Source organism: Gorilla gorilla, chromosome 17 (assembly GCF_029281585.2).
Source record: "Gorilla gorilla gorilla isolate KB3781 chromosome 17, NHGRI_mGorGor1-v2.1_pri, whole genome shotgun sequence".
Lineage (NCBI taxonomy): Eukaryota > Metazoa > Chordata > Mammalia > Primates > Hominidae > Gorilla > Gorilla gorilla.
In genome coordinates, this window is record NC_073241.2 from 103,596,941 (window position 1) to 103,657,888 (window position 60,948).

The 60,948-nt window shown below is 44.6% G+C and overlaps 1 protein-coding gene and 1 long non-coding RNA gene across 2 annotated transcripts; one reads left to right on the top strand and one right to left on the bottom strand.

Annotated features, from left to right (window-relative positions):
- Window positions 1-14,057: 14,057 nt before the first annotated feature.
- Window positions 14,058-52,792, bottom strand: CYB5A (cytochrome b5 type A). The gene is made up of 5 exons (XM_031003741.2): window positions 52,512-52,792; window positions 24,109-24,237; window positions 21,686-21,715; window positions 16,516-16,550; window positions 14,058-14,427 (listed from the first exon to the last, which is right to left on the bottom strand). The coding sequence occupies exons 1-5, from the start codon at window positions 52,638-52,640 to the stop codon at window positions 14,346-14,348; spliced, it is 405 nt and encodes a 134-aa protein (XP_030859601.1). The 5' UTR covers window positions 52,641-52,792; the 3' UTR covers window positions 14,058-14,345.
- Window positions 52,793-53,012: 220 nt separating this feature from the next.
- LOC134757408 (uncharacterized) lies at window positions 53,013-60,690 on the top strand. Its single transcript, XR_010131298.1, has 2 exons — window positions 53,013-54,102; window positions 59,442-60,690. It is a non-coding gene; the product is annotated as an uncharacterized lncRNA (long non-coding RNA).
- Window positions 60,691-60,948: the final 258 nt, after the last annotated feature.

Here is a 60,948-nt window from a genome sequence, read left to right on the forward strand (position 1 = left end):
GATACGGAACCAACCTAAGTGCCCATCAACCAATCAGTAGATAAAGAAAATGTGGTATATATAAACCATGAAATACTACTCAGCTGTAAAATGGAACAAAGCAATGGCCTTTGCAGCTACTTGGATGGAGCTGGAGGCTCTTATTCTAAGTGAAGTAACTCTGGAATGTAAAAGCAAACAGTGTGTATTCTCACTTATAAGTGGGAGCTAAGCTATGAGGATACAAAGGCATAAGAATGAAATAACGGACTTCAGAGACTCCGGGGGAAGGTTGAGAGGGGGGTGAGGGATGAAAGACTACACATTGGGTGTAGTGTACACTGTTTGGGTGACAGATGCACCAAAATCTCAGAAATTACCACTAAAGAACTTATCCATGTAACCAAAAACCACCTGTACCCCAAAAACTATTGAAATAAAAAATTAAAAAAATAAAATGCTATTGTCATTATTTTTAGGTGGCCACCAAGCGACTGTTATGATTTAAATTTATTTTTACACATTTCTGATTTGTATGTCCTCTGTTTTTTTAAATGAATATATATAAGTAATAATTAATTATTAATTAAATGGAAATTCCATTTAAATAATTTAAATGCCTGAAAAACAAACTTTTTTATAAATACATGCATTTTGATAGGCTTAGGAAGTGGCCTTCCTGAGCCTATCAATAAATTCACATATTTATAAAGAGACCCAGAGGCCTCCCTGTGCCTGCTCTTGGCCACCCGCAGTCTATAGTCTCTGATGCATTTCTCCAAATGTAAATCAGATCCTGTCTGTTGCAACCATGCTGGCCTCCTTGTTCTTCAAATATGCCAGGCACACTGCTGCCTCAGAGCCTTTGCACACTTATTTCCCTCTCTCGGGGATGCTTTCATCAAATATTTTCAAGCTCATTCCTACACTTCATGCAGGTTGCCACCCAGATGTTCCCAATTCACAGATGAGCTTCTAATCACCCTTATTAAAATCACATGGCTTTCCAAGCCTCTCCACTTTCCTCTTTCCATAACACTTTTGCACTGACTGGCGTTCCATGCATGTCTCTTTACTTACCTGTGGTCTGCAGATGTCCCCGTGGAATGCAGCTTCCAAAGGGCCGGGACGGTGGGCACTTGTTCAGGGCTGTACCCCCAGGCTGAGAACGGCTCTCGGCACATGGTACTGCTCAATGAATGTGTGGGGGATGAATTTTAGGAACAGTTGTGTAAACTACACAGGGATTACTTTTTTCCTTCATTCTTAATAAACTCTTCTCAAGGGCTTCTGCCAGTTGGGAAAAGCAGCTTAGCAGTTAAAGACATCTTTCGCTGAGATCACCAAGTACTTTTCTTCCCCTGAGTGGACAAAGTCACGTGTAAGTAGTGATTCTTGATCTTTAGGGGATCACAGACCCCTTAAGGATTCTGGAAAAGTCATTTCTTCTCAGAAAGATGCACGTATGAACAGAATGCTTCATGTAATTTCTGGAGGTCTAAGGACTCCCTGGAGCTGCTTTTTGAAGTAGAGATCGGCCACTCTGAATTTCAGGTGCCACTCATTTAAGCCTAATTGTTATTCAGCTGGGCCAGAAGCTACTAGAAAGAACTTTGCTTGGGTTTCTTTCACTGAGAGACAGGTAACTCCTACTCATACAATGGCAGTTGTTTCTGAGAGAATACACAGAGAACCAAGAATTATAAATGGAAATTTATAATGTGAGCTCGAGATAGGGGAGAACAAAGCGATAGTCTAGATTCAGCAGTATAAACTTCAGAGGACGTTCCATCAGTTCAGCTCAGCTTACTCGCCAGCTTACCTGTCTCTCTCCACGTCCTCTGAAATGCAAATAATCAATGCCCACGGGGTACTGACCTGCACAGTTGCCTGCCTTCTTGACTACCTGCACACTCCTGCTCCAACTCGCTTATCAGTGTACTTGTTCCCACTCTGCTTATTTTAGCTTTATTTCTTACTTTTTTTTTTAGAGATGGAGTCTCACTCTGTCACCCAGGCTGGAGTGCAGTGGCACGATCTCGGCTCACTGCAACCTCCACCTCCTGAGTTCAAGCAATTCTCCTGCCTTAGCCTCCCACGTAGCTGGGATTATAGGCACCCGCCACCATGGCCAGCTAATTTTTGTGTTTTTAGTAGAGATGGGGTTTTGCCACGTTGGCCAGGCTGATCTCGAACTCCTGACCTCAGGTGATCCGCCCGCCTCAGCCTCCCAAAGTGCTGGGATTACAGGTGTGAGCCACCATGCCCGGCATTATATTAGCTTTAAATGTATTTACAATTACACTAACTGAATATGATGTAACCTGAGGAAAAATACAAGTTCAAAAAGAGAGATGTCCCCATAAAAACTACGTTGGATGCTGTTAAAAGCTTTGATAAAGGGATTGTTAAAATGACTCATTAGGCATGTGCAAGGCAGCTGTAAAAGACCAGGAAGAAAAATTCTAAAACTCTAGGACTTCTATGGTATGGAGATATCTTTGGAAGCTTCTTTATGTTCTCATTCCACATTAAAGCAAGAGAAAGGGACATTTCAGATGCATCGTGGTTACAGAACTCCTATCAGAGGATCCAGACCCAAAAGATAAATCAAAAAAGCTCTTGGCAAATGAACTTAAAATGAGTTAAAATATAATCGTTTTCCACTTTACCTGACTTTGAGTAATCAACCATCCACCCATATAGTTAAGGGCATTCTATCTACTACATTCTAAAAATAGGGAGAGGAGACAGCCAACCCGAAATCATGAAAGAAATTAAGGCAATCTATGAGCACCGTTAAATTAATTTTTTATGAAGTTGTAATGCCATCAGGCCTGTATTGTTTTTTCTTTGCAAAGTCATGGCTCAGGAAACTGACAAATACTAGATCCTTTGTAATCCCAAAGAGAAGAGAGCTTTAAAGCTGTAGAGGAACACAGGGAGAGAGGCACGTGCTACAGGTTTGCTTGGGTGAGAAGGGTTTCATGAGGACAGAAATGAAAGTTATGGAATCCAGTTTGAACTCGAAACATACAGGGAAGCAGCCACAAATGGGTATGATTCTCAGGAGAGATAACTCTGAAAAAATGTCAAAGGAAACATGAAGAACCATTGGAGAAAAAGGGCAAAAATCTACTCCATGGTTTCCCTAAAAGGATTTTGTTTTCTCTAACACATGAAAACTTCAACCAGAAACATTTAGCTGCTCTAAATCACATCTGTGAATTCTGCAAGTTACTGCGAGTCTAGGAGTAAATCAGTAACCAAGCCGGCGCAAAGAGGAGAGAGAAAAGTGCTTAGTTATTGCTAGGTCTCAGTAGTAAGTCTTGGATGCTGAAATAATCAGTATTTTCCAGGAGGAGGGTGTCACTTGGGGGCGCCTAAAGCCAATAGATTCTTAGTTAAAAGGAAAGGCTGTTAGGCACTGGCCATAGTGCCAAGAACGTGAACTTCATTAACACCGAAGTCTACAGACTCAGGGTAGTGGCGAGCATGCTGAAGTTATGAGATACCGCAGCTCAGCAGAGATAAAGAGGAACTGAGTTTATCAAACTCAGGTCCAAGAGCACAGAACTCCCCTGACCTCCGAGAACGAGCCGGCCCTGCCCTCCTACATGTTTGCTGTTGATAATCTTCCGCCCGCCCTCGCCCTCAGTCTTTTGGGCTGACACTAAGATCTAGGCACTAGCTTAACCTTCCAGAGTGTTTCACAAGCTTCCAGGATCTGGTGTACTAAGAATATGACGAACTTTGTCAGATAACATCTGTCTCTGCCTCTTGCCACGCTGACAAACTGTTGGAGTCTGAAAGTTCCCGTGCTCCAGTATGCACAGCCTGGACATCCTGCAGTTCTCAAATCCGCCTGCCTCTAAAGGCTGAGTTTGTAGGGTGCTTCAGAGCTGCCTAGGGCTGGGGGGCAAGAGTGATATCAAAGTGGTGTTTTAGTGAGAATAATCTCATCATGATGGGCACGAGAGATTGAAAATAGAGACTGGAAGTGGGAGACCAGTTAGGGGACTTCAGTTAACAAACACCTCCTTTGTCTCAGGAACTGGATGAGGCTCAGAGAATACACTGCAGGACAGAAATAATGGCCTGGGCAGATCCAGATGCGAGTAGGAAGTGAGCTTTTGCAGCAGTAACTCAGAGCAGCCGAGCTGCAGCCTAGACGAGGGCCGTGGCACTGGAGGTGGAGAGGAGGGATGGGCACTACTAGCAAGAGAGTAGACAGAGCAGCCACTGAGGCTATCTAGAAACAAACAGTACACATCAGCGATCAGTTTATCTTCAGCTGCAAAAGTCATATATTTAATTCCAACAATATGTAAGTGAACAAAGTATGGAGTGAAACAGTAAAAGCCCCTCCTCTGGCTTCACATCTCACCCATTACAAGAGGCCACTCTTAACCGAGTGGTGATTGTAGGAAGCAATGCCGAAGGTGAGGGGTGTGAAGGAGAAACCCTGTTTCTGGCATGACCTGGGTGGATGCTCCTGAGATAAGAAACACTGAGGCCGGGCACGATGGCTCACACCTGTAATCCCAGTACTTTGGGAGGCTGAGGCGGACAGATCAGGTGGCATGCACCTGTAATCCCAGCTACTCGGGAGGCTGAGGCAGGAGAATCGCTTAAACCCAAGAGGCAGAGATTTCAGTGAGCCGAGATAGCACCATTGCACTCCAGCCTGGGCAACAAGAGTGAAATTCCATCTCAAAAAAAAAAAAAAAAAGAAAAAAGAAAAGAAAAGAAAGAAAGAAATGCTGGACGGGACAATTTCTTGGGCATAGAGAATGAGTTCACCTTGACTATGTTGAGTTTTTTAATACAATAGCTCTGTTGAAATATAATTCCCATACCACACAGTTCACCCATTGAAAGTGTACAGTTCGATGGCTTTTAGTACATTTAGAGTTATGCAACCATCACCATAATTCATTTCAGAACGTGTTTATCAATCCCCAAAGAAATCCTGCACCCGTTATCAGCCACTCCCCAGTTTTCTTCAGCCTTCTTCCCAGCCCTAGGTAACCACTTTCTGTCTCTATGGATTTGCCTATTCTGAACATTTCATATCAATTGAATCATACCATATGTAGCCTGTTATGAATGGCTTCTTTCATTTAGCAAATGTTTTCAAAGGTTCAGCCATGTTCTAGCATGTATAGTACATTTTACTGCAGAGTAATATTCCACTGTATAGGCATAATGCGACTTGTTTATCCACTCATCTACTGATGAACTTTTGGGTTGTTTCCAGCTTGGGGCTATTATAAATAATGCTATGAGCATTCACATAACAAGTTTTTGTCTAAACACGTGTTTTTCCTTCTTTTCGATATATACCTAGCAGTGGAATTGTTAAGTCATGCAGTAATTCTGTTTAACTTTTTGAGGAACTGCTATACTCTTTTCCACAGAGGTTGAACCATTTTACATTCTCACCAGCAATGCACAAGGGTTACAATTTCTCCACCTTTGTCAGAACTTGTTAGTGTCTGACTTTTTGATTATAACCTTCCCCATGGGTGTGAAATGGCATCTTGTGGTTTTGATTTGCATTTCCCTAATGACTAATGATACTGAGCATGCTAATCATGCTTATCGGCCATTCATGCACTTTCATCTGGAGAACTATCCATTCAGATCTTTTGCCCATTTTTAACTTGAGTTGTCTTTTGTTGAGTTGTCAGGGTTCTTTATATATTCTAGATACAGGTCCCTCAGATACCTGATTTGTAAGTATTTTCTCACATCCTGTGTCATCTTTTCGGTTACTTGATGGTGTCCTTTGAAACAAAAGTTTTTAATTGTGATGAAGTTCAGTTCATCTATTTCTTCTTTTGCTGTGTGTGCTTTTGTTATCTAAGAAACCATTTCCTAATCCAAAGTTATTAAGATTTATGCCTGTGTTTTCTTCCAAGACAAATATGGATTTTCGTGTGCATGTTCATGAACTGGCGAACTAAGAAAAGAAATGTGAAGTAATGCTACCATCACTTATAACAAGGTTAAATTTTTCTTTTTCTCTTTTTTGAGATGGATCTCACCTGTTGCCCAGATTGGAGTGCAGTTACCCAATCTCGGCTCACTGCAACCTCCGCCTCCCAGGTTCAAGCGATTCTCCTCCCGAGTAGCTGGGATTACCAGCACGCACCACCACACCCGGCTAATTTTTGTATTTTTAGTAAAGATGGGGTTTCACCATATTGGTCAGGCTGGTCTTGAACTCTTGACCTCAGGTGATCCACCTGCCTTGGCCTCCCAAAGTGCTGGGATTACAGGCGTGAGCCATTGTCATGGCTGATGTTAAATGTTTCCATGTGACAATTCTCACATGATCTCTCCTTAAACAGCTATTGACTTATAAAAATGACAAGCATAATCATAATGGTAAAATAAATTCAGCTTAGCAATAGCATATTAAGATAATGAAACAATAATTCTCAAAGCTGGTGAAGGTTCTCCATATGATGTTACTTAAAATTATTACGTGAATTTCAAATTCTTTCTACTACAACTTCAAAGTGTTCCTTTATTTCCAGAATTCCCTCGTGGCTACAAGAATATTAAAACAAGTCAAACTTTCTAATCTAAAAATGACAACATGGCATTTTAATGGTTTCTTAAATTATCTGGACTAAAGGTAACATTTTGCATTTTTTTTTTCAGGAGACCTAAGGTTTTCAAAAAGCAAATTTGTTTCACTTGCTTCTTTCTTCTTTAAAAGGAGTGGAGATGGTGGAGCCCACGGCATCCCACCTCTGGTTGTATGCTTGTTTCTAGGCCAATCCTGAAGCCCTTGGTCAACTTCAGCCTGGTCCTACAGATTCCAAATACAACCAGATGCAGAGCTGGCTGCATGGCAACGGAGACCATGCCGGGACCACCCACCCACCCTCAAGCTAGAAATTCTACTCCTGGTCTTCATGGAGGCTGTGGTCCATGTCCAACTTCATGGCCTATTGGACTCTGTGCCTTCAGTAGGAAGGAGGAGTGACCAGAAACGGGGGTAGAGAGAAGAGCAGAGAAAGAAGCCTCACTATTTTTTCATTTTTAAGGACTTTTCCTGACAGATGTCTCCTTCCTACCCACAACTTGGGTTGTGTTTTCCATCTTGATGAAAATATTCGCATTTCAGTCAAAAAATCAAGGAAGACTGTGATTTATGTTTCAGGATTTACATAATGATTTAGTGATCTCTTAATATTCAGACTATTGATTGATTACAAAATATGTCTCCTCACAGAACCCCTTCGACACCCCATCCTTGTTGGACAACCTCGTGCCCTTTTCTATTGCTTCTGAGCTTCCCTGGCAGGTGCTGAGTGCCCAGCACACTTCTTCCTGCTGGCCTCTGCTGGCCACGCCTCCACTAAGCAGCTGAGCATCAGACTTGACATCAATCCATGCCCCCATTGTCTTCCCACCTCCCCATAGTCTCTCTGTACCCCGACTGTCTCCATGTCCCCCATAGTCTTCCTGTCCCCCCACTATCTCCCCATCCCCCACTATCTCCCCACCCCCATCTCCCCATCCTCCTGCTATCTCCCCATCCTCCCGCTGTCTCCCTGTCCGCGTTATCTCCGCATCCCCCACTACCTCCCAAATTCCCCATCTCCCCACACCCCATCTCCCCACCACCTATCTCCCCATCCCCCCACTATCTCCCCATTGCCCCGTTATCTCCCCATCCCCCTATCTCCCCATCCCCTATCTCCCCATCCCCCACTATCTCCCCATCCTCTGCTATCATCTCCCCATCCCCCACTATCTCCCCATCTCCCACTATATCCCCATCCCCCACTATCTCCCCACCCCCATCTCCACATCCCCCACTATCTCCCCATCCCCCCATTGTCATCTCCCCACCCCCCACTATCTCCTCACCTCCCCATTGTCTCCCCACCCCCTCACTATCTCCCCATCCTCCCATTGTCTCCCCATTGTCTCCTGGCTTCTGTGTCCACTCCTCCCAGGAGATGGCAGAGCTCTCAGCAGGGGCCCTGCCATTCCTCTTCCCTTGCCCTTGGTAATGCTGATGACCAAGGAGTGACACTCACCTTCCAGGGTGACAGCACGACCCCAAATGCCAGTGCTCCCCACCCTGATGTGGAGCCAAACCAAATGGTGCCTTCAGATAAGGTGACAGAGTGGACAACAGTGATCACAGGAGAGAGAAAGGGGAGCTTTATACACTGGGCCAGCCTGGCCTTCTAGGGATTTCTATACATGGATGTGATTATTAGCTGCAATTACTGCAATCAGCTTTGTTTTGCTCAAATTTTATACACCAAACACCTCATCTTAACATAAAGCAATCTTTAAGAGGTCCGGATGGGAAAGTGCAAACATGAATTAGATGCATGGGCCAGCAGTGGACGGCTGCTCCATGGTCATTTTAATCCTCACCCGCTGAGGAGCCACCATCCCCTCACATCTGTGGGGCAGGAGGAGCACACATCGTGTGTCTGAGTGTTTTAATGTTGTGCAGCCACTGACAAGTCTTAAAATATACCCCATCCACCTGCCTTGACAAATGGCCAGAAAGGTCACGTTTGAAGTTAGGATTTTCAGATTCACCAAAGTTCTGTGCCAGATGGTGGTGGCATTGGAAGAGTCAGCTCCCAGCTCCCCGCTTCCCTTCTCAGCGCCAGTCCACCCACATGCAGAGTCCAAGTGCACTCATGAAGACCCTACCTGCAGACCCCACCTGCTCATCCAGGGTGTCCAACTCTCTGAAGACCACCAGCCCTCGGCTACTCTTTCGGCCCTGATGTGCACTCCCCAGAGCCTGGTGACCCTCAGGAGGATGAGCTGGGGAGACCCAGACCTACAGGCAGGATTGGGCTGTGTGTGGGGGGTACTAGGGTTTGGAGGGGTACAGGTTTCAGGTGGACACATCCTTGGCCCATGGGGAAGCCCACAGCCAGTGGACCAGATGGGGTCCTCCGAGTGGGCAGGACCTCTAGTCGAGGCCTAAGGGAAGCACTGCTCATGAATTATATCAATAGGAAAGTAAGATTCCACAAGGATAAGTAATTTACTCAAAGCGATGCAGCTAGCAAGCAGGAGGGCCAGGTTTCCAGCCGCGGTCTCCAAGCCTCCCAAGCCTTCCTTTCTGCCCAAGAGTGACTTCAGATTTTCAGTACAACAGATGTCTTCCTGAAAGAGAAGGTGTTTTTCATTCTGTCCCTGCTTTATAGTATCAAAGATGCCTTACCTTTATTTTAAAACAATACTTTCAGATTTAGTGATTCCAACTTACAGTTAGGAGTACAGAGTCTTAAAAAATCAAATCAAAGACTTCGAAGCCATGGAAAATATGAAAACAATTCACAATTTAGTTTCAACTCAAAACCTTGAATGTTTCTGTGAGCCAGGCTATGTGCTGAGGCCTTGGACTGATGAGCTAACAAATAAAAAGCAATTTTTTAAATATTTTGCAAGAAAAACATTCAGGCAGCCTGATGTCAAAATTAAGTATGTAGTGCATAACCTCACTCAACATACACTATCAATGCTTGAAACTTATGTTGTGATTTCACAGTGTGGCCAGGCCATGGAGAAAGGATGTGGGGACAGGTGTGTGAGGCGGTGGCGGGGAGAGGCAGCCAGTCAGAACGAGCTCCTGCCGCGAGCCAGTGCTCTTCACACATTCTACTTAAATTACCCTTACAAGAATGTTGAAAAACACCTTCAGTTGCCCTTTAAAATTTTCATAATGAGTTTAAATATTTACAAAGGGCATCATTATGCAACATTTGAAATATTGACATTTTAAAATAAAGCTGAAATATCACTCTTTAAAATTTGCTAAGTGGAACTTAAATATCAATGCAATTTGCCATTACCCTTTTGTAATAGATGCAGAAACACTCTTAGTAGAAAGAAATTGCACATTGTTCCTTTTTCTCCTTGACCTCATAGGTCTATTTCTTCTCCCCACTTTTATCCTAATGAAAAATATTATGACAGTCTTTTGCCTCCCAATCGCATTGTCTATAATGGAAATGTACACATACCAGTGAAATTAAACATTCGATTTTGATTTTCCGTGGACCCATATCACAAGATGATTTCATGTATCTGACCAGTCTCCCAGGGCACTCCTGAGGGAGGGAGGCCTTCATCAAAGACAGTGAAAGCATGGTAGAACAGATATTGCTCAATGCAATGTCATCGCCCTGCTGCTGACTGTCCATGTGAACTCCAACCACCCTCCAGAAGGCTAAATCGCCCCATTCCTACTCTATGATTCACCGTCAGCAGAGCACATGCCAGACAAGGAAAGCACAAAGCCTGACTTGGGGGGGGGTACCTTGATTAAAGAAGTGTCTCGATTACAGAGACTCACAGACCCCACTATGTACCATGTTTGACAGTAGCTTTCACATCCAATATTAAAATTCAGGATGGGTGAGAAATAGGTCTCTGTCACAGATGGAATGTCTCCCCCAAATTCCCATATGGAAACCCTGTCCCCTAATGTGCAGGTATGAGGAGGTGGGGTAGTATCGTGTCATCGTAAGAGTCCCGAGAGAGCTTGCTTCCTCTCCCTACCATGTGAGTACGCCGGATCTGCTGGCACCTTAATCTTGGACTTCCAGCCTCTAGAACTGTGAGAAGCAAATGTTTGCTTTTTAAGCCACCCAGTCCAAGGTATTTTGTTGGAGTGGCCTGAGCTAAGATCGCCTCTTTCCTGAAAAGTGGGAGAAGAGGAACTGAGTTGAAAGAGAGTAAAGGAAGAAGCGCAGGCATAAACATCAGGTCACTTTGAGAAAAGAATGTGCTGTGGGTTGACCTACGTCCCCCAAAAACATATGTTGAAGTCCTAACCCCAGCACCTCAGAGTGTGACTATTTGGAAACAGGATCATGAAGATGTAATTAGTTAAGATGAAGTCATGCTGGGGTAGGTAATCCAGTGTGTCCTCAGGACAGAGACACGAGGGGAGAAAAATGTCAGTGACAATAGAGGCAGAGCCCTGGGTGGTGCAGCCGCAAGCCAAGGACTGCGAGGTGAGGACTACAAGGTGGGGACCGCCAGGTGAGGACCACATTGAGGACCACCAGGCGAGGACTACGAGGTGAGGACTGTGAAGTGAGGACCACCAGGTGAGGGCTGTCAGGTGAGGACCGCCAGGTGAGGACTGCTGGCCACCAGTGGCAGCTGGAAGAGGTGAGGAAGGATTCCACCCAGAGTGTCGGAGGGCGAGTGGCCCAGCTGAAACCTTCATTTACAACGTCTGGCCTCTAAATTATGAGAACACATTTCTGTTGTTCTAAGCCACCCAGTTGTGGTGTACTTGGTTACAGCAGCCTAGGGAAACTCCCACAATCTAGGTAGAAGCTGAGGATCCGGACGCCATCTGTGTTTGCACACCTCTTAGAAAGGCTACGCTGCAAAGAAGAATCTGCTTCCAGAACTTCCACTTGCCTTCATCTAGACACCTCCAGAGGAAGGGAGATGCCTGTTCCAACCAGAGCCCTAATCATCAACTCAAACCCAGGAGGTGAGCAACTGACACACGTGCATCCAACACAGTCCCTGTGTTACAGGAAAGGGGTCCCAATCCAGACCCCAGGAGAGGGTTCTTGGACCTCGCACATGAAAGAATTCAGGGCAAGTCCGCAGTGCAAAGTGAAAACAACTTTATTAAGAAAGTCAAGGAATAGGCCCGGCACAGTGGCTCACGCCTGTAATTCCAGCACTTTGCGAGCCTAAGGCAGGTGGATTGCCTGAGGTCAGGAGTTCGAGACCAGCCTGGCTAACATGGTGAAATCCCGTCTCTACTAAAAATACAAAAAAATTAGCCAGGCATGGTGGCATACGCCTGTAGTCCCAGCTACTCAGGAGGCTGGGGCAGGAGAATCACTTGAACCTGGGAGTCGGAGGTTGCAGTGAGCCAAGATCATACTACTGCACTCCAGCCTGGGCGACAGAGACTCTGTCTCAAAAACAAAAAAAAAAAAAAAAAGAAAGTTTACTTTGCCAAGGTTGAGGACATGCCCGTGACAAAGCATCAGGAGGTCCTAATGACATGTGCCCAAGGTGGTCAGGGCACAGCTTGGTTTTATGCATTTTAGGGAGACATGAGACATTGATCAATATATGTAAGAAGTACATTGGTTCTGTTTGGAAAGGCGGGACATCTTGAAGCAAAGGCAGGAAGACTCAAAGTGGGAGGGAGCTTCCAGGTCACAGAGAGGTGAGACACAAAGGGGTGCATTCTTCTGAGTTTCTGATTAGCCTTTCCAAAGGAAGCAATCAGATATGCCTCTCTCTCAGTGAGCAGAGGCTTGACTGAGTAGAATGGGAGGCAGGTTGGCCCTAAGCAGTTTCCAGCTTGAGTTTTCTTTAGTGATTCTGGGGGCCCAAGATGTTTTCCTTTCACAACCAGCAGATGAAAAGAAAGGGCAGCCTCTGAAGTCTCTCACCTCTCTGAAGGGAAAGCAATAGAGAAAAAAGTGTCAAATATCTTTCCTTGAGAGTCTGGCTGCACAAACTGTAAATGTTAAAATTAGGAAGTAAACTCTCCTTTACTCCACATGTTGTTCCCAAAACACATGAAGAAACACTGCCAGCCACAGCAGCAAATTGCTGAGTCACTGATAAAAATGTCAAAGTTCAACTGTTATGTTTCTTAACGATACACAGATGCTATTACTCAACATCTTAAAAATGATTTACAAGTTAACCCTTTAATGTCATCTAAGGTATGACAGACCCACTTCGATTCACTTCATAGTTGATTTAGGAGCAATGTTTTAAAAACTACTAAAATGTGAAGCTTTATAGCTAAAAATCACAACCAAAAATACTGAAATATTTACATAGGTCCCTTAACAAGTGTTGTAATTTATTTTGAAATAGAAACTACTTGTCAACTTTCAGTGACTAAACAAGGCAAAGGCGGTGCATGCTATTTGATTATAAAGGCTGTACTCTGTAAGTACAACACAATTCCTTTCCACTGCACGCGGTCACTTCTGAAGAACCTCGTGGCTTGTCAGCTCATGCCAGTGCAAATGCAGTCACAGCCAATGACACATGTACTGGGGTCTAACAAATTCAGCTTTCAAGTTTCCACATTTAAAAGAATAACACAAAAGGCAGAGAATAATAAATGGGAAGATGACTGAATCAGCCCCTTAGAGCCCCCAGGAGGAGACAGAGCCACACCAGAACTCTTCAGAGCTTGACACTAGCCGCTAAATTTCTTCAAAGATCAGATTCCAATGTCCCACAATCTCCTTACAAATTAGAAAACCAGCCTTTCCTTAGAAGAGTTTACAAACAATTCTACCCTCGGAATGAGGAATTCTTAAAACTTTAGAACCTATGAAGCTGTGAGTGCCTTTGCAATGATACGTGTAAGCTGAGAGAATGGACAGTTGCGATGCCCTCTCATGGTTCATGTGTTTTTAAGTTGCTGATGTTTTTCAACCAGTGAAGATAAGAAGTCTCTCTTATAGGCCCTGTAGGCTACTTTCTTTTTTTTTGAGACAGAGTTTCACTCTTGTTGCCCAGCTGGAGTTCAATGGCGCGATCTCAGCTCACTACAACCTCTGCCTCCTGGGTTCAAGCAATTCTCCTGCCTCAGCCTCCCAAGTAGCCGGGATTACAGGCATGCGCCACTATGCCCTGCTAATTTTGTATTTTTAGTAGAGACAGGGTTTCACCATGTTGGTCAGGCTGGTCTTGAACTCCTGACCTCAAGTGATCCACCCACCTCAGCCTCCCAAAATGCTGGGATTACAGGTGTGAGCCACGATGCCCAGCTGCTACTTTCTTTTTAAGATCTATTTCAAGTACAACAATTATTACAAATCCTTAAACTATAATTTCTGGCCTTTCTTAATTTCCTTGAAAAAAGAAACTACATCGGAAGCATACAATACATGGTTACTCAATGAGATGTGACGATGTGAAAGGAGACACTCAAACCTATTTCCCACACCTCCAGTCATATGGCCTCTGTGGGTCTGGATGAGTAACACATTGAAGGAATCCTCTGAATAACCAGATTCTAAACATTAAAGACAATTATACACCAAACAGGCAAACACGGTGCATACTTTAAAAGCCAAATATATTTTTAAAAGATCATGCTTATAATAAGTAAATTACACATTAAGGAAACATCAAAATAAAGTAGATGAATAAAAAGGCACACTCGAAAAATTTGAGCGCAGAAAGGACAGTTCTTTTTGTTTTGTTTCTAATGTCGGAAGAAAGAGAAAGAGATATATTAAAATCATTGTTTTCAAGTGAAGGTTTCTGTCAGTTGAAGTAGTTAGCAATGGCTTCTTTTCTCCCGTGTCCAAAGCAGGCTTTTCCTGCGCTGACTTCTGAGGAGGTGTTCAGTCCTCCGCCATGTACAGGCGATACATCAAGGCGACCGCCACTGCAGAGATGGCAGGGATCACCCAGTTGGTCCACCAACTAGAAAGACACAAAAAGCAATGATGCTGACATTATGTGCACTGTGGTGGACTCAAAATCTTTGCCCCTTCTAACAGAAAATTACCAGGGCATGTTTTTCTTAACTCTGTAATGAATTTTGCTGAAAAGGCAACCTGGATTTGCTAAAAGTGACATGAGTGTAACACATGCCCTGCTATACTAGGAATCACTCTGCCCTGCTGGCTTTATGAGAAAACTCATGCCTCACTTGGCTGGGCTCAGTGGCTCACGCCTGTAATCCCAGCACTTTGGGAGGCCAAGGCGGACGGATCACTTGAGGTCAGAAGTTTGAGACCAGCCTGTCCAACACAGTAAAAACCTTCTACCAAAAAATACTAAAATTAGCTAGGCGTGGTGGCAGTAGCTAATTGTAATCCCAGCTACTTGGGAGGCTGGGGCAGGAGAATCGCTTGAACCTGGGAGGCAGAGGTTGCAGTGAGCCGAGATCACGCCACTGCACTCCAGCCTGTGCGATAGAGTGAGACTGTCTCAAAAACAAACTAACAAAAATAAACAAACCAAAAAATGAATGCCCCACCAGCTGTAAAGTTGAAGAGTATGGGCCCTGTGATGATTAACGCTGCCACTAACACCACAGCTTTAAGCTTAGGTTTGGAAAATCTAATCTTGACTACCTGTGCTGAAGTGGATTTAAAGGGTGAAGAAACAGAATGGCCAGACTACTTGGTGTGTGGTCCACAGGTCTAAATTCACCAAAAAAAAAAAAAAAAAAAAAAAAAAAAGCCTAAATTTACAGTCCTGATGCATAGAATTTCGATCTATAAATTACAGATTACAAATCAAATCAGGGACAAAGGAGGGATGAGCTATAATTTCTATTTGAATCTTTTTTTTTTTTTTGATACAGAGTCTTGCTCTGTGGCCCAGGCTGGAGTGCAGTGGCACGATCTTGGCTCACTGCAAGCTCCGCCTCCTGGGTTCACGCCATTCTCCTGCCTCAGCCTCCCGAGTAGCTGGAACTACAGGTGCCCGCCACCATGCCCGGCTAATTTTTTTGTATTTTTTAGTAGAGACAGGGTTTCACTGTGTTAGCCAGGATGGTCTCGATCTCCTGACCTCGTGATCCGCCCGCCTCGGCCTCCCGAAGTGCTGGGATTACAGGCGTGAGCCACCGCGCCTGGCCTCTATTTGAATCTTTAAATTAGATTTGAATCTTTAGATTTTGATCTTTGACTTCATTTCTTAGAAAAATGGAAATTAATGTGTAGGCTTTAGAAATAGACTTGGTATACATATGTGTTTCACAGGGACTACAAGTATAATCCTTTCATAAGGATTACAAGTGAAACTTTCATAAGAATTACAAGTGTAACTTTTGTCTTAGTGGGGTTTGGTGGGGTTTTTCAATTTCAGTTTAGAAAGAAACTGGCTTGTTAATGAAGAGTAAGGTGAAATACTGCCTGCAGGCAGGGAATATATTCCAGAACACCAACGGACTGAGGCAGTTAAATTTGACAGGATGAAATACAAATGTGTGGTTTTGAGCTTGGGTCCGAAAAAGTGGCTACTACTGAAGTCAATATGGTAGAGCTGCCAAAGATGTTAATGTGCACTTGGACTATCATAAACAAATCTGGTGCCTAGAACAATTGAGTCGTGCTACACATAGATTACCAGCTTCAACTTTAAAGCTAATAAAAATGACAAAGGAAAACTGACCCATGCTTAGGGAAATGTAATCACTAGAGTTTAAGAAACAGACATGGATTGAAAGGAAGGAAATGTCTGCCTGGATGAGCCAGGGAGGTGCTGTGGGACTGGCCACCTAAGATGCTGCCCTGGGGGAAAAGGAAATGCAATTGTTCTGTTTGTTCCTTGGGGTGGATGCAGCCAGCCAGCTAGATCACGTGGCTGTGGACGGTGTTCACAGCCGGCTACCTGAAAATTTGAGGCTGAGTGCTCTGAACAGTCTGGCCTTCAGCAGAAGGTTGCTGAGACAGCACAGCGTCAGGCCCAGGAACCCAGAAGGTGGGGGACGCACCTTGTCCAACCTGGACCCATGAGCCCTCCCACCCACTACTGCTTTAAAAGAAAGCTACCACATACCTGGAACTAGAATCAATAGTAGTGATAAGAGTTTCCTGAAACACGAGAGGAAAAAGTAAAGTAAGTTCAAGGGAATGCTGAACTTATTTCATTGACTAAAATCCTGTTTGAAAATAAGAACACAATATTTTATGCAATGCATTCTTCAGAAGATGTCGAAAGGGAAAATTATAAACTTCTTTTCACTAAAATGCCTAACTTTTTCTTCCAGAATAAAACATTTTAATCATTATATTTATTTAAGGACATAACCTCAATAATTTAAAAACATTCAAAATTAATATGCTACATAAAATATCTTGCACACGCTAGGCATCTAAATAATGCAGAAACTGAAAACAGACATTCATGTTCACATACACACAATCCCACGTCACCTTTAGAAAAAGCAGTTTAATTCTTCAAAAGCATGAACACAATGTTCAATAAAAACATCAGTTATTTCATTCAAATCTGACAGATGTAAAAAAAGTGTACCTAAATTACATTAAATATATGTGAACCAAAAAGAAAAAAGAGGACTGCCATTTTAAGTTCTACATTCTAGGCCAACTTTCCTGGGGGGCTGCTTTAATTCTGACCAGACGGTACCAGCAAGACACCAGACCAGCCTCACAGGACTGCTGTGCCTGGCGTCACACTTGTCACCAGCTGGTCACTGTCAGCCTAACAGCAAATCCCCAGATAAGGAAGCCCTGTTTTTATCCTCCAGAGCTTTCTGGGAGCAGCTCTTTTGAGTAGCACTAAAGTGAATGGACAATGGTTCTGGAAAAACGCATACTTCTCCAAACAGCTGAAAAGCTAAGGTCTAGTGAAATATAAACTTTCTGGGGCTTGAAAATGGGTTAAGAAGTATTCTTTTGATGTTCCACACCAACACAAGCATTAGGGCCTCAAACAGAAGTTGCCATAAATAAGACAGCTTCAGATCTGCAGTTTCCCAAAGCAAAGATAAAAAGCATTAGCAAAACAATCAGCGGCCTGCAGTAAGGCAAGCATCACTCTGCAAAGCATGTTAGAGAAACTCCCGTGAAAAGACAGACCCCTTTCAGGGAAAAGCAAGCAAAGCAGTTATGAGACCCACCAACCTTGAAACATCGCCTTTAAGGTTCCTGACACAGTAGGGGAAAAAAGGTAAGTCATTTAAAAATAAAATTGCAAATTTATTATCTATTCCAGCAATTTTAAAATCTTAGCATCTATAAAAAGTATTCATAACTACAGCAAGAGGATTTTCCAAATTGTGTATATATGAATAAAATTAATAAAAATTACTAGAAATAATCAAAATATACAAAAATATTAGTTAGCTATTAGAGGACACAATCAGTTCTGAAACAAAAGAATCACTGAAGGTAAAATATGATTGTCAAACTAGAAAGTTAAGTTTGAAACAGCCAACGGAAGGCAAACACAAACATCCACGGCGTCGTTAAAATGAGGGCAGGCATTTCACCAACGTGCTGACAACTCTGGAACCTCCCACCTGCCCTCCTGCTGCCTTTGTGGTTACCATGGGAGAGCGCTAAGGTTAAAACACTACTCTGGCACCAGCATCGTCAGCAACAGCCATGAACTCTAAAGAGGGAACTTGAAATAATTGTATCACCTTTTGATTGTTCATTATCTTCTTGGCTCTGTAGCCCAGGATGCTTGACAGTTAAAGGAAGTTTGAATTACCACTTTGCACTTTGACGGAAAAGTAATTGGTCTTTAGTGGTCAGTGCTCTGAGGGCCTCACTTGGGTTTAGGGACGTGACTATCAAAGAATGTCAGCAATGAGCAACGAGAAAGAATATGGTTTTTATGATTGGCTCTGCCACCTGTTCACTCCATGACTTCGAGGGTTCAACTTCAGTAAAAAGAGGTTAACAATTAAATCAGTGTGTCAAAGTCTGGGCATGGTGGCTCAGGCCTGTAATCCCAGCACTTTGGGAGGCCAAGATTGGCGGGTTGCTTGAGTCCAGCAGTTCGAGACCAGTCTGGGCAACATGGCGAAACCCTGTCTCTACAGAAAAATACAAAAATTAGCTGGGCACAGTGCTGTGTGCCTATGGTCTAGCTACTCGGGAGGCTGAGGTGGGAGGATTGCTTGACCCCGGGAGGTGGATGTTGCAGTGAGTCCAGATCCATGCCACTGCACTCCAGCCTGGGCAACAGAGTGAGACCCCGTCTCAAAAAAGTAAAATAAGTATGTCATGCATAATGACTTATAAAAGTCATGTGAATCAGTGTAAATTACAGTAAGCTCCATAAATTATGAAAAGCATGCAAAGCCCAACAAGCTTTTGTGAATCAGAGTCATCTCATTTATAAGTTCATCTAACGTAAACTTTAGTGGGAAGCCTATCTCCCTTAAAATACTGACAGAGTGATGTCTAACACGGCAAGCCCAGAACCTAGAGGAGAAGCTTAAGGGACTGCAACTGACCAGCCTGAGATGGGTGCTAGATGGTTCTGGAGCACGTCTGTGAGCCGGGTGCTTAACACTTCCCAGCTGCAATGTACTTACCTCCCTTGGCAGGTCTAACATGGAGACACTGTGAGGACCAAATAACTTCTACAAGAATGCTTTCAAAACTATAACCAAGAAGGGGTATTGCTACGACTAATATTCTCTATGTAAGCAAATGTGATAGAAACATTTATGTTAGATTAAAATGCATGATTTCTAAGTCTACAAATATCTTAATTTGGTAACTTAACACTATGCTTTCCTTAGGGCAGTTCAAGCTAATAATCTTTACTGCATTTTATTTCACTATTCAACTAGGTATTTTAAGCAGGCAACATCTCAAAACTTCAGACCACAGTGTACATTCTTCAACCTGGAGATCGGCAGATGGTTATACAGACACATGACAAAAGAAATCCCTAAGGACACTCTTTACTTCCACTAAACCAAAAGCACAAGAAAGATACATCCAGAAAAATGCTCATGTATTTCCTTTCATTTCATCTGCTTATGGCCTCTCAAAAAGGCCAGCAAGTTCTTGTCCCACATTCTTCCGGTTCCACTCTCACTGAAGCAAAGTCACAATAAAGAAGAGTTGTTTAAAAAATACTCAGAAGTTAGTTAATCTGTAAAATCTCTGAAGAGAGTAAAAACATCTACTTTAGGCTGGGTGCCGTGGCTCACGCCTGTAATCTCGGCATTTTGGGAGGCTGAAGCGGGCGAATGCCTGAGGTCAGGAGTTCAAGACAAGCCTGGCCAACATGGTGAAACCCCATCTCTACTAAAAATACAAAAATTAGCTGGGCATGATGGCAGTCACCTGTAATCCAAGCTACTTGGGAGGCTGAGGCAGGAGAATTGCTTGAACCCAGCAGGTGGATGTTGCAGTGAGCCGAGATCACGCCATTGCACTCCAGCCTGGGTGACAAGAGCAAAACTCCGTCTCAAAAACAAACAAACAAAAATCTACTTTAAAAAGTTAGTGTGATTCTCAAACTTCAGTGAGACCTTCTACATCTAACAAGCTGATCAAGTATCAACTGCTAATGCTGGAATGAAGTAAGCCATGTCTTAATGCACAAAGGGCTGTCACTCAATGTTGTCAGGAAAGCTTTCTTTGATACTAAAAGCTAAAGTCCCAGAATTTACCACATAAACTTGCTCTGTTCCCAAAATATTCTCAGTATCAAAGTAACTGCCACTTTAAAATAGAAAATAAGAACAATAAATAGTAATGGGCAATTAATCCAACAGAGTATAGGCTGTAATACACGTGTTCTAAAAGCAAATAAGGAAGAAAGGCTTTGTCCTTCAAACTGAAAGTAGTTATGGCAGGAGACACATGTACAATCTTACACCTACAAGTGTTTTCTGCTTGTAGTCTTTATGGTTAGGGAGACGGCTGGCCCTGCGGTCATCTAAGTTCATCCAATGAATCTTAAACCTTTGTTTTGCTATAGCTAAATGACTTATACCAAAATGATTAATATGCTGAACACATGATAAAAAAAATATGTATTCTTCCCTTAAGAGACTTCAGAGAAAAAGGAAAAACTTTATGCATCACAGAATTTCAGCTGTCCAAAAAGTAGCCTCAAAAAAGATGCTAAAGTCAAATGAACTCACAGCAAGGATTCTAAGCAATTGTCACAGAGGCCATTGAAATTCTGAAGTCAACTTTTTATCTTCTGGAAGTACTCATATCATTCACATTGAACTTAAGTCTTTCTTGAATAAGGAGAGAATATAAATAAAATTGCTTTGTACTAAACAGTATTACACAAGACTTTTATTGTACTATCAGGGATGTTGAGGTAAATGTGGCCTTTATGCTTATATTATTGGATTAACTGCTTTGATCCTTTTGTAGATTAAAGACGATGTCTTGGCAGCAACAGCTCAAAAAATCAGCTCACCAGTTCTCCACACAAGCTCAGTGGGGTCTTGCTGTTGCACTTTCTCTAATGAAACCAAGAATTTACACCAAAACAAAAAATTATACTTTCTTTTTTGTCATTTGATTTAAGCAAAACTTTCCCCTGTAGTCCTTTAATTAGACACTAGAAACTATTTTGCCTACTTGTACTTTTCAGGAACTTAGGCTGTGCTCTTCCATTCTCACCCTACATTTATCTTCAAATATAAGTGAGATGGTCAGTTCAGAGAGAAAGGCTAGTGAATCAGAACATAAAACTAGTATTGCCAGAGTTATTTTCCTTTCCCAAGGAAAAGTAAGTCAAAAGGGTATTATTTAATTTCATTAAATTCATCTGACAAATATTTATTGAACACCTACTATGCCCAAGAGACTTAAAGATGAAGAAGACATGAGACACACCCTTAAAGATTTAAGTAATAAAACCACTATCCATTCAGATTTTAAGTTCTCTGAAAATAAGGCTTGTGTCAAATCTTTTAGATCAGAAGCACTGCTACCATAAAAAGTAGCTCTTCAAACGGTATATATTGATAATTATGATGAAAAAAGTAGTTTACTGACAGCCTTAAAAAAATTACACACACGCCATCCTAACAAATCATACTGACAGGTTTCCGTAAATAAAAAATACTTGCTGAGCCAGTAGGTTACATATTCATTTATCTAGAAAGACCTGTGCTGGCATCAGTCAGGTAAATAAAAACCCTCTGCCTTCAGTTTGACAAGCATTAAATACAACGAGAACATCCAGAGATACTTGAGATGGTCACACTTACCGGAGGCTTGTTTAACTTTGGTCTGTCATCCTGCAATGAAAAAATAAGGCACATTATGGAATTTAAAAATCTATGAAAGTACCACTTCCAAAATGCTGACTTTGAGATTTTTTAAATTATAATTCAGTAATTACCATTTCAGATTCAACATTTAGCTATTAAACACAAAGTTTGATCCATCTGATTTAACAGCAAAAATTAGTAGCAGATTAAGTGCCAAGAGATATTTTCTATCTAGAGTTCCAAAGTTTCGAACAGCACCCATGACAGCCCTCTGTACATGTTGATGTGCACACACATTTATTAGACTCATTGCGATACGTAATTCAGGGAAGAGCTGAAAACTAATTCTTCCCTTCTGTCCTCTCAAATTCCACTGGAGATTGTGCATGTATCTCTTACGTGTGTGATATCTTCAGTTAAGGCCTGCAGTCTCCCAGTTTTAGAGTCATAAACTATTTCAACTTCAGGCTGAAGCTGTCAAAAATACAGTGTGTTTAAAGGCTGGCCAGGGGGAAGCCCAGCGGTGAAGCAGAAGTGCCACAGTCAGGGCCTGAAACCTGACCCACAGCTGGAAACAAGGATGGGATCAGGCATGTGTAAGGGCAGGCCTCCCTGATGACCCTGAAACAACTTTGCCTTTGTGAAGTATGGGATGAAAATATCGGGGCAAATAAACTTGTCAGATGAATGAAGCTTACTCCCTCAAAGTACATATCCCCTACCACCAAAAACAAAATCAAACAAACCTCCCAACTCAATGAAGTTGTTCTCAAATGGATTTCCTACTTTCGAGCCTTCTACAAAGAACCTAATGTAACCTCTTCTTCATTCACAGTCATTACAGGGAGCGTCACTGGTATATGATAAGACTTTTCCTATATTCTTTAAGAGTTTCTCAGTTTGCTCACTTAGAATAAGGCTATTTGCCTCTCCATTTTTTTCTTATGAGACCAGAGCGGGCTCCTAGCAGGCCTTTGTCCCCTTCTGGCGGGCTGCTAACCATGCACCACAAGTGGGAAGGCAGGACGGAGCCAGGCACTCCCAGAGGTGGACAGGGCAGCTGAGTGTGCGGCCCCGGGATCCACTCCAGAAGCTCAGAGCGCTCAGCAACTTCTTTCCAAGTTTTCAGCGATTTTCCTGATAACTTAGGTTGACAGACTAGTAACATTTAACATGGTCATTTATAACTGCCAAAGAGGGGTCTAAAACCATAACACAGCACAGTGTTTATAGAAAAGCCAAATTAGGGCTAGGCGCGGTGACTCACACCTGTAATCCTAGCACTCTGGGAGGCCTAGGTAGGTGGATTACCTGAGGTCAGGAGTTCGAGGCCAACCTGGCCAACATGGTGAAACCCCATCTCTACTAAAAATACAAAACAATTGGCCAGGCATGGTGGCCGGTGCCTGTAATCCCAGCTACTTGGGAGGCTGAAGCAGGAGAATTGCTTGAACCCAGGAGGTGGAGGTTGCAGTGGGCCGAGATCACACCATTGCACTCCAGCCTGGGCAACAGAGCAAGACTCTGTCTCAAAAAAAAAAAAAAGAAAAAAAGAAAAGCCAAATTAGGCCAGTGTTTTCCAAAAGTTGGTCAATGGATTGGTCCAGAGCTGATATTCTCGAAGGTCTGGGGTACAGTGAGCGGAATATGGACAATGTGCTAGTTCTACAGAAGGCAGAGCTTATTCATTTCACATAGCTCCGTTTTTATATTTTTTAAGTCATTTTTTAGAACTAAAATATCCTTGGCCTAATGAAAGTAGAAGTGGGGTTCTTAATAAAAATATTGTGGTCAGAAAAGGAAAAAAAGCAATGCTGGGTTGATTCTCCCCACCTTGTAAAACGTGCTGCCCCATGGAATTTCTAGGACTGAGCAGACTTCCCAGTGCGTGGCTGTGGGGTGGAGCATGCTGACTAAAACGAAGTGCCAGTAAACAATGCAACCAGGCCAGGTGTGGGGGCTCACGCCTGTAATCCCAACACTTTGAGAGGCCGAGGTGGGTGGATCGCTTGAGTCCAGGAGTTTGAGACCAGCCTGGGCAACACGGTGAAACCCCGTCTCTACAAAAACTGTGAAATTTATCAGGCATAGAGGTGTGTGCCTGTAGTCCCAGCTACCAAGAGGCTGAGGCAGGAGGATGGCTTGAGCCCAGGAGGTTGAGGCTGCAGGGAGCCATGATCGTGCCACTGCACTTCAGCCTGGGTGACAGAGTAAGACCTGTCTCAAAAAAAAAAAACCAACAGTGAAATGCAAAGACATTTTTAGTCAATTTATTTATAACAAAAAATGGTGTCCTAAAATTAGGAGTTGTTTTTGCTTTACTCCTTTTAAAATGTGTATACATGCAAGCTTACAGACTAGGGTAAGGTCATCTGATAGCCTTAAATATAAACAAGAAAGGGCCCCCAAAATGTACTTACTGGATGGAGCTCCCCAATGATGAATGTTTTGGACATTTCCCTGGCATCTGTAGAGTGCCCGACATCCTCAAAGTTCTCAGTAGCGTCACCTCCAGCTTGTTCCCTTAAAACTTCTTCCCCACCAGGATGCTGTTCAAAGGAGAGGTAGAATAAAAATTTTTTTTTCAGGCAAATGAATTAAGAGAAAACGGCCAGAATTTATTTAATCAAACAGGTGACTCCTTCCGAAGACACAGATGACAACAGGAGACTGTAACTTGTCCATAAATGTGGATTAAAACAACACAGGCCTTTATATTCCATTTCCATCATGCAAGTACAATAGGCCTAGGCAGCAGAATCGCTTGGGCCCAAGTTCAAAGCCAACCTCGGCAACATTGTGAGACCCCATAACTATAAAATACAATTTCAAAAAATTAGCTGGGCACGGTGGCACGCCCCTGCAGTCCTAGCTACATGACAGGCTGAGGTGGGAGGATGGCGCAAGCTCAAGGGGCTGAGGCTTCAGTGAGCAGTGACTGCACCACTGCACTCCAGCCTGAGTAACAGAGGGAGACCCTCAAAAAGATAAAAGTAAAAAAAAAATTTAAAAACAACCTTTCCCGGTCGGGCACGGTAGCTCACGCCTGTAATCCTAGGTAGATCACTTGAGTTCAGGAGTTCGAGACCAACCTGGCCAACATGGCAAAACCCCGTCTCTACAAAAAATACAAAAATTCGCCAGCCGTGGTGGCGGGCACCTGTAGTCCCAGCTATGTAGGAGGCCGAGTCTTGAGAATCGCTTGAATCCAGGAGGCCAAGGTTGCAGTGAGCTGAGATTGCGCCACTGCACTCCAGCCTAGGCAACAAAGTGAGACTCTGTCTCAAAAAAAAAAAAAGAGAGACAGAGAAAGAAAGAACCTTTCACTAATAACATAAGTTGCTTCCCCATGTCATTCATACAGCTTAGTAAAAGCATGAGGCTCGTGTCCTTCATCCTTTGGTAATGTCTGTTTTGTTTTTCCATCAGGCTCTCAAAATTGCTCTTATTCTCTACCCAATCTATTTTTTCTTGACTCCTGCATCTGAGACTGACTACTCTGACGTCTTAGTCTAAGTGTGGCCTCAAGAGCTGGCATGCCTGAGATGACGATTCACAAGAGGCACGTGTGTGTCACCTCCCTCTGGAAAGCACGTGTGTGTCACCTCCCTCTGGAAAGCACCCTGGGTGCCGGCAATGCACGGGCAGCACAGACTGTCAGATAGACGAGTCCCTGCCTTTGCAGAACTCACTTTCTGGTAGGAAAAAAGAAAACGAAACAAGTAACTTGCTGAAGATGCTGCCACCAGGACACAGTGCTGCCAGGACACAATGGAGGCAAGGAGGCAGGGGCTCGACTCCACACTGGGGAGAGGCGGGAAGAGCCTCTTGTGGAATAAAAGAGTTTTAGTGCTTTCAGCTGCTTTAATGTGTGAAACAAGGATGGTCATGATGCAGGGAGAGAAATTTTTTCTCCAAGATGACTGACAAGTGGGGCTTAGTCACAGGACAGACGTAAGGAGGTCTGGGGATTCTCAGGCAAGGGAAGCAGCTCTCAGAGTAATAAAAAAGAAAGTGGAGCTTGGGCAAAGCATCCTAAATACGTACTTTTGTAGGAAAAAAAAAAAAACTTCTTTAACTGAGCTTGAATGTTATCTTAGATTCATCCTGACCTTGAGCAAGTCACCTGCAAGTGTCCAACAACTGGACAAAAACCGGTCTCCCTTGCAGAGTCGACTGTGGCCAGTCCTTAATTTCTCCCAGTAATGAAGACATCAGGGCACATCACATTGTAGGAAGGTGGATCATTATTCTGTTTTGAAACTGTTTCTCTTCCTACTTGGTCTAAACATACCTAGTGCTAAGGAAATCCACTTTTTTTAAATTTTTATAACATTTATCCATCTATGCTGCAGAAAAACTGGGAAGCACAAAGAAAAAAATTAAAATCACCCATCATCTTGCCTCCAGAGAGCTGGATATACACACACACGTATGTGTATGCAATGTTGGATAGAAACTGTGATCGTTATCCTATGCATTGTTTTAGTAAATAAAAAGGAGGTGATACATGGTACAGAGGCAGAGGTGCCTAGTGGTTACCACTCACTCTGTGAACTTGGGAAAACACGCATGTAGTTTTTGAGGATGAAATGTATGAACATATGTGTCTGGCACATCATTTATGCTCAGTAACTATTACCCAACATTTTTATTAAACACTTTCCAGTGTCTCTATGTTAGTCTAGTCTGTTTTGTACTGCTATGAAGAAATACCTGAGACTGAATCATTTACGAAGAAAACAGGGGTTACTTTGGCTCTCAGTTCTGCAGCCTGTACAAGCACGGCACCATCATCTGCTCGGCCTCTGGTGAGGCCTCGGGAAGCTTTTACGCACAGTGGAAGGCCCGGGGGAGCCCACCCATCTCATGGCGAGAGAGGAGGTGGTCCCAGGCTCTTTAAACAACCAACTCTGCCTGAACTAACAAAGTGAGAAGTCACTCACTACTGTGAGGACGACACAAAGCCATTCATAAGGGATATGCCCCCATGACCCAAACATTCCTGCTAGGCCCGCCTCCAACCCTGGAGGCCACATTTCAACAGGAGGTTTGGAGGGAACAGGTGCAAACCATGTCAGTCACTAAGTATTCTTCCTCAACGGGACTTTGACATGGCTACATGCTGTTACATTGCATAGGCATTCCCCAGTTTACTGAAATGTCTTCTACTGGGGCCATTTAGATTATTAAAAGTTCACCTTAAACAGGCATGGGAATGCACGTTAGATGTGCAGACAACAGAATGGCTACCTCAAAGCCAACCCGAAACTTCTGGATTCCTCGCCAAGGCTGCAGCAATAAAAACATGGTTTTGTTGATTCCGGAAAAGTCTGCTTAAGGTTGGACACTTCCACTCACCTACTGAGTAGAGAGAAGCCACATGGTGAGATATAAAATGACTCAGCCAGGACCCAAAACTATGTAAACTCACAGACTGCTGTTACTCGCGTAGGGACCGCTGAACTCAGGAGCTGCCGTAACTTTTGATTCCTGTTAAGGATATGTCAGTGGAGACAAATCGCCCAGAGTCAATCATTATTTGCCACGGACAGCCGATGTTCAAAGGATGACTTCGAGTGAGGTTAAAAACATGGACTTGGCCCTTTATAAAGAATTGCAGACTTAGACAAGTTTTTAGATACAGAATTCTGATCTTTACAGTGCTAAAATGGAGAAAATACACATTCAATTTCATGGGGTAATTCGACAGTCTTAATCTGAAACAGAAGTACAACAGGGCAACTCCTCACCTTAATTTTTGACCAAGAACAGCAACAAGGGATAGGTATGTATGAATCTACCTATTGACCTCTGGCTTTTACCTTGCCTAAACCATTTGTGGGGCAATTTTCTAACAAAAAAAAAGAGAGAGAGAAACATCTTGGATTATATTGGTTTCACTGATAACTCATATAAAATTTTAAAGATTTAAAAAACTAAAAAAACAAAAACATAGCTTAGAATAAACTAACTGATACTAAAATATTTTCACTCCATCCTAAAGATCTATCTTAATAATTGGTAGGAAAATCAAATCCTAAAAATTGACATTTTGGAAAAAATAACTCATCTTGATAAGACAGTAAAAGATGAGGGTGGCTTTTTGTAATATCTAATATTTTCCTTGAAATATATGTATTACAGAGAGAGAGAGAGAGACACTTGGCGAAGTAAACTGAATCTAAATCATGTTTTGAAACTTGTCAATCTTCTCACTCTTGTTAGTAAATACATGCAGCAATTTTAATAAGCACACATCACTTTTTTTTCTTTTTGAGATGGAGTCTCGCTGTGTCACCCAGGCTGGAGTGCAGTGACGCAATTTCAGCTCACTGCAACCTCCGCCTCCCAGGTTCAAGCAATTCTCCTGTCTCAGCCTCTGGAGAAGCTGGGACTACAGGCTCCTGCCACCACACCCGGCTAATTTTTGTATTTTTAGTAGAGACGGGATTTCACCAGATTGGTCAGGCTGGTCTTGAACTCCTGACCTCAGGTAATCCACCTGCCTCGGCCTCACAAAGTGTTGGGATTACAGGCGTGAGCCACACATTTGGAGACTAAAGAAAATGCTCTTCTTTGCCTGTCAGCATTCCGAAGAGACAAAGAAAAATTGGGAATGCTGGTGTTTATGCCCTCTTGGTTATGCCCAGAGATAAACGTGTGAGAGCGGTGTATGTCCTAACCTTTGAGCAGGTTATAGCACTTCGGGGTGGCCTGAAGAAAAGGCAAGGCAGAAAGTAGTAGAATAACAGGTAAGTAAACTTATCTGATGATTATCTAAAAGATTTAAGAAAAAGACCAAAATGTGTGGTTACACATAGGTAAGATTAGAGGTAACAAAAGAGGTGAAATTCTCCCAAAGAGCCTGAGCCAAATGGAAGCTGTGGATCCACTTCGGTGAAGTTGGTAGCAGAAATCTGTCCTCCATAACGCACTCCTTTCTAAGCCTCTACTCATGCGACCATGTGTGGGAAGTGACCAGCTGTAGCGCCCAGAGAGAGGGAGAAAGGTGGGGAGAGGATGTCGCGGGACAGTAAGGAGGACCCAGAAGTGGGGATGGGCATGGAGATGCAAAGCTGTTTCCACGTGAGCTGACCCTAACAGTCTTCCGTCTTTCCAGAGGAAGATTTCCATTTGTTTTTGTTATTATGCACTTGAGTTAATTCACCCAACAAACACACATGAACATCTCCATGTGGCAGCCACAGTCGGAGCCAAGAGAGCGACGGCTCCCGCCTCGGGGAGTTCACAGCCGGAGAGATGAAACATGAATAACTATGACCATGCCACTGCAAGTGAAAGGAAATGTCCTCAGATGAAAGAGTTTAGTGCCATGAAGAATATGACACAGGAATGTCACCCACACAAAGGGGTCAGGATGGGCCCTGCTGAGCTGTACCACAAGGTGGGAGCTGCAGTCAACAAGGGCCAAGAGGTGTCTGGGGAAGGTGTTGCAGGGGCGGGGAACAGCGAGTTCAGGACCTGGGAGAGAAGGCCTCACAGGGCCCCAGGGTAGGAGAAAGGGCCAGGCCGTGTGCTGCTTTTGTGCCTCTCCAAGGATTCTGATCTTTGTCCTGTGAGCAATGAGAGGCCATGGTAAGGATCTAAGTGGGGGAGGTAACGCGACCAGATTTAATTTTAAAATATAACCCAGGCTTCAGAGTGGACAGCAGACAAAAGGGCAAGAGAGGGTGAGGGACGGCTGTTCTCTGCAGCCATTCCAGAGGGTACGGTGGGGGCAGCTGCAGGTGCAAGGGTGTGCACGGTGTGAGGCAGAGTGGACGAGAGGGCTTCCGGACGGTAAGGATGGTGGGGGAGACAGGAAGTGCCACTGGAGCCAATGTTTAGTTTGCACAACTGAATGGAAGATGGGGCCAAATGCTGAGAACAGGTGTCAGGCAGAGAGATCAGGTTTAGGGCTAAACCACTTACTGGAACTCACTCATCGTGCCCACATATCTTGTAGCTCCTAATGCCTCCCACATGCTTTTGCGAAATCTCCACTTTGTAAGTTACCCAAATATATACCTTGTTCTCGACAGCATATGAGAATCCCCAGATACAACCCAGGGAATACCAACACAATAACTGGAAATGGCTTTTGCTTTTTGCATCTATAAAGGTTAGCTATGGGAAAATAAACAGGAAATATGCTTTAAAAGATTGAAGGTCGGCACAGTCTAAATTCAGAAGACATTAACTGCCACACCCCTACCCAATACTAAGTGACTTTCAGGAAGACACAGTACACCCTTGCATTGTAAACAGTAACGTCGGCTCCCAGCTCCTGTCGCTCCATGGCTTTATACAGCTCACACATAAAAGTTCGCAGCAGAATTTTGCACAGTAGTTCTCTTCTCCTTGAATTGCCTTCTTTATTTGACTTCCAGGGGAACAGGCTGTGCTTGTGTTCTTCCAACCTTCTCGGCCACCACAGTCTCCTGATCGTCTACGTGTCTAAACACAGGAGCACCCTGGGGCTCAGTCCCTGGTCGTCACCCCTCCTCCATCTGCGTTGGCTCTCCTGATGATCTTATCAAGTCTCCCCACTTAGAGAATCATCTGTCAGCCAAGGAAAGCAGTGGAAGAGCCCCAGGTCCCTCCCACACACAGCAGCTACTCAGTACCTCCACTCCATAGCTAACGCACACTCCAGCGTAACAGGACCAAATGGCATGTCTCACTTTCCCCCCCAAAATACACTCCTTCCAGTCTTTCATTCATGGGAAATGCTGCCACCACACACCCAGTTGCTGCAGCCAAAAGCCTAGGAGTCAAGTTTTATTCCTCTTTCTTTCTTCATCTATTCCATCAGCCAATCCAGTTGGCAACCTTCAAAACAGACTGAGAATCTAACCACCTCTCACCACTTCCCCTGCTACCACCCAGGGACAACAGCAATTGTCACTGAGCTGGTCTCCCATCCTCCCTAGCATCAGTTCCCGAGATCGCCATGCCATGAAGACTTTTAGAAGCTGATTATGGTACCCTGGGAAAGGATCATGCTGGCGTAGTCTAGAGGGGTGGCAGTAATGGTGATGCAGAGGTAGAAGATAAAGTAGGGGAGTTTCAGAGATGAAACAGATGCCTTCAGTGATATTCTAACAGTAACAGGTTCCCACTGCTGTTAACAAACATCCAGTATTTGCCATGTCCTACAAGGCCCTTGCTCATGGTCATGGCCGCACAGCCTCTGGCAGGCCCTCAAGCTGGCCACACTCGGTCCCCATCTCAGAACCCAACATCTGCCTTCTGCTTGGGATGCTGGTGTCCCAGACCTTTACAAGATTTCATCCATCACCTCACTTATGCTCTGCTCAAACGTTAACACCTCAGAGCCCTCCCCTGATTTCCCCATCTAAAGGAGCCTGCCTGGGTGTGGTGGCTGACGCCTGTAATCCCAACACTTTGGGAGACCAATGTGGGCGGATTGCTTGAGGCAAGAAGTTCAACGTCACAGTGAGCTATGACTGCATCAGTGCACTCCAGCCTAGGCAACAGAGCAAGACCCCATCATTCATTAAGTTAAATAATTAATTAAAGCAGCCTGCCTGTGTCCCCACACTATTGCCTTTATCCTTTACTGCTGTATTTCCCTCTCAGTACTTGTCACTACCTACAATTATTGTCAGCTCTCATATCCATGGGTTCCTTACCCATAGATTCAACCAACCATGGATGGAAAATATCCAGGAAAAAAAACTGCTTCTGTACTGAACATGAACAGGCTTCTTTTCTTGTCAATATTTTCTAAACTATACAGTATAACTGCTTATCTAACATTTACATTAGGTATTGCAAGTAATCTAGATTTAAAATATTCAGGAGGATGCATATAGGTTATATGCAAATACTACATCCTTCTATATCAGGGACTTGAGCACCTTCGGGGTTTGGTATCAAGGGAGGTCCTAGAGGACTCCCTGGAGCACACCTAGTGACAGCGACATTTCTTATCAATCTGTTTCTAAGATTCATGGATCTGTCTCGTTCATCACTGTTTCTCTAACTCTTAGTTCAATACCCATAAGTATTCATTAGATAAATAAATGAGATAAGCACAGATCATTCTTACACATTGGTTTTGTAACTATTATATATAACCAGTTCAGTGGCTGATGGGAACTTTCCCTCTCATTCCAACTCCTCCAGTTCATAGCACTCTACTTTTCCTGAGCTCTAACAGTTCTTCCCACTCAGATCACATGATTTTGTACTTAACTGCTGTCTGATTCAGTTCATCAAAATATTTTACTGTCTACTATGTGCAAGGCATTGTGTGGGACAGAAAAAAGTACATGAGAAATCAACGTGATCCAATCTTGAAGAAGCATACAGTTCATTTGGGGATAAAGAAATAGCACAGAAGAGACTTCTGGCCTTCCCTGAGACAGCCTCGTAGTTCTGACTGTCTACAGATGACCCAATGGGTCCTAAACTCACAGCAGCTGAGATATCACTGAAGTGTGGATTTGAGTGACTTTCCCTGAGGGCAGGAATGAACGAGCCCCATAGCTACCACAGGTACCTCTCTGACTCTCCAGCCCTCATCCCACAGTGCAGTTGCATGATTCTCACCTTATCTTTTTTAATTTTTAAAAATGTTCCCCAGATTTATCAAGGTATACTTAAGAAATAAAAATTGTATATCTGTAAGGAATACAGTGTGATGCTTTGATACACATATACATTGTGAAATGATTCAATCAAGCTAATCACCATATCCATCACCTCACGTACTTATCGTGTGTGTGTGTGTGTGTGTGTGTGTGTGTGTGTGTGTGTGTCTGTGTGTGCGGTGAGATCACTTAAGATGTATTTTCCCAGCAATCTTCAACTACACAATACATTAACATTAACTGTAGTTACCTTGTGTGCAAACTATCTCCAGAACAAGAGTTTGCCACAAACCAAACTACTCTGGCATAATACGCTGCTGTCAACTGACTCATGCAAGGAGAGGCCAACATAAAAGCTGAAGATGGCCAAGGACTAAATGAGTCTCCTATGACTCTGTGGCAGGTTTTAGGATCAAGCCTGACCTGTTTCACCATCTTGCCAACCCTAAGGCATAAAGAGATGTAGAAAGTAAAAAGTTTCCTCTTTAAAGCTCCCCTTCTTGTTAAAGAATAAATCATAAGTGTTAGAAATAATAGATTATTTTAAAGACTAACTTTCTTCAAGCCTCCTTGCTTTGTGCTAATAACTCTTTGCTAAGCCCTATCCTATGTAACTGTTGGACATGCTCACAGACACGTTCCAGCTCACAGCCTATGCCGCTTTCTCATTTGGAATTGTTATTGCTTCCTTAAACCTTTCCTAAGCAACTTTTTTGTTCTTCTTTGCACTTACCTATTTAGGAAAGTTTTAGGCGATTAGCAAACTGGGTATCAGTTTAAGAGTGTGAGGTCCTGCTCCAGCCAATGGATGCAGGACACAGCAGTAAGGACGACCCAAATGTGTAAGGGATAAATATGTCTGCTTTTCCTTTGTTCAGGTGTGCTCTCACCATTGTTCCATCTGCCATTGAGCACCCTTTCTGCAGAAAGTAAAGATTGCTTTGCTGAGAGATCTTTTGTCTCCATGCTGACGTTTCCTCGTGGTACCAATTATCTATTTCTAACAATTCTGGTATTTCTAACAAGAGGTAAAGTGAAGAAGTTCCTGTCTGGATAATGACAAGGCAAAGAACACTTGCAAGCAGAGTTTCTCTTATTTACACTAATTTAATATAAATTAAGAGTTTTATGGCGGCCGGGCACAGTGCCTCATGCCTGTAATCCCAGTACTTTGGGAGGCCGAGGTGGGCAGATCACCTGAAGTCAGGAGTTCAAGACCAGCTTGGCCAACATGGTGAAATCCCCGTCTCTACTAAAAATACAAAAATATTAGCCAGGTGTAGTGGTGGGCACCTGTATCCTCAGCTACTTGGGAGGCTGAGGCAGGAGAATTGCTTGAACCCGGGAGGCAGAGGTTTCAGTGAGCTGAGATCGCGCCACTGCACTCCAGCCTGGGCGACAAAAGCGAGACTCCATCTCAAAAACAAAACAAAACAAAACAAAATAAAACAAGAGTGTTTTATGGCTTTAGTCCTTGTTTTTACTATCATTAAAAATCTGGTGTCTGAACCTTTTCAGTTACGCTTCATGTAATGTGAGAAACACAGTTGTAATTGTACTTGTAAAGCTGAGGATTTATCAAGGTCAACGGTCCACCAAATACGTACACACAAAAATGAAAGGAACACAAATATGGCAGAAAATGAAGTGTTAGCTGAATGGTATCAATATCTTCAAGGAAAGACGAGGTCATCTTTGCTAGGAAGACAGTCAAGGGAAGAAGCCCTTGTGTGCTGAGTGATCGACTGGAGGGTAAGGTCACCCCTCTGCCCAACACCAGTCATCCCAAATAAACGGCACTTCCTGCACCTCTGCACTATTCAATGATCTAAGAGGTACAGCCCTGGTTTCCTAAGAAATAAAAGAGTTTAAAAAGGAAGAAAATACTGTTCTTACAAACTTGGTAAATTATTCTTCACTGGGCACCAAATACCCATAATGAATTAAGCACTATTTACAGTCCTTTAGACAGTGCTAACACACAGAAACAAGCTTTTCATTTCATCCTTAATTAATAGCACCAAGCCAGTATTTTCAGATAAACACTGCTGAGTGACCTGCTGTGAAAAATCAACACACTTAAGGCTGATGGCCAACACAGAGCTCATCACCTACGAAGCTAGCCTAGCCACGGCCCTGGCCCTGCCTCTTTCTAAATATACTCTAGCAGTAAGGATTTGCTTTAAACTGAAAAAATGCTCAATGCAGGTGGGATTCACCTGCTCCTGGGATTCTTCCTGCAGGAGAAATGCCAAGGCTTTCAGGGCCAGCTCTACACTCACAGCTCCCCCGGGGATCACAACAGGCTTCCTTCCTTCATACCTACGTAAGAACCTCGCTGAGAAGACACGTGGCCCACTTAATGCCATGGAGCTCAGTGGTTTCCACCAAGGTCACACAAAAAAGAAGCTGACCCAAAACTTCTGGGCAATATTGGCATGCTCCATGGATGGCACGCCCAGGTCTGTTCACACGGCACAGCCAATCCCTAGAAGGCCTTCTTCATTTGCACGCCATTCTCCAGTTCCCAAATGCTCCCTACTTCAGTAATAAGTAACAGCGAGAGAGTGCACACGTGGCTGAAATGAAAATAAGGAGTCCACTTTCCCATACAAGAAAAAATGAATAGCAGAGTAAAATAGCAGAAGGTGATTTATAATAGCACAATAGTGCGAATATGTCACAGTCAGCTGTAAAATAAGTACAATCAATAAAGACATGATCTTGGGATGGGTTTGTATGTTGAGGCCAAAAATGAGAAAATATACACAACGAGCGATGTTTCCACTTCTTTTTAGAATGAGGCCAAAGAGAAATGCTAAATAAATGTATTATTAGAGATTCCACAGTATAAAGGATTTTTAAAACTGCAAGAAAATTCTATTTTCTACTTAAGAGTGTACACTAAAAGTGGATCTATAAAAACTGGCAAGATAAAATAAATTTGATGCTACTTGATACAGATGATTTCAATAAATAATAAATTCTTAGTGTGAAGGCAATAATTGTAAGGAGAAAGAAAATGCTGTGGGTAAAATCAGTCACTCTAGGTTTAAATTTGCAGTCTATAACTGTTACTTATTCAGAAGCTGGTCACTGGGTGAAAACAATTACCAGGCCCATTCTTCATTCCTGTTGTTGCTAGGGCCGTTTTATAGTTCCTTAGATACTCTACCCAGAAAGTAAAAATGGGTATAAACTATATTTTTGGAATTGTCTTTGCCAGCTATATTCTTCAAATAACTAGGTCAAATGAGATTGTCTTAAGCTTGATACAGAATAATATTTTTGTTTAATGTTGCCCTTAACTCCTAAATTTGCTACATTTTAGTGGCCTTGGAGAAACAAGTTATAAAATCTCAAAGTCAAAGGTTAATAGTCTGGCTCAATTGACAGCAGAGGCTTCCGTTCCCGTAAAGGAAACCAAGGAGGGCCTCTGGCTGCAGCCGCCAGCTGGTCTTCCTCACTCCAATCCTTACCCCACTTTTGTCCCTTGCATATATTGCTGCTGGGATCTCATCCTCAATATTGTTTTGACCATTTCTTGTACCCTCCTCAAAAACCTACGGTGGAGAATTTCTGCAGCTAAATCAAATGCCTCTGGAACTTCTCGAAGAGAGCGTCAACACCTATGCAGCACAGGAGGTACCCTTCGCTGAACAAATCAGGTGAGGGGGAGGGGGGCGGAACTGTTCATTGCTCCAACGTCTGTTTCTCCTTTCCTCCCTAATACTTAAAACTCTGAGCTGGGAATGGCCAAGAAAGAAAGATGTTACAGATACTTCCCAGCCTCCTTGCAGCTACATATCTCATGTGGTTAAACTCTGGCTCATGGAATGGAAGAATCTTCCAGAAGTCTTCCTTCTGGAGTGGTGGATCCTCTGTGCCCTGTCTTCCTTCATCCTGCTGCCTGGAGCTGAGATACCGCCTCCGAGCACCAGGATGAGGCTGTCCCTAGGACAGGCCGAGAAGGGAGCGGGATGCAGTTATCACACAGCTCTGGTGGCAAAGATCACTTCTTTAGGGCAAATAAACTGCTGTCCTGCTTAAGCCAGTTATTAGAGGATCTCCTGAGCCTAATCCTAATTACTACATCAATCATTTAGTCAAGAAAAGCGACCTGTGTAAACATGCAGAAGCATCTGAAACTCACGAATACACAGTCCCGAGCCTCGAGAAGCTTCCTACCAATCAGGGTTTGACATGCAGCAAGCAACAAGAGGAACATGAAGGGGCATCCGAATTGTTGCCTGAACACAGCAGAGTCTGGAAAAGCGGGAGCTATTAAAAAATAACCTCAGCCCCTTTAGAATAGTTAGGATGTGGATCAATAGAGCAGATAAATAAAGTTGAAGAAGCTGAAAAGGAGAGGCTTGAAGAACATGCTGGAGGAGCCACTGCTACACAGTAGGGTGGCCGGGGAGGACCCGGCGGTGTGCAGACCAGATACCCCAACACCAGTGCGGCACCGGGATCTGATCCAGCCCAGAGGCGTCTCCAACCCCATTTCTCCCCCTCGACCCAACACAAGCTCCAGCCTTAATACTTAACTCCCTCAGCTTCCTGCACAGCCCACTGTCCTCCACCTCCTCTGTGAGCCCGGCATCAAAACCAGGCAACTGAGCTGGAGATCTTGACTCCAAACGGTGGGGTGAAGGTGAAAAATCCCAGAGGCTTAGAGGTGCAAAGGACCTTCAGAGACTCAACATCCTAAATTTTCAGACAGAGAAAATGGGACGCAGAGGAATGAAGCCCAGTGCCACACTGATAGCTCACGAGGGAGGTGGGACGGGAACCCTGCTTTCTGACTTTGAGAGTTCAGTTCCCCCCACCTCTTTTTCTGAACATGCAAATAAAATGACCATTTTTACGTTTCTGAACAAAGTATCTTTAAATATAAAAAGATGTCTTAAAAATAAAGTTTCTTCATAAATTTCCCTTTTGAGAATTTGGGAGAAAACTTCACAGACTTCTAAACCTCAAGAAATTTTGTCATCTGCCCTGCCTTTCTGGGTCTTACGAAGTACAAAAGATTCAGCACACACACACACACACACACACACACACACACCCTTCTGTCAGGGTTCCACTTGACTACAGGGTTGTCCCTATTAAACAGTCAAAAGCGTATGCAAAACGACACTACAATACGACAATCTGCAGCAGGTCAAAGTCATGCCTTCGGAGGGTTTGCATAACCAAGCAAAAATGAACCGAACCCAGGGGAATGAACGCAGGCCGCCTGACTCCACACCAGGTCTCCTAACCACTGTATGTACTAAGAGGAGAGCCACTTTAACAGGGGTCTAAGTCCAGATGATTCCTGTGTCCCTCAGGCACAGTCTATCCGGCAGCTACCCATCTGCAGGATTAAGTCATATAATTAATTAGTAGACTCCTTGGCAAGTAAGAGATGTTCGAGAAAGACAACCATAACAAAAAACCCTTTTCACCTAAATGCAATGCTAAGTGACTGAAGTCCATCCATTCTGGAGTTTTAAACAGGATCTTTCATTCCAAATGCTTAACATACCAAAAAAGGTGGAGTACAGAGATTGTCCATAAACAACAAGTAGGCAAAAACAACCTTATTTAAAGAGCTTATCTGCAATAGTTAAGCCCAAAATGAAAACAATTCAAAAGTTTGGAGAATGAACAATTGATGCAAGATTTAGAATAAGATAACAAGATGCCCTGACCAAGCATTTCCTATCATTTCTGGATGCTGTTTTTCTAAGACGGGAAAGGGTGATGGCCTCAAAGTTGGTTTGAGTTCATCAGACTTCTGTCCTGCTCCATTGTGGACTCTGTGGAGGGGCCAGCATCTGCATGGGGCACCAACTAGGGGCTTCATATCCACCATCTCACTGTATCCCCACAAGCCTTGATGGAATTACTTCCCATTTCACCTAGAAGGTCATGGCATGAAACTAAAGAGGCCCCTCTGGCAGTCACCCAGCTTGCCTATGGGACCCACAAACTCATTCAAACATCTGATGAATGCCAAGCCATGCGCTGTTGCTACCAAAATGGCAAAGTCATGGCCCCACCCTCAAGAAGTTAGAGTCTAGTAAGGAAACTGACATGTAAACAGACAGCTAAATGTGGCGAGCATCAGGTGCAGGAGTCATGGCACAAAAGATGGAGGGATTAACTCTCCCAGGAGTGTGAGGCAGAGAAAAGGCCCAGGAGGGGTCACTCAGGAGGCAACGCTTAGACTCTGTGTGAACATTTCAGCAGGAGCTCGCCAGGTGAGCAAGGGGAGGCATCCCAAGCCCGGGACACAGACACACAGAGGCCCTGAGGCAGAACACAACGGTGTCATGGAGGATACAGGGGTAACTTTATATGGCTCAGGTGAGGGCTTGGGTCTCCAGTGAGAAATTAACCCAGAAAGCCCAGACTGGAAGAGAGCGCCTGGAGTTTCTGCCGAAGATCTCTGCATTTCACAGCCTGAACAAATGCCTTCAATTTCTCTCCTTTCCACTCTAGCAGCCAGAGAAAAAGTCTAGGGACAAATAACGATGAATATCAGTGGGTAACATCTAATAAATGCTCACTGTGTATAGGGAAGTGTTCTGAGCACTTGTGTGGACCCTTCTAAAGCTCATAAACCCAAGAGGCAGGCATTACCATTACTATCCCCACTTTACAGACAGAGGTGACGGAGCCAGTTAGGGGAGGCCCTGCGGAATGAACGCAGGCCGCCTGACTCCACGCCAGGTCTCCTGACCACTGTGTGTACTGAGAGGAGAGCCACTTCCCTGAGATCTGCTAACAGGGGTCTAAGTCCAGATGATTCCTGAGTCCCTCAGGCACAGTCTATCTGGCAGCTACCCATCTGCAGGATTAAGTGAATTAATTAGCAGACTCCTTGGCAAGTAAGAGATGTTCGAGAAAGATCAGTTCACTTTTCCTTCTTCCCTATCCCCATTTTATATTGCCACAGAGACTATGTATAGTCCCTGGCACAGTTCCTGGCCTTTGTAAATTGCTGAAGGCCAATTCCAGCACCAAACCCAAGGGACCCCCTTCTCACCACCTCTCCTTCATCTTCAAAAGTTATCTCTGGATTTAATCAACTGGCTGGATTCTCCTGAACCACAGAACCAAATGGCACACATTCACAGAAACATCCTATGATAAAAATAATAGACATTTCTACATGAGATGGTTCTTAAAGGTTAGTTAGGCCAAGGGCAGACAGGTCTTATGCACAGCCCGTGAGCTGGCAATCATCCTGCAGAATGCTGTTAGAATTTCCTCTTCCTGAAAAAGAGAAACAAAATTCTTCTTAATTACTTTTAGAACTGAATTAGTAAATGTTTGGTCTAAAACGTACTGGGAACCAAATTTTGGTCACTATGCCCTGACCAGTATTTCAACTTCTACCATTACTACACTTGTCTCATTGGATAAAATAAAGCAGGTGTGCTAATTCTTCCTCTAATCTCTGAAGAGTACATAAGCCACCAATTCTGACATGATGACTTTGGGGTACAGGGAAGGACCAGGGACAGGCCTGCTTCTGAGGGACAAGAGCAGGAGGGCACTGTGGCACCAGTCCTGCCAGGCCCAGAGCTGCCACAGCTTACCTCCTGCTTTGTAACCCAATGCAACCCGATGTCCTCAGAGGAATATGCAAGCCACCAAAACTGGGGGCCCAGTGGTAGATGAGTGATGACCTAAGAGAGGCTGTTACTCTAACTACGATCTATCTTAAGCTGGAATGGCCAAAAGATGAGACAAGGCCGGGCGCGGTGGCTCACGCCTATAACCCCAGCACTCTGGGAGGCCAAGGCAGGCGGATCACCTGAGGTCAGGAGTTTGAGATCAGCCTGGCCAACAAGGCAAAACTCTGTCTCTACTAAAAAATACAAAAATTAGCCGGGCATGGTGTCAGTCACCTGTAATCCCAGCTACTCAGGAAGCTGAGGCAGGGAGAACTGCTTGAACCCGGGAGGCAGAGGTTGCAGTGAGTTGAGATCGTGCCACTGCACTCCAGCCTGGGCGACAGAGTGAGACTCAGTCTCAAAAATAAATAAATAATAAATAAAAATAAATAAAAAACAAAAGAAGAGATAATAGAATAGCCTACACTCAGCCCAGAGGTGGAAAGAAAGCAGGATTGACAGTGGCATGTGCCCATCTCTCTCTTTTGTTTTTTTTCTCTCAATGCCAAATAACTAGGTCTCTCTTTCATGTTTAATCATAATAAACTGGGTTGAAATATGCAGGTGAGACAAAGGAGAAATAAAATAAGGTATCAGAAAATTATTCAATGTCACCCAGCAGCCATTCCACATCAGCTTTCTAGTATTTTATATTTATAAACTTTTAATTCTTATTCAATCAATAAATAACTATTTAGTCCTTTCTATGTGCCAGCATTGTTCTAAAAACTGGATTTATCAGTGAATAAAAGAGAAAAAGTCCTGCATTCACAGAGCATACATTTCTAGTGGAAGGACACAGAGAAGCAAAAACTAATAAATGAGTACATTATACCGTATGTTACAAGGCAATACATGCTACAGGGAAAAACTCAGCAGCATAACTGGGCTCAGCAGTGCAGGGGGCTGGGGTAATATCCAGGCTTAAATACGGTGGTCAGGTGGTAGTGTTGAGGTGATAGTGAGTGAGTACTCAAAGGAGGTGAGGCAGGGAACCATATGTTATTTGGGGGGAATAACCTTCCAGTGCAAAGAATTGAAAATGGATCACATTTCTACTACATCTAAGAATTCTTTGCCTAATCCTAAGTCTCCTTAAAAAGTTTTACATGTCGGCCAGGTGCAGTGGCTCATGCCTGTAATCCCGGCACTTTGGGAGGCCAAGGCAGGTAGACCACTTGAGCCTCAGAAGTTTGAGACCAGCTGGCAGCTGGGCAACACGGCAAAACCCTGTCTCTACAAAAAAAAAAAAAAAAAGGAAATTAGCCGGGCATGGTGGTGCACACCTGTAGTCCTCGCTACCTGGGAGGCTGAGGTTGGAGAATCACCTGAGTCCAGGTGGTGGAGGCTGCAGTGAACCGTGATCATGCCATTGCACTCCAGCCTGAGTGACAGAGCAAGACCCTGTCTCAAAAAAAAAAAAGTTTTACATTTTATATTTAGATCTATGATCCATTCTGAGTTAATTGGCATAAGGTGTGAGGTTTAAGTCAAGGTTTATATTTTTGGTTATTGATGTCCAGTTGTTCCAGAATTATGTGCTGAAAAGGCTGTCCTTCCTCTATCGACTTGCTTTTCCATCTCTGTCAACAATGAGGTGGAAATCTTTGTGCAAGTCTATCTCTGGCCTCTCTATTCTGCTACATGGACATATGTATGTGTCCCTCTGCCAGAACTACACTTTCCTGACAACTGCAGCCATATCCTAAGTCTTAAAATGGGGCAGTGTAATCAGCCCTTGAAGGGTTTAAACAGAGTATACGGACTGACCCCATCTGACTTTAAAATGTCACTCTATTACGGTGAGAATATGCTGTCGAGGGCAGGAGGGGACCACGCGAGAGAAGATGGAGGCTCCAACCAGGGGAACAGCAGTAGACATGGTAAAAAATTGGTGAGATTCTGACATTATGAAAGTTAGGCCCACAGAATGTCCTGGTGGACTGGATGTGGGTATGAGAGCAAGAGAAGAGAGGAGTACGACCCCCAGGCTTCTGGCCTGAGCAGCTGGGAGAATGGAACTGCCATCTGCTGAGATGGGGACATGTGGAGGGAGCAGGTGTGTTTCCCACGTTAGGGTGAGAAGCCTACTGGACATCTAACTGTGATGTAGCCTCAGGGATACAAGAGCCAGTTCAGGACAGAGGTCTTTCTGGCCAGGATGTGACAATCCAGGATTCATTAGCACATTAAAGCCATGCTACTGTGTGAGCCTGCCAAAGCGGAAAAGCCCAGGCCCCAGAGGGGCCCTCCAATAAGGAGGTCAGACAGAAGAGAAGTGGGAAAAGGAGACAGGAGGTGGAGGGAGGAGGGAACCAGGAGAGGATGGCAACCCAGGAGGGTGAGCATCTATGTCAGAGTCTGCTGAGCCACTGTGTTGGAGAACTGAGAGCTGACACAAGGCACCCTGGGAGACCTTGGCAAGAGAAGTTGTGGTGAACGGGTGTGGTTTAAAAGGGAATGGAGGAGGTGGATTGGAGACCAGGCTTAACAACCCTTTCAGAGGGCTCTACTATTCAGGGGAGCAGAAAAATGAGGAAATCCTGGAGGGGGCAGGAGAGTCAAGGGAGGCTGTGTGTGTGTGTGTGTGTGTGTGTGTGTGTGTGTGTGTGTGTTTCAGGGGAGAAGAGAGTATGCGTGTTTTTGCAGGAGAGGAGGGTGTGTGTGTGTGTGTGTGTGTGTGTGTGTTTTGCAGGAAAGGAGAAAAAACAGCAGGAACACTGATGAGAATAACCCAGCAGGGTGCGGCCTGGAGGGGCCTGGTTTACACTGGGGAACATCGAGTGGCTTAGGGAATGTCTGTGAGTGGGAAGGGGAACAGGATCTCAGGCACAGGTGGAGGCCCGGGCTCTGGGCAGGAAGAGACTGGAAAATGCAGACCAAAGTGCTCCCCTCACCTTTAATTCTCCTCTTCCCTTCTACTGACTGCCTGGGAGCCTCCCTCGATGCCATTCTTGCGTTCCATGCTCTGAGACTATGTCACAATCCAGACTTTCACAATAGAGTCCCACTAGTTTCTAACTGTGCAATCCTCAGGGACAAAATCCCAGGCCAAGTCCTACAGAGTAAGAAGAGATCACACTAGCATGTGCCGTGTGTGGAAAAAGGGGGTAAAATAAGATAGTCACAGAGCAGGGACTTGTGTCTGTTTCTCCACCAGGCTCTCCTCTTCCATCCTGGGAAGTTACTTTCTGGCACCAGACAAGGGCCACAGAGTAAGAAGGGATCACACTAGTATGCGCTGTGTATGGAAAAAGGGGGAAAAAATAAGATAGTCACAGAGCAGGGGCTCGTATCTGTTCCTCCACCAGGCTCTCCTCTTCCATCCCCGGAAGAGTGACTTCCTGGCACCGGACATGGGCCAGGTGCACAGCAGGCAGGCAGGCAGGAGCCCTCATCGCGTGGAAAAAGCAGCATATCACAGCCGGGAGGGTCTAACTGCTAGCAGAGGCACAAAACGGGATGGGACACCATGCTGAGACCTGAACAGGGCCAAGGCTGACACAGGGGAAACCAGGGCAAAGGTTTTAAGGTAAAAACAAGTTTGGCTTGTTTGAGAAACAAAGAGAAAGGGTCAATGTGATCAGGTGTGGGCATTAGCAGGGAGGACACAGTGTTATTTGCTGAGGTGGGGGAGGTAGGTAAGGACCAGATCATTCAGAGCTTTCCAAACCAGGGCAAAGAGATACAATTTTATTCTAAATGCAACAGGAAGCCATTGAAAGGAACTGAACAGAAAAATGACAATCTGTTTCCAAAAGATCAAGTTTTTTGTGTGTGCTTCTTCTAGAAATCACACTTTTCAATGCCATAAATAGCATTTATTACTCAAGCTGAAAACTCATAAAACCACCACCCATTTGATGGAACCAACGAAATCCTGAGAACTGACTGCCCAGTGGCCACCATGAGAGGTGGCAAAGATACAAGAGAGGCCACGCCAGGGCATCTTCTCTCAGCTTGGAGGAGAAAGATATTCTAACCACCCTGCAACCAACCTCGTGGCACATGCAGAGGGGATATGGACCCGGAAGGGGAGGGCGAGAGATGAGCTGGACCCACTGAGGGATTTATCAGAGCAGGAACCTCCTCGGATTTCCATTTAAACAATCCTTCCCAGGGCAGTCATTTAAGAGGCCTTTCACCAAACAACACATGCCTCCTCACACATACCCACTACACGTGTAAACGATCTCTTTCTGAACCAAAACCACACCGATGATTCAGCCCCTGCCAGGTGAGAGCAGCATCTGGGTCACAAACAAACTGAGGCCGTAAAGACTCCACCCCGACTCCGTCTATTTAAAAATTCCTCTACAAGAAACAGGAATGGCTGTTTCCTTCACCTCCTAGAAGGCAACGTAGTAAACTGACAACAGATGGAAAGAAAGGCATATTTTTGCCCACTAACTTTCCAAGGGTTTTGGCTTTGTTCAGATATTTGCATCACAAATTCCCTTTGCTTTCTCCCTGGTTCCTCCAGAGAACTCTCCAGTGATCAAGGTCTCCAGCAAATGACAGCAACTCTGTATCAGTGGCATGCACTTTTGCTTTTAAAGCTACACTAGGTTCTCTTGGGTCTCAAGCCTCAGCAACAGAGTCAGCGCTGAAGACACTGGGTCGCAGCGCCCGCAGCCTGGACTGAAGCCCTGGCTTTGCTCCTTATCGTCCGTGGGACTTGCTGAGCAAGCTGCAAAATCTCCCTAAGACACACCGTCTTACCTTTAAAAGGGAGGACACAGTCACCACTGACCCCATAGGGTTGTTTTGAAGATTAAAAGCACAGGCCGGGCGCAGTGGCTCACACCTGTAATCTTAGCACTTTGGGAGGCCGAGGCGAGTGGATCACCTGAGGTCAGGGGTTTGAGACCAACCTGACCAACATGGTGAAACCTCATCTCTACTGAAAATACAAAATTAGTCAGCGTGGTGGTGCATGCCTGTAATCCCAGCTACTTGGGAGGCTGAGGCAAGAGAATCGCTTGAACCTGGGAGGTGGAAGGTTGCAGTGAACCGAGATTGCACCATTGCACTCCAGCCTGGGCAACAAGAGTGAAACTCCATCTCAAAAAAAAAAAAAAAAAAGAGAGATTAAAAGCACAAACGCAAAGAAGGTTTTATGTGCAAAAAGCACTTGGCATACTCCCTAGCACATACTGAATGTCCATAAACATTCAGCCAACGTCCACTGCTATCACTTTTCTTATTAGCTCACTAGGGATTGTTAGGGAGGGGAGGATTAAAGAATAGCATTTACTTGGGGACGATTAATGAATGGCATTTACTTAACACTTTCTGAGGAAGACGAGGGAAAGAAGTCTGGATATATTTTGTGACCTGGCTAATTCTGGACACAGCTGCACAGAGCTTGATGAATAGGTCTGCCAAGAACAAACAATAGCAGGCAGTGAAAGAAACAAGCTGCAAACTGACACTCCTGAGGCCCTCAATTACAGAAGAGTTCAAGTGATTCCATTTCAGACAGGCTCCCGTGCCCACCAGCCAGGCAGAGAGGACCCTTAACTGAGCCTAGAGGCTGTTAATCACCCCACCCCTTCCCTTAAGTCCACATCCCTTATCCCTCGCCCCCTCCAGAGCCTCCCCAGCATCAGTGCTGGTTCACATGCCATCATTTTGGCATGGGCCTGCTAGAGACAGAATTCTATGGATGTAAGAAAGTAACTTCTTGCCATCGTCCACAGAGCCGTCAGCTCTAAGCCAACAGGCAGCACAGGCCAGATTCTATTCAATAGCAAGAATGGAGTTGTCCCCACCCAATCTTCAGCTCACCCTCCCAGTCCCCATGTTGGAACTCAGTAAAAGGCACAGACACCCAGTTACTATATACACTCAAGACTATGTTCCCAAGAAAACTAGGTCCAACGGTAATAGGAAAGAAAGCACACTTGATTAAAATGTTCTGTTTTTCAGAATTAAGGGCAATGAATTTCAACACCCATACTCTGTTCCTCTATCCCCAAGCCTTGGAAAGCACTGGTCTATGCAATGTAGGCAGCCATGTTCAACGGAAAATAACAAAGAGCAAGTCCCTACAACAAAACCTGCTAGAAAGGACACTCTTGAGACTCCAGAAATGGCTCTGAGCCTGCTACTCAGTTTCCCATGTAGTCAGCTGCTGCCTCCGGTCACTTTTCTGATGCTTTGAGCCTTCAGACAATGAAATTCTTTCATAGAATAGACAAGGTATTACTTGCCACAGCTGCACTTTTAAGAGAATTTATAAGCTAAAGGGGATAAAAAATTATTCCATACATTTCCCTTTTTAACAGAAGTACACAGCCAAATAATTCAGGAAGGGAGGTGAATGAGGCGCAACCAAGTTCCTCCACTCCTAAGAACCGAGAAATGCACACACTGGTGTGCCACCCCAGGGTGCTCTGGTAACATCCATCAAAATTTAGAGTGGCTCATGCCTGTAATCCCAGCACTTTGGGAGGCCAAAGGGGGCAGATCACTTGAGCCTAGGAGTTCGAGACCAGCCTGGGCAACAAGAGACTACATTTCTACAAAAAATACAAAAATTAGCTGGGCATGGTGGCTCATGCCTGTGGTCCTAGCTATTCCAGAGGGAGGATTGGTTGAGCCCAGGAGGTCGAAGCTGCAGTGAGCTGAGATCACACCACGGCCTGGGCAACAGAGAAAGACCCCATCTCAAAAAAAAAAAAAAAAAAAAAAAGTAGAAGTGTACATCCTTTCACCCAAGAATCCCACTTACAAAGATCTACCATAAGGAGGTAATTGCAGGTGGGAACCTAAAAACATGGAAGGAAAGAGGATTCCGTACATTAGGATCCCTCTATACAATAAGGAGGCAGCCTGGGAACAGGAGTTACTGAAATTCAGGACTGGTCCCTCAACACCTAGTTTAGTGGGGAAAAAGGGAGATTACAGAGCAGCATGCAGAGCACATTTCCATGGATGTAAAGCACATCCACGAGCAAGGTGTTGTAGTAGCGAGTGTGCAAACTGCTCAAGCTGGCCACCTTCGGGGAGCAGAGCTCCAGGCAGCTTTGAGTTTCTTCTTTGCAGTTTTCCACACTGTCCACTTCCTTAACATGATCATGTATTATTTTCCCCTTACACAATAAAGTTGTATGTTTAAAAGCTCCCGAAATGGGATGATTTCCAATCTTGCAAAGCACACATTCCTGAACAATTATATTTCAAGTGAATATTTGTATTTTGAGTCATTTTGTTTACTAGTTAACACTATAATTCCTGAGATATGTTCCTACTAAATGGACCTTCCACATAAAAACAATTTATTTTAAAATTTTAATTCAATCAAAATATAGTCACTTAAATGCCTTCTCTACATATTTTTTCCAGCGTTCTCACACATATCATTTCTCCCAATGCAGATGGCAGTGACAGAATAGTTCCCACTTCAGAACAAGGAAAGTGACTGAAAGAAATACCTGACTTGCCCAAGGTCACCTCCATGATATGTCTAAGACCAGGTCTAGTTTTCCTAACCCCAGCCCAATGCTTTCCCATGAATGCCCAGCGGGACAGGGTTGTTCAGACTCCACTCAACTACAAAGGCACTTATCAGCCATCTTCACCAGGAGGACTTTTCAGAATACCAGACATTCACATTCAGTAAAATTGTGCATGTTATTTATTCCTTGATTGACCAAAGCCGGCTTGCATGTGTTTTCCCTTCCTTATTTACAATTTTCATCAACCTTTAAGATAATCAAAAAGCAAAAGTTAATTTGCTGTTTCTTTACTGTTTACTGTTTCAAAACAAAGTTGCCTCTTAGAACCTCTTTTCAAAAGTAGCAACAGGTTACCAAAAAATATAGAGATATATGTAGAAATATACAAAAGCCTCACGGGTTCACATTCTCCAGGTGGCCTTCTAAGACGTGGTTTTGCTACCACTTTACCCAAGATGCCTAAGCCACCAGCACTACCAACAATAACTTTATATTTCCCTTCTACAGACGCTGTAATTTCTAAGTTTTATTTACCTAACGGTATATATTAAATAATAATAATGTTCCCATTTTACATGCATCAAAGGCATATTTGCCAACTGCAGCCTTTTAGGAGCATGAGATTCAGAATACTATCAAATTTTCTTGCAAAAAGCAAAGGCATTTAGTATTTTAGCCCTAAATATGGTAGCTTTAACAAGGGTAAAGATACGTGTTCTATGTTTTTCAAAATTAAGGGCAATGAATTTCAACACCCATACTCTCTTCCTCGATTCCCAAGCCTTGGAACCACTGGTCTACGCAACATAGGCAGCCATGTTCAACGGAAAATAACAAAGAGCAAGTCCCTACAACGAAACCTGCTAGAAAGGACACTCTTAAGACTCCAAAAATCAAAGTGAGTCAGGAGCCAATAGCTTCTATGAGGCAGAATGCTGTAAAGAACATTTAAGGCTCAGGTCCAAGACTATCAGAATCCCAGGAACACTAGAAAATGTCCTACAGAAGCAAGTTTCCATTTTTATGATGTAAAGGGAGAGGAGACAACTTCACAAAAAGACATTCTGCTTTATAAAATTTTCCAGGACAGTATCTATTTCACAAATCAAACACCCACTGATTTGAACCAAAAGCAACAGCTAATGGAACTGTTGTTAATTACAGGATACCTTTCTCTCTCCCCTCCACAGCTCTTTTAAAAACTGAATAGATGCTGCTGCCCAAATCACAGAAAGGGAAATGCAAACATTTCTCCCCCTGGTCCTAAATGCCTAAGTTTTCATTTCAAATAACTGTCCCTTAATGTTCTATGATCAAGCAAAGACTCAATTTCACAAATATAAACTCAAAAACTAGAACTCAGGATTGAAAAAAAAAATCTAGTTCAAAGTATGTAGGCAATAAAGCTCAAAATCTTTTAAGTATCAGACAGTAACTAAGCACCTGCTGCTATGTAGACTGCCATTAATAATAAGCCAGTCTTCCCTCTTAGGTTTCTACCCCTCAGCCTAAACAACAAAAACAGCTTTAGTGGCCATTATTTCAGGAGGTCGGAGCACACGCTGCACCTGTGAGCTTCAACCTGTGTTCTTGGCTTGTACCTGCCAGCAGAGCAGGATCCCTCCACCATCTCACCACACACCTTCTCAACATGAACACGGACATGCACATAAATCTAGGACATTCTGAAAGAAGGGGAAATACTCAGCCATGAGAAATCCTGTCCATTCGGAATGGGGATCTCACAGTAAACAAAGGTCTAGCCCATAATGACTGAAAGTTCATTTGAGAGTTAGAAGGGGAAGATAAATCTTTCATATTTAGGTAAATTAGGTGAGATAAAATATTTTTTAGTTAACACACAAACGCTTCATGAAATTCTGGAGCCTTTCAACAATAGAAGACAGGAAAGAGGACCGGGCAAGCGGGGAAGAGAGACAGAGACATTCTGTACTCATTTCTGTTTTAAAAGTAGGTTTCAGACAAACAGACTAGCCTCATAAAAAACTACCTGGCAGGGCAGTGTGCTGAAGAGCTCTGAGCGAGTGAGCTTATTTGAGATCTAACCCCAGGAGCACAGGAAGTCACCTGCAAGGAATCCTGGCTAGAATCTCAGATAGAACCCAGAGAGAGGCTCCCAGAGGCTTTGCCGGGGGCTGGGAAGCCAATGACCAGGACACGCAATAAGCAAGAGATGGTCACAGAAAGTCAAAGCAAATAATAAAGACGGCAAATGGAAAAACATGTCCATAAGAGGTCGAATCGGGAGGTGCCCAGAGGGCAGACACAATCCAGCGAAAGGCTAAGTGGCCTTGCTTGTTCCCAGAACCACATGTTGGCAGAGAGTGGAGGCAGAAACGCATGCAGTTCTCGCAATGCCTGAAGATCCCTCCAACCTCTTAAAGTCGACAGGACCAAAACCAAACTCCTTGTGTTTCTCCCGGACCCCAGCCTCCTCACTCACGCCATCCTCCTAGCCGTTCCTGGGGTCAGCCACCCTCTTGTTCATTTTATTTGAGATGCATTCTTCACAGAAACTTTGAGTGAGAAAAAATAAAGAAATTTGTTTTCAGCTAATTTACCCACTCAAGAGCTTGCTCTCATCTCTCAGTTTTTCTCAGAAAATTTTTGCACAATCCCTCCTTTCCTGACTCACAGGAATGAAATGTGAAAGTAAATAGTTTTGAGTACATTTTAACAATAATCTTCACTTCCTTATTATCGTCTCTGAAAATCTACCCCTAAAGTCATGCACAGTAACCTTAGTAATTCTCAAGTTGGAGAGATTATGTGCCCTAGGGGACCTCTGGCAATATCTGGAGACATTTTGGGTTGCTATAAATAGGCGAGGTAGGGCTGGGAGCAGTGGCTCACGCCTGTAATCCCAGCACTTTGGGAGGCTAAGGTGGGTGGATCACCTGAGGTCAGCAGTTCGAGACCAACTTGGCCAACATGATGAAACCCTGTCTCTATTAAAAATACAAAAATTAGCTGGGCGTGATGGTGTGCGCCTGTAATCCCAGCTACTTGGGAGGCTGAGGCAGGAGAATTGGTTGAACCCAGGAGGCAGAGGTTGCAGTGAGTCGAGATCACACCATTGCACTCCAGCCTGGGCCACAAGAGCAAAACTCTGTCTCAAAAAAAAAAAAAATAGGGGAGGTGGTGGTACCGGTCATCTAGTGGGTAGAACTCAGGGAGGTGGCTCAATATCCTACAATGCCCAGGACAGACGCCACAACAAAGATCGGCTGGCCCAAAATGTCAACAGTGCCAGGGTTGAAAAAACTCGCTTTAGGAGAAAACAAAAGAAAAGAAGAAAATGCTTCATAATATAAAATATCCTAATATTCTCTTATGCTACTTTTTCTATAAGCACAAATAGACAAAGCACACACTGTATCTTAAAATTCCACATTTAGAGTTAATGAGAATTGATGTTATATGACAAGATCTGCAGCCGGGCAGGAGGGAGAGGGCAGGTCAGTTCTAATTTCCTAACAAAAACCCCTCCTTACTAAATGGTAACATGACTTTATCTTCGGGCACTGCTCCAGAGTGAAATACCTTACCAATAAACATCAACTCCAGCCTCATTATTTAATTTTATTTATTTATTTAGAGACAGAGTCTCACTCTGTCCCCCAGGCTGGAGTAAAGTGGTGCGATTTCGGCTCACTGCAACCTCTGCCTCCCAGGTTTAAGGGATTCTCCTGTCTCAGCCTCCCGAGTAGCTGGGACTACAGGCGTGCCCCGCCAGGCCTGGCTAATTTTGGTATTTTGGTTAGAGATGGGGTTTCGCCATGTTGGTCAAGCTGGTCTCGAACTCCTAGACTCAAGTGATCCACCCGCCTCAGCCTCCCAAAGTGCTGGGATTACATGTGTGAGCCACCGTGCTTGGCCCAGCCTCATTTTTTAAAACAGGCCTTTTGACTTTAACATTTTCTGCAAAAACAAAGTCCTCTGATGTAAACTGTGATCCAGCTCAGACCAGGCATCTATTTTTGTCCCCTGCTCCCCGACTATGTAAAAAATTTCCATCACTAAACCTTCTCATTATTGGGAGAGGGGCGTAAGCATGCGTCAAGATTTATGATTGAGACTCCCCAAAAGTAGTAAAACACTTCCAGAGGATCTAAGACAATCACCAAAAGCGCCCCTTAGCGTGTGCGGCAAAAATTATAATCGAATGCAAAGAATCTTATCAAAGGAATGTCTTCAAGTTAACCAACGTTTCCTATTACACCTTCCAAAGCTGTTAGGGGCGAGTCCCACAGCAGAACGTCCGCTGCTCTGCCTGGCCTCTTTCTGTGTTCTTGCTCCAGCCACACACCGCGGTCTCAGGAGTCAAGCACGGCACCTGGCTGCCAAGGCGTGACTGGAAAAGGTTAATTAACACCGAGCCTCTTCCAGGTGAACGCGAACGCGAGTGGGTGTGGACCGCAAGGTCGGCCAGTGGCTGCCGCGGGAAGCGGAGGCCCGGACCACACCCGACCTCCGCACTTGGGGTCCCCTCCGGCGGGATCCGCAGCTGTCGGGGTGGGTGGTCTCCAGCCGGCCACTGCGGGAATGCCGCCGGTCCTGGAAGGACACCCTTCTATTCAAACTCAAGGGAGAAAGGGATCATTTAAATCCCCCGCATGGCTGCGCGCTATCCCCCGAAGGCTGCTCCAGCACCACCTAGCGAGGATGCCGCCGCGCCGGGCGCTCCCAGGTGTGCACGCGCAGGTGTACTGATTCGGGGAGCGCTCCCAGGTGTACACGCGCAGGTGTGCGGACTCGAGGAGAGCGCCCAGGTGTACACTAGCAGGTGTGCGGACTCGGGGAGCGCTCCCAGGTGTGCGCGCGCAGGTGTGCGGACTTGGGGCGGTGGGGGGCGCCCAGGCGTGCATGCGCAGGTGTGCGGACTCGGAAGCGCGCCCAGGCGTACACGCGCAGGTGAGCGAACTCGGGGGGCGCGCCTAGGCGTAGGTATGCGGACTCGGGGCCGCGAAAGACAGGTCATGCCAGTGAACCCCCAAACCCGGCCCACGCTCCCCGCGCCCCAAGCCGCTCATCCCCAACTCACCTCTTCCAGAAATTTGGTCAAATCGTACACCTTGTGGTGCAGGATCAGCCAGGTGCTCTTGTTGTGGTTGTGCTTCTGAATCTCCTCTAGGGTGTAGTACTTCACGGCCTCGTCCGACTGCTCTGCCATCTCGGTTCGCCGCGAGCCAGGCCCAGCACACACAGCCCCGTCGGGTGGAGCAGAGCGCGCGACCCAGCCAGCTCCACCCGGGACATTCCCCGCGCCGGGAACCCCACTGGGGGCTGGGCGGCCGGCTCAGGGGCGGGGCGCAGTAGAAGGACCTCCGACGGTTGGCCATCATCCTTGTCACTCAAAAGTCACCGCCTTCGGTCGACCCCCTCCGCCTGCCCAAGCGTGGTCCCGCCCAGTGTGCGGGTGTTAATTGGCTGCCGGAGGTGCCCTTCACAATCTCCCGGCTGCCGCAGCGCGCGGAGAGCGTGACAGGACTCCACGGAGTCTGCGCGGAAGGGCGGGACTAACTGTGGCGAGGGCTGAGGTGGGAGGTCGGGGGCGTCCCCGCGGGTTAAGCGTGCAAGAGAGCGAGGTGCACCAGCGGGCATGGATGGCCTGTGCAGAGTCCAGTCTTGTGAGGGCGGCGAACTAGGCAGCGAATCGCGGGAGTTTCCTATTGGCAGCAGTCCGAGTCCCAGACGTTAATTTGTAACAAAAGTAGCGATGGCCAAGTCCATAAAGGGGGCATCTCGGAAAGCCGTTCGCATGCACGGAAGAGATGAAAGCCCCGTGCGCGCTAGAAAACGGTTTCGCAACTCACTTCGGGAAGCAAATGCGCTGCCCCCCAAAACATAAAGTTGGCGAACTGTGCCTGACCCCGCTGGGGTTTTGGAATGCCTCGTCCTCACAGGAAAAAAATCCAGGGAAATCATCTTTTCCTTAAAAAGCAAAAGTGTCCAAATTATTTCTGTGACTGAAGTAGTTTGTCTGCGGTTGGCCAGTGACATGGCAAGGCCTTGTTTGTGCATTTAAGGTAAATCAGATTCTCTTCTAGGAGTCTGGAAGAGAACTTCCCCAAAGGGCACCCTCTTTCCCTTCTGACACAGAGGAAATACCACATATAAAGAGCTACAAATGTTTGAAGGAGAAAAAAAAAAAAGAAAAATTCCAGCATGTTAAAATTTGATATTTTATGTAGGCCCTTTTCAGCAATGGTAGTTAATTCCAAAAAGAACCACACGAGAGGTTTCACATGTGGGGTCATCCATCCTTCCAGGGACGCAGAAGGTTCCTACACATACTAGGTGTCTGATGAATGTGAGCTCCCTTCCCCCTGCTTACCTCCTCCATAGGAATGCATGCCTATCCAGAAAAACACAAAACACACGCATGTCAGGCCTCTGAGCCCAAGCCTGCACATATACATCCAGATGGCCTGAAGCAACTGAAGAATCACAAAAGAAGTGAAAACGCTGAAGCAACTGAAGAATCACAAAAGACGTGAAAATGGCCGGTTCCTGCCTTAACTGATAAGACAATCACCTGTCCTCCTGCTCTTTGCTCTGTGAGAAAGATCCACCTACAACCTCAGGTCCTCAGACCAACCAGCTCCAGGAACATCTCACCAATTTTAAATTGGGTAAGCAGCTTCTTTTTATTCTCTTCTACAACCTCTCTCACTATCCCTCAACCTCTTTCTCCTTTCAATTTTGGCACCACCCTTCAATCTATCCCTTCCCTTAATTTCAGTTCCTTTCCTTTTCTGGTAGAGACAGAGGAGATGTGTTTTATCCATGAACCCAAAACTCCGGCACTGGTCACGGACTCAAGAAGACAGTCTTCCCTTGGTGTTTAATCACTGCAGGGATGCCTGCCTGATTATTCACCCACATTTCAGAGGTGTCTGATCACCACAGGGACACCTGCCTTGATCCTTCACCTTGGTGGCAAGTACCAACCCCCTTTGTGTCTCTGCCCTCTCTTTTCTCTGGGCTTGCCTCCTTCACTATGGGCAACCTTCCACCCTCCATTCCTCCTTCTTCTCCCTTAGCCTGTGTTCTCAAGAACTTAAAACCTCTTCAACTCTCGCCTGACCTAAAACCTAAACACCTTATTTTCTTCTGCAATACCGCCTGACCCCAATACAAACTTGACAGTGGTTCCAAATAGCCAGAAAATGGCACTTTCAATTTCTCCACCCTACAAGATCTAGATAATTCTTGTCGTGAAATGGGCAAATGGTCTGAGGTTCCTGACATCCAGGCATTCTTCTACACATCAGTCCCGCCCTAGTCTCTGCTCCCAATGCGACTCATCCCAAATCTTTCTTCTTTCTCTCCTGTGTGTTCCTTCGGTCTCCACCCTAAGCTCTGAGTACTTTGAGTCCTCCTTTTCTATGGAGCCATCTGACCTCTCCCCTGCTCGCCGGGCTGAGCCAGGTCCCAATTCTTCCGCAGCCTCTGTTCCCCCACCCTATAATCCTTCTATCACTTCCCCTCCTCACACCTAGTCCAGCTTATGGTTTCGTTCCTTGACTAGCCCTACCCCACCTGCCCAACAATTTTCTCTTAAAGAGGTGGCTGGAGCTAAAGGCATAGTCAAGGTTGTTGCTCCTGTTTTCTTTATCTGACCTCTCCCAAAACAGTTAGGCTCTTTTTCATCAAATATAAAACTCCAGCCCAGTTCATGGCCCGTTTGGCAACAACCCTTAAATGCCTTACCGCCCTAGACCCAGAGGGGCCAGGAGGCTGTCTTATTCTCAGTATGCATTTTATTACCCAACCCACTCCTGACATTAGAAAAAGCTCCAAAAATTGGATTCCAGCCCTCAAACCCCACAACAGGACTTAATTAACCTTGCCTTCAAGGTGTACAATAATAGAGAACAGTGGCAATTACTTGCCTTTGCTGTGAGAGAAACTTCAGCCACATCTCGAGCACACAAGAATTTCAAAACGCCTAAACCGCAGTGGCCAGGCGTTCTTCCAAGACCTTCTCCCCCAGGATCTTGCTTCAAGTACTGAAAATCTGGCCACTGGGCCAAGGAATGCCTGCAGCCCAGGATTCCTCCTAAGCAATGTCCCATCTGTGCAGGACCCCACTGGAAATTGGACTGTCCAACTCACCTGGCAGCCATTCCTAGAGTCCCTGGAACTCTGGCGCAAGGCTCACTGACTGACTCCTTCCCAGATCTTCTCGGCTTAGTGGCTGAAGACTGACACTGCCCGATCGCCTTGGAAGCCTCCTGGACCATGATAGATGCTTTAGGTAACTCTTACAGTGGAGGATGAGTCCATCCCCTTCTTAATACAGAGGTTACCCACTGCACATTACCTTCTTTTCAAGGGCCTCTTTCCCTTGCCTCCATAACAGTTGTGGGTATTGACGGCCAGGCTTCTAAACCTCTTAAAACTCCCCAATTCTGGTGCCAACTGGGACAGTATTCTTTTATGCGCTCCTTTTTAGTTATTGCTGCCTGCCCAGTTCCCTTATTAGGTCGAGGCATTTTAACTAAATTATCTGCCTCCCTGACTATTCCTAGGCTGCAGCCACCCCTCATTGTCACCCTTTTTCCCAGTTCAAAGCCTCCTTCACATCTTCTCCTTGTATCTCCTCACCTTAATCCACAAATATGAGACACCTCTACTCCCTCCTTGGCAACTGATCATGCACCCCTTACCATCCCATTAAAACCTAATCACCCTTACCCTGCTCAACACCAATATCCCATCCCACAGCACGCTTTAAAAGAATTAAAGCCTGTTATCACTCACTTGTTACAGCATGGCCTTATAAAACCAATAAACTCTCCTTACAATTCCCCCATTTTACCCCTCCATAATCCATTATTCTGTTCTGGATCTCAAACATGCTTTCTTTACTATTCCTTTGCACCTTTCATCCCAGCCTCTCTTCGCTTTCACTTAGACTGACCCTGACACCCATCAGCCTAGCAACTTACCTGGGCTGTACTGGCGCAAGGCTTCAGGGACAGCCCCCATTACTTCAGTCAAGCCCAAATTTCTTCCTCATCCGTTACCTATCTCGGCATAATTCTTCATAAAAATACATGTGCTCTCCCTGCTAATCATGTCCAGCTAATCTCCCAAACCCCAACCCCTTCTACAAAACAACTCCTTTCCTTCCTAGGCATGGTTAGGTACTTTTGCCTTTAGATACCTGGTTTTGCCATCCTAACGAAACCATTCATTCTCCCCATTTCCCCATGTTACCTCTTTCCTGTTCCCCACCCAGACGACACTTGGTTTATTGATGATAGTTCTTCCAGGCCCAATCGCCAATCACTGGCAAAGGCAGGCTATGCTATAGTGTCTTCCACATCTATCACTGAGGCTACCACTCTGCCCCCCTCCACTACCTCTCAGCAAGCCAAACTCATTGTCTTAACCCGGGCCCTCACTCTTGCAAAGGGACTGCATGTCAATATTTATACTGACTCTAAATATGCCTTCCATATCCCGCACCACCATGCTGTTATATGGGCTGAAAGAGGTTTCCTCACTACACAAGGGTCCTCCATCATTAATGCCTCTTTAATAAAAACTCTTCTCAAGGCCACTTTACTTCCAAAGGAAGCTGGAGTCATTCACTGCAAGGGCCATCAAAAGGCATCAGATCGCATCGCTCAGGGCAATGCTTATGCTGATAAGGTAGCTAAAGAAGCAGCTAGCATTCCTACTTCTGTCCCTCACGGCCAGTTTTTCTCCTTCTCATCAGTCACTCCTACTTACTCTCCCACTGAAGTTTCTACCTATCAATCCCTCCCCACTCAAGGTAAATGGTTCTTAGACCAAGGAAAATATCTCCTTCCAGCCTCACAGGCCCATTCTATTCTGTCGTCACTTCATAACCTCTTCCATGTATGTTACAAGCTGCTAACCTGCCTCTTAGAACCTCTCATTTCCTTTCCATCGTGGAAATCTATTCTCAAGGAAATCGCTTCTCTGTGTTCCATCTGCTATTCTACTCCTCAGGGATTGTTGAGGCCCCCTCCCTTCCCTACACATCAAGCTCGGGGATTTGCCCCTGCCCAGGACTGGCAAATTGACTTTACTCATATGCCCCGAGTCAGGAAACTAACATACCTCTTGGTCTGGGAAGACACTTTCACCAGATAGGTAGAGGCCTTTCCCACAGGGTCTGAGAAGGCCACCGTGGTCATTTCTTCCCTTCTTCAGACTAATTCCTTGGTTTGGACTTCCCACTTCTGTGCAGTCCAATAGCGGACGGGCCTTTATTAGTCAAATCACCCAAGCAGTTTCTCAGGCTCTTGGTATTCAGTGGAAACTTCATACCCCTTATCGTCCTCAATCTTCAGGAAAGGTAGAACGGACTAATGGTCTTTTAAAGACACACCTCAGTAAGCTCAGCTTCCAACTTAAAAAGGACCAGATAGTACTTTTACCTCTTGCCCTTCTCAGAATTAGAGCCTGTCCTCGAGATGCTACAGAGTACAGCCCATTTGAACTTTTATATGGATGCCCTTTCTTGCTCGGCCCCAACCTCGTCGCAGACACCAGCTCTCTAGGTGACTATCTTCCAGTCCTCCAGCAGGCTACACAGGAAATTTGCCAGGCTGCTAATCTTCTCTTGCCTATTCCAGATTCCCAGCCTTATAAAGACACCCTAGCTGGACGATCAGTTCTTGTTAAGAATCTGACCCCTCAAACTCTACAACCTCGATGGACCGGACCCTACTTAGTCATCTATAATACCGTAACTGCCGTCCTCCTGCAGGACCCTCCCCATTGGGTTCACCATTCCAGAATAAAGCCGTGTCCATTGGACAGCCAGCCTGATCTCTGCTCTTCCTCCTAGAAGTCGCGAGTACTCACCCCTACTTCCCTTAAACTCACCCACATTTCTGAAAAACAGTAGTAACCCTTATGAGCCTAATACATCCCTTCATTTTGTTAGGTCTATCCTTCCTTACCAGACTCTTTGCAACAGGGCTTTACGCAGTCACCCCCACTACTTAGACTGCATCCCAAAAACTTTCCATCCCTGCTATCTTCTGTCTAGTCATACTCCTATTCTTCATTTTCACCTCTCCATACATGCCCTGCCCTTGTCTACACTGCCAGCTTATACTTTTCCTCCAAACCATCATAGCTGGTCCTGGTCTTATCCCCTAACTGCCACTCTTAACTCCCTCTTGGAATGGATAAATGACCTTTGCTGGAAAAGCACACTCCAATTCTTTCACCCACTTTACATTTCCAGTTTTGCCTTACGCAAGGTCTCGTCTTCCTTTGTGGCTCCTCTACCTACATGTGTCTACCTATCAACTGCACAGGCACATGTACACTAGTTTTCCTTACCCCCAAAATCAATTCACAAATAAGACCGAGCAGCTTCCTGTTCCCCTCATGACACCAACACTTCACTATTATTTTATTTTTTCTTATTATTAATATAAGAAGACAGGAATAGGCCTTGACTTACTCACTGCTGAAAAAGGAGGACTCTGTATATTTTTAAATGAAGAGTGTTGTTTTTACCTAAATCAGTCTGGCCTGGTATATGACAACATAAAAAAATTCAAGGATAGAGGCCAAAAACTCACCAGCCAAGCAAATAATCATGCTGAACCCCCTTAGGCACTCTCTAATTTGAAGTCCTGGGTCCTCCCAATTCTTAGTCCTTTAATACTTGTTTTTCTCCTTCTCTTATTTGGACCTTATGTCTTCCGTTTAGTTTCTCCGTTCATACAAAACCATATCCAGGCCATCACCAATCATCCTGTATGACAAATGCTCCTTCTAACAACCCCAGAATATCACCCCTTACCACAAAATCTTCCTTCCTCTTAATCTCTCCCACTCTAGGTTCCCATGCCACCCCTAATCCTGCTCGAAGCAACCCTGAGAAACTTCGCCCATTATCTCTCCATACCACCCCCCAAAATTTTCCCCACCCCAACACTTCACCACTGTTTGTTTTTCTTATTAATATAAGAAGACAAGAATGTCAAGACTCTGAGCCCAAGCCTGCACATATACATCCAGATGGCATGAAGCTACTGAAGAATCACAAAAGAAGTGAAAATGGTCGGTTCCTGCCTTAACTGATGACATTACCTTGTGAAATTCCTTCTGGCTCAGAAGCTCCCCCACTGAGCACCTTGTGACGCCTGCCACTACCCACAAGAGAACAACCCCCTTTGACTGTAATTTTCCACTACCTACCCAAATCCTATAAAACTGTCCCAGCCCTAACTTCCTTTGCTGACTCTCTTTTCGGACTCAGCCCACCTGCAATTAGAAAGCTTTATTGCTCACACAAAGCCTGTTGGTGGTCCCTTCACACGAACACACGTGACAATGCACATACACATTTTTTAAGCATTCCAAAATCATCACATTTTTTTCATATCAAGCAGACATTTCCAAGTGTAACATTTTGTTATTCAGAGATATTTCTAAGTCCTAAGTAGTGTTAAGAGGGTAAATTATTTGTACTATTATATACTAATTAGTCATGGTTCATATATAATATAGAAATATTTTATTTCACATTAACCAACAAAAATATGTTGAAACGATTTCCAATCTTTAATTGTGAAATAATTGTAGGTTCACAAGAAGTTGCAAATATAGTAGAGGTGCTGTGTACCCTTCATCCAGTTTCCCCCAATGGTTACATCTTTTTATAACTATAGTACAATATCAAAACAAGGAAATTGGCATTGTATAATGTATGTGCCCACAGTAGGCCCCCCTTATCCTCAGGGAATAGTTCTAAGACTCCAGTAGATGTCTGAACCCACCAATAGTACCAAACCTGATTGCCACTGTGAAAGTTGATCATATAAATTCAGTCATTCTTATCATGCCCAATTAAAACAAAGTCGAGAGGCCAGGGGAGAAAAGCACTCAGGAAACATCATATATTACCCTAAGAATGTAATTGTCTGCAACCCCACCCACAGAAACTGGTTATTGTTAACTTAAAACCAGTTTTATCTAATAGCTATTGAAACAACCTGCTTCTACTATAAGACTTTTTACCCACTACCAACACTCACCAATCAGAACTTGCCAGGTCCCCCAAAACTTTACAAGTGCTAATGAACCTTCAGAACAATACATGTGACTCCTTTTTATAAAACCTCAAACTTTCTCTTTGTTCGTTGGACATACCAAAGACCACTCGTGTATGCTTGGACTTGCAGTTCTTGCTTCCCAAATAAAACGTTTTAGATTCACCTCTGTATTGTATTTGACTTGGACATACTTGGTATCTGAAGTGGGATTCCAAAGCTGACTCATCTTGGCTTTGAGGTTTGGATGAGGGAATTTTCGTCTTCATTTGGAGAAGACTGTCATCTTTCTTGGTAAATATGTACTTTATTTTCGATCAGTTCTTGCATTTACTTGGCCTTTGTTTATTAGCACTTGCATCTAATTGGCAAGTGCTTAATCACCTAGATAAATTTAGTTACAAATGGGCTCTCAAAGTTCAG

What these genes read in the sequence shown, in the direction of transcription:
- CYB5A (XM_031003741.2), bottom strand. Translation starts at nt 52,640, where the DNA reads ATGGCAGAGCAGTCGGACGAGGCCGTGAAGTACTACACCCTAGAGGAG. An exon ending in CAAAGTTAAACAAGCCTCCG is followed by an intron (nt 16,551 to 21,685) that starts GTAAGTGTGACC and finishes CTCGTGTTTCAG; the next exon opens with GAAACTCTTATCACTACTAT. An exon ending in ACTATTGATTCTAGTTCCAG is followed by an intron (nt 14,428 to 16,515) that starts GTATGTGGTAGC and finishes GTGTCTTTCTAG; the next exon opens with TTGGTGGACCAACTGGGTGA.